Below are 72089 nucleotides of genomic sequence, written 5' to 3' on the forward strand. Positions count from 1 at the left end.
CTACGTGCATGCCAAATTTCATGTCATTCCAAGTGGTTTTTTAGATGACTCCTAGTAGAGCAAAAACCGTGAGTAAACGTACTATAAACTGTTATTTTTGCAATAATTTATTAATAACAAAGTCGGAACCTGGTTTAAGCTATCACGACTAGTGACAATCGATTTAGCGTATATGATTCAATAAAATTGTGTTTTGACTGGGAAAGTTCTGATTTCTTTCATTATATATGGCTTTTGGGCTGCTGAATCCGAATATGAGGTTTGCGGACAAAATTTCTTGCAGGAACATTGAAAAAATCGCGAAAAATGCGAAAAATTTCAGCTTTTTTCCGCTTTTTTGCTCAAATCTCGAAAACTATTAACTTTTAGTAAATGGTCTGTTAACAGAAATTAAAGTACTTAAAATTATCTACAAACATCACTAATTACTTTTTTTTTTTCAGACGAACTGTTCGGTCTAAAGTATAAGTTGAAAATTGCCAATTTTTAACGGTCTCCGCAAAACCCACTTTTTACATTCCAAAACTTTATTTTTTATTAGAATGCTGCCATTTGATAAATTTCTCCTAGTTTTCTGTACAAAGTAGTTGGTACAGTAGTGGTTAGTACACTGTAGTTTTCTGTGCACCTGAGATTTATGGAAGTCAGAGAGCTGTTCAACTAATAAATTTTGAAAGGACAAAACCTCAAGCTTTATCAGAAATCAAGATCCGAAGTGAATTTCCACACCAACTGAAACTGTGACTCCATCTGTGCCTGATCTTCTGGGTCTAAAGGCTGTATGACACTATGCATTTTCTTGTATCATTTCTAATATCGTTTCTGATATCGTTTCTTGTATACATTTTCTTGTATCATTTCTTGTACGTACATTTGTGCCCTGTATGACACTATGCAAGTTCTTGTATCGAAAATTGTATGAAATTCGGCACGTGATTGGTCGAAATTTTGTTTGTCACCCTGTGTCACGTTATGGTAGTACTGCATCTACAGACACAGCTGATTTTAAATATTTTATAAAATTTATAAACTTTTATATAATTAACATTTTAATGTTAACCAGAATTTTACGTTGACTGAGGTTGATTATTTGTGTTTTTGTTTTGTTTTGATATTTGTGCTAAAATATTTGCATTAGAATTATCTTCAGTTTGATCCAAATTAGGAACTATTGTATTTTCGTCTATTAAAAAATTATGCACCATGAAACCTAAATTTATAGTTTGAACTTTACTAGGAGCTAAATATATGGTTATTAGTAGAACAGTAGTCCATACCAAACGGTATATTAAGTATCAATAAAATATTTATAAATAATACCTACAAAAACACAAATAAATTCATCAATACATTATTCCATTTTCATTTCAGCCGCCATTATGAGTAAGTAATTATGACATTTTAGATGTTTTACCAGCAGGTTTTACGTTTTTGCTCTTTGCGCAGAAATTGGCGCAGTTCTTGTACAATAATCTGTGCCTGACACAAATTCTTGTATCGTTTCTGATATCGTTTCTTGTATCTGTGTATGACACTATGCATTTTTTTGACATATCAGAAACGATATTAGAAATGATACAAGAAAATGTATAGTGTCATACAGCCTTTAGGTAAGGGAAAAGCAGAGATATTCTCGGTATTTTAGGATGGAATGTGTATCGAACCGTCTATAATGTTCTAAGGTCCTACTAAGAAATAAGAAAAGTCAATTACCTTAAATCTACGACTTCCGAAGTCTCAGCAAACACACGAACTGGTTGACGTCCTTTGCGATGGCGATGAGACACCACCTCTAGTATCCGCCACTGTCTTACTGCTCCCGGGTCCCAGCTAATCCGCCATTTAGTGTTCCAAGTCTACACTCTAGACGACAACTTCGGACATAGTTAGTACGGTATTACGCGAATTCGTATTTTTTTTCGCAGATCACTAGTAGTTCCGATCGCACCCCTTTCCTCAAGGAATTAATCCGTAACAAAAAAAAAAAAATTACCCTTCGTTCGCTTACACACACGCCGAAAAAAAACATTCCAATCGTCTTTTATTTTGACCGTTCTTCGCAGCGCACTCCCCAAAGAACAAAATAACACTACCGAAAAATCCTCAAATCTGTTTTTTTCTCGTCTCTTAGAAGTTTCAACACCCAACAAACAAAACCATAAATCCCTTTTACTATCCTCCAAAATGCACCTGCTCCTATCGCGTGTCATAAACATTTCCATTATCAGCCGCCGACGAAAAACATATCGAATTACACGGAAAGAATTTGTTACCGCGACGAACAACAGTCGAACAACAGTCACCCGGCTGACGGCCATAAAACCAGGGACGTTACATCACTCCCCTCCACATAAAAAGATTGCCCCAAGGGTAATCCTTTTCAATCCTCTACACGACATCTAAGGGGTTTTCGCCTCTCTCGCTGAGGCCGGCCTCCTCTTGATAACCCAGGTTCCTCCACGGTTGCTTCGTTAATTACGTCTAGGATTTCCTCGTCACCCGAACTTTCCCCTACTTCTGCCGCTACCATCTGCTCTTCTTCACTGTTGGTGTCCGTAAGCTGCTGTAAGTCCTGCAGTTCTTCACTGAGACCGGAGTCATCTGTCCAGAACTCACTTTCGTTAACTCCATCGGAGGTTGGAGTGTATCGCTGTGGAGGCCTTCTCGTTCTTGGGGTTATCATTCTCGATTCGTCCGGAACGTCTCCAATATAACAGTCAAGGTCACTCGTTGTGAATAGTCGTGTATATGAGTGCTCCCGAAATTTTTAAAATAAGTAGTAATTCGTTTCAGTAATAAAGTTCTCATCTTTGTTGAGTGGTGACAACTGATGTTGCAGTACTTAGTGAAGGTCCAAGTAAGTTAGAAATATACTAATTAATAGAGAAATTTGAGCAATTGCAGTAATACAGTGTATTGGTGAATATTAAATTAATAACTGCTAAAGGGATCCATACACGTATAATGGCAACAAAAACTAGAAGCGGAATCTTATCAAGTGGTGCTTCTTTGGACGAAAACAGTTTAGAAGTCATAATATCAAAAGTATGTCAAAAGTTTATGACAAAACTGGACCAGAATTTAGATAATTTGGAGAAAAAATTTGATGCAGTTCAGGATACACTTAATGATGTATCACAACAAATATTAAATATGAAAACAAACATAGAAACACACACAACAGAAATTAGCAACATATCAAAAACAATTGATGACATAGAGGCACTTCAAAAGAAAAGGACCCTGCGTTTTGATGGCATTAATGAAACTAATAATGAAAATTTGATGTCCGTTGTCATAAATATTATAAACAACACATTGAAAATAAAATGCAATTCCAGCGAAATTTCTAATTTATACAGACAAGGTAAATTAAACTTGCAAACTAATAAATCGAGAACAGTGGTGGTAGACTTTAGTTCTTATTTGAAGAAAAAGGAAATTCTAAGTGCTAGAAGACAATTAAGAGAAACAAAAATATTTGTGAATGAAGATCTAACGAAACATAGGTATTCATTATTGAAGAAGGCAAGGAGTAAGTTCGGGAAGACTGAGGCATGGAGTTACGATGGTAGAGTATTTATAAAGAAGAATGATGAAATTAAAGTGATTACTTGCGAATCGGATCTTGACAATTAACGTGTGTGGGCTACTTTATACTCAAAGTTTCTGTAATGTGTATATTAGTGACTGATAAGTTTTTGTTGATAGTAATTTAGATATATTAATTTGGAACTTAAATTCGTTGATTTTGGTTTGTAGTTTATAAGAGGATAAAAATATTGATGTTGTTAATGAGTTACTTATAGAAAAACTGGATGTTTTAAATTATTTCAATTATTGTTTTAAGTTATTTGGTTTGTCAAAAATGTATGAAAAGAATTTACTACGGTATAGTAGAAATAAAATAGGTGTAAAAAAAATATATATTAAATAATAAATATAATATGATTAGGATTTGATATCAGGGGACAACTCAATTCATGACAGGGATTCACATAAACTTTCAGAATTGTAGGGGACTTAACACGAAAACTGCGGAATTCTATAAAAATTGCTTGGAAGGTAATTATGATGTAGTAGTAGCTGTAGAAACATGGCTTCGGGAGGATATGGTTGATGGAGAACTAATTGATATAAATGTATTTAACTTATTGAGATCTGACAGAAACCAGGAGATTTCTGGCAAAACTAAGGGAGGAGGAGTATTAATGGTAATAAAAAAGGAGCATAAGATTTTAAAAGTAACACAACATTGTTCATCTTTTGAAATTTTGGTTGCGGATTTAAAAGTTAATAACAAATTAAGTATAAAATTAATTGGAGTGTATATTCCACCAGATTGTAAATTACATGACTATGCGAATTGCTTCGAATTGTTACAAACACATATTACTGATATTAATAACACGTTTATTTTTGGCGACTTCAATATTGCAGAAATTAAAGGAACCGAAAATCTAGATTTTACTAATGGAAGTGCTAAGTTTAAAAGTATGATTGAGTTTTTAAATTTTAATTCATTTTTGCTTTATAACAATGTAAAAAACTGGCAGGGCAAAACTTTAGATCAAGTAGTAGCATCTGCAGATAATATAAATAGTTGTAAGGTATGTCAAGAGCAGTTACCGTTAGTAAAGGAAGATAGATTACATCCATCTCTGGAAATTCAACTTTCATTTACAGTATCAAGTTTTAGACAAACAGATAAGTTAGTTGGTAATAGATTTAATTTTAAAAAAGCAAATTTTGATTTGATGTGTGATTTGATGAGAAATATGACGTGGGAAGCTGTAACAGAGGAAATAGAGGTAGATAAAGCTCTAGATATCTTTTACTCAAAAGTACTTAATATATTTGAAGGATCTGTACCACAATATAATATTTACAAGAATTATTCTAATTTTCCGAAATGGTTTACGCCTGATATCAAAAAGTTGCTCAAACAAAAAAATAATTTTAGAAAGTTAAGACATGTTTCAATTTATTTTAACAATCAATTTATAGAGACCAGAAAAAAACTGAAATCATTAATTAACATAGAGCACAGGAAATATATACGGCAAATTGAGGAAAATATAGAAAATGAGTTTAACAATTTCTGGAATTTCATTAATAATAAGAATTCTAAGTCTAATCAAACAGAAATATTTTATTTTGGGGGTAAAGAAATAAATCAGAGTGATACTGCTAATGAGTTTGCGAAATATTTTGAATCTGTTTATTCTACCGACATTTCTAGCTATAACACTAATTTTACAAATATTGTTAGTAATAACAATGTTTTGAATTTACCATCAATAACAAGCGTAGATTATGATAATGCAGTCAAAAAGCTGAAACCAAAGAAAGCTGCCGGTATAGATGGCATCCCCCCGTATATTTTAAAGGCATGCCAAGAGTGGTTAAAGTTACCATTATTACATATTTTTAATCTAATAATAACTTATTCAAAATTTCCAGAAAAATGGAAACTATCTTCAATTACTCCAATATTTAAGGCGGGTAACAAAAGAGATATTGAAAATTATAGAGGAGTCGCTATTATGTGTGCTCCATCAAAAATTTTCGAACAAATATTGCATGCTCATGTATATAATCACATCAAAAATAGTATTAATGATCATCAACATGGTTTTATGTCGGGTCGCTCGATAAACACAAGTTTTATTTCATTCACCGAGTCTGCAAACAATGCGTTAGAAAAACAATTGCAATTGGATGTAGTGTATACGGATTTCGAAAAAGCCTTTGATAAAGTAAAACACGATGTTCTTTTAAGAAAGTTATGTAATTTTGGCTTATCTGATAATCTAATAAAGTTATTTAAAAGTTATTTGCAGAATAGGAGTTTTGTTGTAAAACACAATGGAAATACTTCTGGTAAATTTAAGGCTAACTCGGGAGTACCACAAGGGTCTAATCTTGGACCACTTTTGTTCTTAATGTTTATAAATGATTTAGCAAACGTCATCCAGTATTCAGATTACTTATTATTTGCAGATGATTTTAAGTTATTCAAAATAATTCAAACTGTTAGGGATTGCGTAATGATTCAAAGGGATATTGAGAACATTTTATTATGGGGTGACAATAATAAGATCAAATTCAATATAAATAAGTGCTACGTTATGTCTATTACCCGTAAAAGAGAACCAATAGTATTTGATTATTTAATAGGACTGAATGTTTTAAAAAGGACCAGTGAGGTCAAGGATTTGGGTTTGATTTATAATAATCAACTGTCATTTGCTACACATATTGGTAAAGCTGCAAAACGAGCGAACCGTATGCTGGGTTTTATATGTCGACAAACTTGCGATTTTACTAGTATTAAGGGTATAAAAATATTATATAATACTTTAGTTAGACCAATATTAGAATTTGGTTCCATTATTTGGGGACAACAACCTCAAGTACATTTAGAGGCACTAGAAAAAGTTCAGAATAAGTTTCTTCGTTATTTGTATTTCAAAAAACATCATCGATGGCCTGATTATGGAACCATAAGATCAACCATGCTAAGGGAAGAATTTGAAGTTTTGTCTTTGACTAGTAGGCGCAAATTTGTAATGGCAATGATTTTATATAAAATAATTAATAATATTTCAGGTACAATTGATTTACGAATGCGGATACCATTTAATGTTCCTCGAAAAGCAACGAGATATCAGTTGTTGTTTGGAAAAATAAGAACATCTGTTTGCTCTCCTCTAGAGGCCATGTTGAAACTAGCGAACAATATAAATTTAGTAAAAAACATTGATTTTACAATGTCAGTTGGTTGCTATAGACATATAGTGCAAGAGCACTTTAAACTAGTAGATGGATAATAGATATCATTAGTCTAGCTGTTTTTGTGTTAAAGTCTTCTATATCTGCCTATCAATAGTTGTGCTAATGACTGTATATATTAGTTATATTTGTTATATAAAGTTTACGATTATAACTGTCCATGTAAAAAGGTTTTAGGACCTGTTTGGATTTTTATAAATAAATAAATAAATAAATAAATATCTGCCGTACCCCCTAAGTCATCGTCGTTAACTTCTGGTTCTCGTGCATAACCCCATACAATTTCTCCTTCCTCGTCGCTTCCTTCGTCGTCGGTCATTCTGGGTCTCTCTTCTACTCCATCTTCTATTATTCGCGGAAGGGATAACGTAGGTTTTGCTTGGTTGCCGATTTGTTCTTCCGATACGTCTGGATCTTCCCAGGCTTTATAATATTTTAGCCGATCTATGTGGTAAGTTTGGGTCTTACCGTCGCCCTTATCTACCACGTAGTTCACAGCCCCGCGTTTTTCTATGATTTTGTATGGCCCACTCCATGGTTTGAAAAACTTCTTACTGACTCCGCTGGGCACGATCGGATTTTGAATATATACATAATCACCCTCCTTTAAATTTCTCTCGTGCCTTCCCCGATTCATTCTCTCGGCATTAGTTTGTTCTAGTTTCCGCGCTTGTTCTGCTGCTAATATATAAGCCTCGTCCAGTCGCCTTCGCAGTTCCGCTGGGTAGCTTAACTCTCCTCGGTCATCTATTCTCGGTCCCACGTCACAGTCAAAAGGAATATGTACTTCCCTCCCAAAGGTTAACCAATTTGGGGTGAAGCCCGTAGCATTATGTTTCGCACTCCGGTAAGCCATTAGCGCCAGTCCTATATGTTCGTCCCAGTCCCGTGCCTTACTGTTCACATAATGCTTCACCATTCCAATAAGTGTTCGGTGCAATCGCTCCACCCGTCCATTTACTTGGGGCCGATACGCCGTGGTTTGAATCTTCTTGATTCCCAATAGTCTACAAACTTCTTTCATTAGCTCCGAAACAAAATTTGTCCCTTGATCCGTCAGTAACCGCTCCGGCGCTCCATGCCGAAGGACGACCTCGTTCACAAAAACACGCGCCACAGTTTCGGCCGATAAGTCTTTTATGGGTATCGCCTCAGCATATCGCGTAAAGTGGTCTACGTACGTCAAGAGATATTTATTACCTCTCTGCGTTTGTGGCAAAGGACCCACTATATCCATTCCTACCATTTCGAGAGGTCTAGACGTATGGTATGGTTCACAAATGGGCACCCTATTTACACTTTTCGTCCGTCCACATTCTCTACAGTCCTCAACATGCTTTCTTACGTCCTTTTGCATGGTTTCCCAGTAAAACTGCGACTCCGCCCGCTGAAGTGACCGCTGTACCCCACAATGTCCCGCACTCGGTTCATCATGTGTCCGCTTCAACACCCGATTTCTCATTTTTACGGGTACTACGACTCGCCACCTACCGCCCGTCACTTTGTATAGTACGCCGTCCAAATCCTTTCGATATTCCTCGCTACCACTGTTGACATAGCGCTGGCACTCGTTATCGGACTCTTGAGTTCTTTTGATCCACTCCCGATCTATTGAGTAATCTTCATCGCGCCTAACATTTGCTACGGCTCTACTTAAAGCGTCCGCGTTTACGTGTCTCTTTCCCGGCTTATACACTACCTCATACTCGTACTCGGCCAGTTTCATTTGCCATCTCGCTAGTCTAGACGACGGATCTTTCACCTGCAACGTCCAACGTAACGGCGCATGATCGGTGATTACGCTAAACCTCCGCCCGTATAAGTAGCACCTAAACTGACCGATTCCCCAAACCATCGCTAAAAGTTCCTTCTCCGTTACCGAGTAGTTTCTTTCCGCCGTGTTGAGTTGCCTTGAAGCGTAGGCTATCGGATGCTCTTCTCCTCCAAGTCGCTGTGACAAAACCGCACCTAAAGCTAGTTCCGACGCATCAGTCGCTAGGATGAATGGCAGTTCAAAATCTGGATAGCGCAATACGGGGTGTTTCGACAAACTCTCTCTTAGTCGGTCGAACGCTTCCACTCTAGTTGGGGTCCACTCAAACGTAGTTTCCACTCTTATTAGTTCCGTTAGCGGCTTAGCTATTTCCGCATACCCTTTTATGAACCGCCGATAATATCCCGTCAACCCCAGAAAGGCGCGTACTTCTCGCACAGTCTTCGGCCGCGGATATGTGCGTATTGCTACAACCTTCTGTGGGTCAGGTTTTACACCTGCGCTGGTGACTAAATGACCCAAATATATCAGTTCACTCATCATGAACTGACATTTCTTAAGGTTCGCTTTAACACCTACTTCACGTAGCCGCTGTAAAACATTTCGCAACCGCCTATTGTGTTCCGTCTCATCCGCTGCAAAAATCACTACGTCGTCCAAGTAAACATAGCACTCCGTCCCCTTTATTCCCATTAGTACCGCGTCAATGAATCTCTGGAACGTCGCTGGTGCTCCTGACAGTCCAAACGCCATCCGGTTATATTCATAGTGTCCATCAATCGTATTGAACCCAGTCTTCTCTCGGTCCTCTGGTCTGATCTCAATCTGATGGTACCCGCTGGCTAGATCAATGGTCGTGTACCACTGGCATTTTCCCAACCGATCCAATGTTTCATTTATGTTGGGAAGGGGATAGGTGTCCGCCCTTGTCACCGCGTTCAACCCCCTAAAATCAGTACAAAACCTGTACTTTGCCTCCTCCCCCTCCAGAGCCTTTTTCTTTACCAACACCACTGGCGCTGCCCATGGTGAAGTCGACGGTGCAATTATACCCTTGTCCAGAAGATCCTGTATTTGCCGTCTCATCTCGTCCTGCAAGCGGAAAGGCACTCTATAAGCCGGTTTAGCTATCGGGGCAGCATCCCCCGTGATGATCTTATGTTGCACCTGATTAGTACATGAGAATTCCCCCTCCGTCTCTGCATCCATCACATCGCGGTATTCAAGCAATATCTCCCCTATATTTTTTTCCTGCCCAACTGACAAGTGGGCCAACTTCTCGTGAATTTCCTCTGTGAAGTCGGACCCTTGAGATTCAACTCTCACCTGTCTCACCATCTTGGTATTATCTCGAGTGATTATTGCCGTCTTTCCTACGACTCTTCCCGAACTTAGCTCCACGGATTCCTGGTTACAATTTATGAACTTCACCCATACATTATCTCCCATTCGCGTTGCCATCACTCGGTTCACTCTAACACCTGATGGTAGGTGTCCAAACTGCTCGACAATTATTTCCTCTGGTTGGTTCGGTCCTCTAATTTTGGCTTTTAGTATAGTTTCGCTCCAGGCTGGCAGGTGGGCCCTACTTTTTAGTACCACTTCAGCTGGCTCCCAATTTTTCTGACAGACTCCGCCGCAAATTGCTCTTATTCGCCGATCCTTTGGTGCCCGCTGAATCTCGCCATCTATTACTTTAAAATACTCTCCTTCATCCATATGATCTCCCTGAATCTGAGTCCTCTGCAAACACACAAATTCGTCTTCCTTGCTCCTTCCATTTTCCTTTGTTTCTTTGAAATATTCCCGTACAAACTCGACATGTTTCTTCTGGTTCTCTCTATGCTCTTCACTTTGGTGCGAAATAATGGGGATATTGTCCTCCTCTGCCTCAAGTAACTTAACACGATTCTTCAATTCTATTCCACCACGTATCCCACTTTCATCAGCTGTAAGCTTTATCGTCTTCTTTCGTTCCCTATTCGTTTTGCTTTTGCTCTCTGTACACTGCCGTGCATTTTGTTCCATCACTCCTTTGATTACTTCCCAATATTTATCCCGCATTACATATTCTGTCAACGCTTGCCTCTCACAGCATCTCTTGTCGGGTTGCAAGACCTCTCGAATCCTTTCTGCTAACTTAATCTTTCCCTTAAGGTTAAAATGGAATCCCTGCTTGGTATAATCGCTTCTCCTTGTGCCGCTGTATATATCGACCAGATCTACATTCATATGTATCTGCATCACCATTAACAAGTCCAAATTATGTTGACGGATGTCTTCTACAACAGTAGAACCTGACACTACGTCGAATCGTTTTGGTAGATTACAGAGAATAATCTTAGGTTTTTCTGTCTTCACAAATAACCTCGCTCTTGCATCATTTGCTTGCTCTTGTTGTTTCCGCCGAATATCGTTGGTGCCCGTTAACAAAACGAGGCAATCATTAGTTCCAAGTGTACTCGTCCGTTGCTGTACCCCATTAATAATATCTACAGTACCATGACCTGGCCAAACCATTTCCTCGATTTCCCATTCATCTCCAATCCATCGCTGAAGAAGTGGTTTCAGGAAGCGTCCATGACTATCCGCTGCGATCACTAATGTTCGTCGAGCAGAAGTTTCCTTACGGTTAACCCCCCTACCGTCATTTCCTAGCTTTTTCATTGTTGTCTCCACATGATACTCCTTGATTTCGTTTCGATGTAAATCAAATGTTACTTTTCTCCTTTTATCTCCCAGTATCTCGTGAGTGACTTTCCGTATAACAGGTATCATGGCCTCCTTCGTCCGCAATTCATTTCTATTAACGTCGATCACCAGTCCAAGTCGTTTCATCAGATCGAGTCCCAATATACCTTCAGCTCCACAGTCCACATCGACTATCCATACCTCATGTATGGCTGCGGTATCACCGATGGTTACGTTTAGCTTCTGCTTACCCTGGATGCGCTGACATACCCCCGTCACCCCCGTAATGGTCTCGCTTCGGCCGGTGATAACTGGTACACCCTCCACAGCTTCTCGCAGTAAGGTTACATCGGCTCCCGTATCCACTAAAACTTTTCTATTAGCCCCTTGAAAATCGGCGGTAATTATCAAGGATGTTACTCCCCCTGCGGTTACGGTCGCTTTCCCAATATATCCCCCTCCAGTTTTCTGGGCCATCTCCAAGCTAGGGGAACCTGGAGGGCCACCTAGTTTGGGGAAACGCTACGGCTTTCAGCCCGTCTTCCGGCTAGGCTCGCATAATCTTCCACCCCCTGTCTGACTTATCTGATTCCCATGGCCGTTGTCGCCGCGAAAATGGGCCCCTCCTCGCGGATGTTCCAGTATTTTGGCATTGTCTCCACACGTGACCGCCATATCCACAATTATCGCATATGGTCTGTGGACATGTGTTTATAAAGTGCCCCGGTCGCCCACACTGAAAGCATTCTTCGTTGCTCGCCCTTTTCCCCACCCGTGTTCCTTCTTCCGGTTTCCAACGTGACTCTCCACTCTTCTGGTTGCCCAGATGTATCGTGCACTCCCGTGTCCAGTGACCAACCTGTCCACACCTCCTACATGGGGTGTACGGTACTCTGCGCAGTGATCTCTGCCGCTCTCCTTGCACTTCTCCAGCCGGATTCGCCCTATCATGCCATTTACTCCCGCCCGCTACTATAGCATCTGCGCGGTTCATCTTTACAAATCCTTCCTTCTTCTCACCTTCGATCCGCCGAATTCCTCTTCGCTCGCTGCTATTGCTTACTACCGTCGCAAAGCTCTCCTCAGAACCGCTGCTGTTTGCTTCTTCTTCCTCTAGTTCCTTCCTCACCTTCCTTACTCTTTTCCGGTCACCTTCCTCTCCTATGTCCTTCAACATATCCAATACCACCGTCAGGGTATTTACTCCCTTCCTAGCCTTCACCACACGTCGTACCTCGCTATTTAAACCCTCCATGAATACTCCCAAGATCATCTCCTCTCGAATCTCATTCGCTACTTGCTTTTCCTCTTCTTTCTCATATTCTTTCACAACATAGCGCGCCGCTGTTCTACACCTATCAGCGAATCTCCGATAATTTTCCCCCTCCTTCCGTCGGATGTTCATTAGTTTCGCCATTTCCTCCACTCTGTCTTTTTTCACCCCAAACCGCTGCAATAGCAGCCCTTTTATCTCCTTCCATGTCCATCCCTCTTGCTTCTGACTCGTCGCATTTCGCAAAAATTCTGCCGACTCGCCAATCATTGTTCGTCTCACCAAATCAGCTGTGTTCTGCTCAGTCCACCCATTAATTTGCTGCAACATCTCTACTCTCTCAACAAACTCCTCTACACTCATCTCTCCTTCGCTACCACACCATTCTTTCACCTCTCTGGCACCTATCATTTCCACCCTCCTATTTCCGGCCATTCTCAGTTCTTCCATTTCCTTCCTCAAATAGTTCAGTTCGTTTTGTGTGACCCTCTGTCTCTCATCTTGTAACTTGCATACTTCCTCTCTCGCCTTTTCTAACTCTTGTTTCAACCTATCTACCTCGTCACCAACTTCCGCCATGGTTTTTAGAGACAAAAAAAACCCCAGTCTTACACCCGTCGACCGTGCCTTTCGCTTGGTTCTCGTCACACCTATACCCCGAGTAGACAGCCCAATGTCCACGACAACTAATAACTAATCTATCCCACCGCTGCCACCATTGTATCGAACCGTCTATAATGTTCTAAGGTCCTACTAAGAAATAAGAAAAGTCAATTACCTTAAATCTACGACTTCCGAAGTCTCAGCAAACACACGAACTGGTTGACGTCCTTTGCGATGGCGATGAGACACCACCTCTAGTATCCGCCACTGTCTTACTGCTCCCGGGTCCCAGCTAATCCGCCATTTAGTGTTCCAAGTCTACACTCTAGACGACAACTTCGGACATAGTTAGTACGGTATTACGCGAATTCGTATTTTTTTTCGCAGATCACTAGTAGTTCCGATCGCACCCCTTTCCTCAAGGAATTAATCCGTAACAAAAAAAAAAATTACCCTTCGTTCGCTTACACACACGCCGAAAAAAAACATTCCAATCGTCTTTTATTTTGACCGTTCTTCGCAGCGCACTCCCCAAAGAACAAAATAACACTACCGAAAAATCCTCAAATCTGTTTTTTTCTCGTCTCTTAGAAGTTTCAACACCCAACAAACAAAACCATAAATCCCTTTTACTATCCTCCAAAATGCACCTGCTCCTATCGCGTGTCATAAACATTTCCATTATCAGCCGCCGACGAAAAACATATCGAATTACACGGAAAGAATTTGTTACCGCGACGAACAACAGTCGAACAACAGTCACCCGGCTGACGGCCATAAAACCAGGGACGTTACAGAATGGATTCATGGAAGCTATCAGAAGAGATATACCATATTCATATTATGAACTAACATTTATTATTTGTACAGAAAACTAGGAGAAATTTATCAAATGACAATATTCTAATAAAAACTAAAGTTTTGGGAATGTAAAAAGTGGGTTTTGACGAGACCGTTAAAAATTGGCAATGTTCAACTTGCACTTTAGAACGAACTGTTCGTCTGAAAAAAAAAAAGTAATTAGTGATATTTGTAGATAATTTTAAGTACTTTAATTTCTGTTAACAGACCATTTACTAAAAGTTAATAGTTTTCGAGATTTGAGCAAAAAAGCGGAAAAAAGCTGAAATTTTTCGCTTTTTCCGCGATTTTTTCAATGTTCCGGCAAGAAATTTTGTCCGCAAACCTCATATTCGGATTCAGCAGCCCAAAATCCATATATAATGAAAGAAATCAGAACTACCCCAAAACTTTCCCACTAGAGGGCTCGTAGAGTAGAAATTTACTGAATCAATAAAAATACTATGAAGAAGACTATAAATTTGCTGTAGATAACGCATTTCGAGTTGTTAGGCGAATAAACAATTATTTTGTTATTAACAAAATAAGAACACATTTTGAGTAATCGCGACTAGTCACATTCGATTCAGCGACCAAAAATACACCGGAAAGACCTTAACACTATCAATTTATTCACAGGGCTTCTAATAATTCCTGAAAAACACCTAATTTTACCATAATTTGTTAATAACAATTAAACGCACCACATTTGGGCTTCCAGATTACTGGATTCAGCGACCCAAAAAACCTATAATACCACCATCAAATCGCGGCGAACTAAAAGTGCCACGGGACCCCCTATGTTGCGACTAGACTAAATGCCGTTGTTATTTCAATCAACGTCAATATCCAATACGTAGGTATAAATTTATTAAATGTAAACCACGTACAGTACTTTTATTTTTTACTCCTTTTAAACTCCTTTGTATAATATTATATTTCAAGCAAGGATGGCACCTAAAAACATTTTATTTAAAATACACACTAATTATCCAGGTACAGTAAATTGGACTAAAGTTTAATGGCAATAAAGTTTAATATATTCTTCTAAAAGCTTTACAATAATATCACTTAGGTCTGGATCCCGCGTATGAAAAAAAAGTTGATTAATAGCAAGCTGAAAATTTGTTAATAGCTTAAGGGTGTCTAGTCGGACAAACTTTGATATATGGGAACACTGGAACAGAGGAAGTTTTAATTGTAAAACAGGTTAAAAATTTGGAACGGTCATACCACGAAAACGGCACATGTATTTTGTCCGACAGAACAGACTTAAGCTCTCCGAACAGAGATTAAACTCTCATGCAAAAATCAGACTGCTATTTATGTATTACCAATATGGGCGTTTTAATGAGTGGAACATGTAGAATATGTCAAATGATAGAAATTATGACAGGTGATAAATAGCAGTCTGATTTTTGCATGAGAGTTTAATCTCTGTTCGGAGAGTGTTTAAGTCTGTTCTGTTGGACAAAATACATGTGCCGTTTTCGTGGTCTGACCGTTCCAAATTTTTAACCTGTTCCACAATTAAAACTGCCCCTGTTACAGTGTTTCCATATATCAAACATTATCCGACTAGACACCCTTAAGCTTTTAACAAATTTTCGGCTTGCTATTAATCATCTTTTTTTTTTCATACGCGGGATCCAGACCTAAACTCTGAATGTATCGGAAACAGGTGTTTGTCCAATGTTCATGTTTTTTTATGTGTATTTTGTTTCTATTGTTAATTTAACCTTGCACTTCTTAAAAATAACGTTAACTACAACGGTGGATCCAGCAACCTTGCAAGGAGGGGGCAATGAAATAAAAATTTTCTCGTCACTCGCGTACGCATGATTCTTTTTCGGTATGGGCTGTTACTTTATTTTTCTTCATGTACCATGTCCTTTCAGAACATTGGTTACTATCATAGCTATCTTAATTTCCTTCACTGCCACCCTAAATCGACCACGAAGTGCTTTTTCGTCCTGGACTGCGTTTGCCTTATATTTTCACTTTAATAAATAATATTTGCATAATATTTTGTAGCAACCTATATTTGAAACTTCTCATTACATGTCCAAAATACTCCACTTTTGTCTTCTTGATGCCACTATAATCTCAGTAGTCTTGCTGAGACGTTCTAGTATTGTGGAGTTTCGAATCTTCTTGACTCAAGATACTTTTAAAATTCTTCTATAGAACCACATTTCGAAAGCCTCAAGGCGATTTAGGTAAGTAGATCGATTTTATTCACAGTCCAAGACTCGACACCATACAGTAAGACCGAGAACACGTACTTTGGAGAAGGAATTCTGTTTTATGTTTCATTCCGTTATTCAGTTGTCAACAGGACACAAAACTCACTATTTATTTTCAATCGTAATTATTTCTTACTTAAAAAAAGTCCACAACAGGCCAGTGGCGTAACAAACTCCGTCGGGGCCCCCCGCAGAATTTGAAGTGGGGCCCCTTTTAACCCGGGAGCAGTCGCGCCGTTAGAAAAATCCAACTTTTTATCATTTTCCGTGATAACCTAATGAAAAATTTTGCAACATAACTTTCCACTTGTAGGTGCCTCGAAGAAGATTGTAGTAATGCGTAGGATTTTTTTAAATTTTTTAAATTTCATTTTTATTTTTTTTTGTGGAATTTATGGCTTTGCTGGGAACCAATTAGTTTTAGAATTGTTAGAAATAGGTATTTTTAACATAACAAGCAAACAAAAATATTATAAAATTGAAATTTGTTTTAAATTCATATTGTTAGATTTTGTTCTACGCGCGACTGCTTACGTGACAGAAGTGAGCGCGACTGCTCCCGCGTTAAACAATTACTAAATAAGACTTATTTAACAAAAACTTTTTTGTGTTAGCGTTATCATTCACTGTTCATAACAACTTAAATTTCTCATCTTTATTGGTATACAGACCCATTTCGACCCGGGGTGCAAGGGGGCAGCGTGAGCCGCCCTAATATAGGGAAAAAAGAAAAATTTTATAAGGAAATTATAAAAATTATAAAAACATAAATATATGATTAAAGATTTACTTAAGTAGATTATAGATTAAATAACACAAAAATTTTGTAAGGAAATTATAAAAATCATAAAAACATAAATATATGTTAAAATCCATAAGGAAAATTTTCCTGTAGCCGGCTATATACCATTAATTACAAAAATTGAAGAAAAAGATCTTCTGCGTAAAAGGTATATTAGTTTAAAACCCCAATAAAGGGCTACATTAAAATACAGAACGTTTTCGCTCTAAAGAGAGCATTATCAGTGTTCTAAGAAAGCTCTACTATGTTTAAATATGCAATTATATCATTCCAGTTGAAATATTGTGAACTATAAAGGTACTTAACTCTTAGAGAGAAATTCATATTTTTCGACATACCTCGTATAAAGTTGGTAAAATGTGATATATTACGATTGAATCTTCGTTTTGAGATAATGCAGAGCTTTTTATAAAGAATCTGATGAGAATTTTATAAAGAATTTTTTCGTAAAATTAAAAAATTAATAATAAAATAGTTATTATAATTGTAATAAAATGATGTCGGTTATCGGTAATTTGAGAAATATGTGGAAAAATTTATTTTTTATTTACAAGGATGTAATTACATATTATACCCTATTCAACGAATATACGCCTGTGTTGGATTATTTCGACAACGAATATTTTATTGTGCAAAATATGAAGAACGAAAATAAATTGCAAATTACATTGTTGTTTAATGGAATAATTATTAGAGCCATTTACTTTCGTACTTCTTATGTTGCACACTGAAATATTCGTTGTCACGATAATCCAAAACAGGCGTATGTTGGTGGAATGAACCATAAAATTAAAATCGTATATTGTTAAATATAAAAGTACTTTACCCTTGAGTTAAATTCCTATTTTTTGACTTACCTCGTATAAAATTGATAAGCTTTGATATCTGATGGTTTATCTGGCTTATTTTGTATCTCAGATTTAAGACCATTCAGAGCATTTCATGAAGAATAACTTTTTTCGTAAAATTGGTAATAAAAATGTTTCCCGTATGGTTCGAAGACACGCAGACATACTGTATAAGTGCTCAAAAAAATTTATTTTGAATTTTCAAATTGTAATGTCTGACAGGACCGTAACTATCATTGGGGCAACCGGGGCAGTGCCTCGTGGCCCCCGGCGAAGGGGACCCCGCGATTTTAATCGCGTTATACTGCCTGTAGGCAATATAATGCGATTAAAAACCTACATTATAGCCGAAGAATGTAAGTAACATTATATGTAGTATATTTTTTATGAAAACAGAAAATATGTTATATTGATGGTAAATATTTGCAAAATATTTAGCTTAAAATAATGTGATTTCAATTTTTTTTTGTGTTGGTCAACTAAAATAGCAATATGTAGGTAGGTACAGGAAACTTCAGTCATGGGGTACATTAAAATGCGTTTTCAAGTGGTTAAGTATCAATTTTCCCTTCCCAGACTCCTTCTGCTGGGTGATTAACCCCAGACCCCCGGTATGGGGCCCCCAACATCGTACTTATGGCCCTGATTGAATTTCATATTCGAATTCAACATAATCAAAAAGCAAATAGAAACATTTTTGAACAAAGTAAAATGATGAATTCACCGATATCTTTTAAAATTATTTAATATAAAACAGTTTTATTGTTTAAAGAATTAATAAACAATTAGAGGCATCTGTGATAGAACTTTTCACTTTAAGATAAGATATATATAAACTAATAAAAAATGTTTTAGAAAAATATAAGCTTGTTTGATTTTTTCCGAAACCGAAACAATGCAAGTTTTTCTACATTGACTCCCCTAAAGCGTTAAGTGTTATAATTTCCTTATCTTACCGTTTATCTGTTGAGAGATTGTCCAATGATTACACTAGAAAAGTCGTCAATAATTGCTAAATAAATGCGTACCAAACACAAACATAAATAACATTCAATGCAAACAACCAATATGAAATTACTGGCGATAATATTGTATCGAAATACTTAAAGTAGGTAAAGAACAGAGAAAGAAAACCCATTTTTAGATTTAAAAATGTTCTTCTTAAATTCGGCAAATTGCAATTCTAGTATCTTTCAATAGTCACGTACAAAGCATTATACAGTTTATTGTCGCTGTCATAAAATTTCGGTAGGCCGGAAGGGATTAAGTTTCTAGATATTATGAGATGATTCACTTGGCAAATACGTCTACATAGTTAGAACTTTTTACGTTTTTAAATTTAAACAGACAACGTAAAATAATATAACAAGAACAGATTTTTACATAATATCAGATGACAAGATGGGGCCCTTAAGCGATTGGGGCCCCCCGCAAGCTTCATGCTGCGGGGCCCTCTGTTACGCCCCTGCACCAGGCGAAGTCTCAAGGAGGGGGCAATTGACCCCATTGACCCCCCCTTCGATCCGCGCCTGGTTAACTAAAAATTGAAAAATTGAACTAAATTAATTACATAATATGTTAATTAGAAACTGTGTCCCAACCGTCTTTATTGTCAAAGCCTTATATTAAATATGCCCTTAAATAAAGGTAGATATGACGACATATAACAAGAAAAGCCTTCTATAAGTGTAATGCAAAGCAACTAATAATAATTATTGTGGGCATATTATGTTTCGAAATTCGTTAAGAATTACAAGAAATATTTATTTATACAATATGTATAAATCAATCAATCAAGGATTTAAATGAATATACTCTTAAATAAAACAATAAACACAAAGTTGGAATCCGATCAATTCATGTAATACAATACATATTGAAAAAAATCAAATAACAGTAGTTACATTATATCAAGCTACAAAAAAGTTGTTTCAAACAACGTAAATACCACCGTTCATTGAAATATTATATTTCAGACCTATAAATATTTACAAAGAAAGAATCATTTAAATTTTATGACTAACAAGAAATTTCTTAGATGTGGCAACAGAGCTGGTGTGTAAAAAAGGCTGGCTGAGTCTCTTTCCTTGTCTAGGAGTGTAACGGTAAAAGATATAAAACAGGAAACTACAGGCTAACAGTATAGTTTGCGATGAATTCACTGGTTCAGTAGCTACTGAAGCATCTATTTTTCAATAATTTTTCAGTTTGTAAGAGACAGAAGATTGTATTCGCGTTTTTGAAAGAAGGATAGAGATACTCGGTGAATGTCGGTGATAGAATGCCTCAATTTTTAGTGAAGCATGAGAGATCTTCCCATATCAATATTTCAATCAACGGTAGTAGTTAAAGTGCTATTAAGGGGCTATTATAAAATAAATAATATTAGTAGAAGGTTAAGTAGAATATTGCACTTTTATAGACGAAATAATTTTAAATAATATTATTAATGGGTACCCAATACGAGTGGTAAGGTGTTCTATGTGAGATTGGTTTGTTATCAGATATCAAAATACATAATATATAAAATATATATCCATTGCTTTTTTTAAGGCCGCGTCCCACCATCAAATAATTTGATCAAACTGGTTTGAGCAAACTGAAAGTGACAGTTAGTGACGTCACATCCTGAGTGTTCATTGTGGATAATAATGAAAAAATTTAATTTTAAATAAAGTACAAACAAGTTAGACAACTCAATACAAAAAATTTGATCAAACCAGACTGATAGTGAGAGCACAGATTTTTAGAATTTAAAAAAAACTGCAATTGTGACGTCACTTTGACGTACTTCCGGAGTTTGCTCAAACTGTTTGATCAAATTATTTGATGGTGAGACGCGGCCTTTAGAGGTAAAAGGAGGAAAGGAAATATGGATGAAAGAAATACGGTGTCAAATATGGAGGAAATTAATGAATTACGGGCTCAGATAGCTGAACTAAAGAAGAGTCTTCATCAGACTCCAAGGGTCCAAAATCCAGCATGTATTTTACAAAAAGACACCTCTTATGACGTTTGGAGGAAATTGGTGGAAAATGACTTCATGACTTTCGGGTACCTGTACCTCATTGATAGAAATGAAATAAAACCTACACTTACGGCAGAAGAAGAGAAAACTAGAAGTGGTTTTGCTATGGGTTATCTAATTAGCAGATTGTATGACGAATATAAGCGTTTGGTTTGTGACTTAAATGAACCTATTCAAGTATTAGAAAAACTGGACACTGTACGTCGCCCTAAATTTCCATCGACAAAATTTTTATTGAAAAGATCATGGTCGAATATAACTTACCTAAAGGGAAAAGAGTCAGCAACAGAGTTTATAACTCGTTTTGAGGAAGCTACTCGAAATCTGATGAGGGTGGCAGAGGATGATCTAAAGGAAGACAGTATTGTTGAGAATTTCCTTATGGCTATATATAATAGTGTTCCGGAAGTGGTAAGACGATACGATGCTGCAGGTGGAAAAATTTCATTGAATGAATTGAAATCTCTAATGATAAACGCAGAGGCAAGTGAGACAGAAGCAAAAGCACGGTGCTCTGAATCAGAGTCCACAATGGCGCTTAATTCTGTAGTTGAAAATGTCGATTCAAAAGGAGAGAAACAAACAAGATCTGAAGTGGTTCAAAAGGTTTGTTATAGGTGTGGAAAACCAAACCATATGAGCTTCGAATGCAAAAGCAAAGCCATAATCTGCTATAATTGTAAAGAATTGACTACTAATCATAATGGAAGAACATGTAAGAAGAGAAAAGTTTTAGGTAAGAACCGTGTAGGATATGAATATAAGATGACAGAGAGGAAGAAGATTTTATAAGAATGTGGGAAAAAGAGGTCGTGGAGGTGTACAATTACAAGGAAACCGTAACATAAAGAAGTTCAAAAAGGTCAAACTCGCTGGTGGTGATGATGAAAAACCAAAATATGCATACATTGCAATGGATGAGAGTGAAATGGTTGAGGAGGAAGGTGAAGCGAACGCTGTGGAAGTAGAATATATGAATTTAAATTCACTTAAAATATTATATTTTTAGCTGATTCAGGGGCTAACGAACATTTAGTGAATAATATAAATTATTTAACTGATATTGAAGAAGTTGATAGAGAAATTAAAATTAAAGGGGCAAATTCAAATAAAGATGCTGATTTAAAAATAAAATATAAAGGTGTAATTAAATATAGATTATCAAATGGTAAAATAAATAAATTTAAAAATGTTTTGTATTCTAAAAATTTAACTAAAAATTTATTTGCATTAAGGAAGGTAGTCAATAAAGGTGGGGAAGTAGATTTGAATAAAAATGGAATATATATTATTGATAAAAAATCTAATAAACTAATTAAAAGAGGTAAATATGATGCACGGTTTTGGTGGTTGAATTTTGAGCATGTTGAAGACAAATCTGAAAACAAAATTAAATATTTGTTTAATTCCGAATCAAACATTGAATTATCTGATCATAGTTATTGTAAGTATGATGATCAAAGTAATGATATAGCAAATGATCATAATTATAGTAAAAACCAAAATTTAAGTTTTGAGAACATTAATAATGAAAATACTTTAGATAAATATGTTGAATGGGTAAGTGAAATGAATAAATCTGATCTTGAGGAAATTGATAATAAAAAAATTGAAAGCTTAAAAGGTAATATAGGTCTTTTGTGGCATTACCGTCTAAGTCATGTATCCAAATCATATTTAGAACATATGTCAAAGAACGTTGAAGTGTTGAAAAATGTAAAATTTACTTACGAACTTCAGGATTGTGAAGTTTGTAAAAGAGCAAAATTAATTAGAGCACCATGCAAATCGGTTAGATATAAGTATGATGAACCTTTAAAGTTAGTTCATACAGATGTAATGGGACCTATTAAGCCAGGTACATTTAAATTTGGTAACACTTATATTGTTACTTTTATAGATGATTTTACGAGGTATACATGGGCTTATCCGATGGCTAACAAAACTATGGTTCACATTGCTTTAGGGCTTATGTTGGAAGACGTTAGAAATATTCTAGGTAAAGATACAAAAATTACTTTTCTAAGACTTGATAATGGAACTGAATACATGACAGAAAGTATGAAGCTGTTAGTTCAAAAGAAGAAAATAACTCTTAGAGAAGCACCTCCATATACACCAAACCTAAATGGTACAGCTGAGAGATTTAATCTGGAAATGCAACAAAAAATAAGAGGTCTTTTGTTTGATTCTGGTTTTCCTGCTCAAATGTGGGGATATGCTCTAAGTTTTGCAGTAAATGTTTACAACAAAACTCCTAAAAAATCTTTGGATTATAAAATACCGTTTGAAATTATCCATACAAGACCTTGCTCAATAAAATATTTTAGGTTTGGAAGTTTAAGTTACGTTCTAAACACTCAGATAATAAAAGAGTTATCATAATTGAAATAAATAACTAAAAATAATGTTGGTTAGAATTTTTTTTTCTATTAGAAAGATGAAATTGCATATCAGAATATAGTTCTTAATTCCAAACAATTATGTATAAATAATTTTAAAAATATCGTTGAATTTGGTTTCTATTTTGTTTTTGATTATGCCGAATCCGAATATGGCATTACAATTTGAAAATGCTTATAAAGAAGCTCTTATACACTATGTCTGCGTAGCAAGGAACCATATTTGAAACTTTTTTATTACCAATTTTACGAAAAAAAGTTATTCTTCATAAAATGCTCTCCATAGTCTAAAATCTAAAACGCAATCATCAGATATAAAGTTTTATCAATTTTATACGAGGTATGTCAAAAATACGAATTTTATTAAAGAGTAAAGTACCTTTATATTCCAGAATATCAAAATATGGGTATTATGAAAAGTTGTTGGGAATTAAAAACTATGTTTTAATATAATTACATCATTCTAATTTTAAAAAAATTCAATTTTTTCTCAAATTACGGATACCCTTTATCATTATTTTATTTCAATTATTTCAACTATTTTATTATTAATTTTACGAAAAAAGTTATTCTTCATAAAATACTCTATCTGGTATAAAGTCTAAGAAACAACCATCAGATATCAAACTTTTTCAATTTTATATGAGGTATGTAAAAAATATGACTTTAGCTTAACAGTTCAGTACCTTTATAGTTCACAATATTTCATTTAGAAGAATGTAATTTAACACTGAAACATATTTTGTAATTCCAAACAACTTTTCTTAATAACAATTTTCGATATTGTGAAATCTAAAGGTACTTTACTCTTGAGTGAAATTCATATTTTTTGACATACCTCGTATAAAATTAATAAAATTTGATATTTGATGGTTGCATCTTAGATTATATATGATGCAGAGTATTTTATAAACAATAACTTTTTTCGTAAAACTGATAATAATAAAGTTATTAATAGGTCCGAAGTTACGCAGACATAAGAGCTAAAAATATTTTTTTCCGCAAATCGCCAGGAAATTTTGACATTCCTGTCAAAATTTCTTGAAGAAAAAGTCAGGACTTCCTTACTGTAAGGAAATGTCATTTCCTTACTGTAAGGAAATGATATTTCCGTACAGTTGTTAGTGTTCTACATAAATGATAGAAAACATTGTCAAGTTTGACAATTCAACCTCAATACGTTTCCATAGTAACCCAAGTAATTTTATTAGGAATTTCAAAGCACCATTTATTTGGGAATAAAATTATCGCGTTTTTTTTAAATCAATCAATATCTGTCGAATTTTAAACGATTTGCGGAAAAATAGTATGTTTACCTCGTAGGAAAAGCCACATTCCTGGACTCTGTGTTGCTAAGTCTCGGCTTGCGCCTCGACTTAGCAATCTTCACAGTCGTCCAGGAATGTTAAGCTTTTCCTACCCGGTAAACAATGTACTATTGTTGAAAATTTATTATTGTTCAAGCTTATTATTAAATTTATTTTAGGCGAGTTTTAGAGAAAACAGTTTTGATCACTTTGTATTAACAATTTTTTAGTTGGTAATTTTCGGTTTTTGTATTACATTTTGGTACCTCTCTTAATTTTTGTCAAACAGAAATAGTTACATTTCTAAAGTAAAATTATTCAGTTAGACAAGGCAAAACGGCGGGTTCGTTGAAACAAATATTCCCATGGGATTTTTTTGCATAATCACATTCGTGAGACACCCCAGAATAAGGTTCAAGAAGTCTCCCACGCGAAAAGTGGTCCAATTTTTTTTAACATTTTTTTAATCAAATTGCAAAAATCAATATTTTCGGCCCGGAAATTTTTTTTTAGATTTTTCGGACCATTCTGGACAGAAAAGGTCTTTTGTAATTGTTCTCTAAAGTTGATCGTGTTCGAGTTATAAGCAATTTAAAATTTGAAAAACGCGAAAATGGACATGTTTAAGAATTAATAACTCGGTTAAAGATCATTATTATGAAAGTCAGAAAGTGACTAAATCAAATTTAAAGCCCCCCCCCCCCTTCATGATCCTGAAGAAATTTGTGTCATTAATTTATTACTAAGCTGTTATTGTTATTTATTAATAATGAGCGGTAAGATAATATTGACGCGGCTGTAAATGTGAGTGCGAGTGAGATGCGCCATTGGACTGCCTGAATGGCATCCCTTTCGCACTCATCATGGACGGCCGTCTAAGACGTGCATGGCGCTCATCATGTTTACTTAAAAAGAACAGCTTAGTAATCAAATAATGACAAAAATTTCTTCAGGATCTTGTAGAGGGGCTTTAAACTTTGATTTAGTCACTTTCTGACTTTCATAGTAACTTTTAACCGAGTTATTAAGCCTTGAAAATCGCTTTTTTTCGTATTTTTCAATTTTAAAATGCTTTTACCTCGAAAACTTTCAACTTTAGAGGAAATTATGACAGACCTTTTTCATCCAGAATAGTCCAAAAAATCTAAAAAAAAATTGATCGAGGCCAAAAATATTGATTTTTGCAATTATCTGCTTTCGAATGACCGTAACAAAAGAAATAGAGCGTGATGTAGTTTTAACATATTATCGCGTTATAAACTTTCTGACACGTTTCTTAATTGTCTGTAACAGACATATTATATATATTTCTCAATTTCTCTTCAATATTTTTAAATTATATTTTCTGAATTGTAAAGAATCCATTTAAAAATGTCTGAATCCAAATTTTATTTTGTGCAATTTGGTGCGTATCATATTCCTATTAATAACAAAAACCAAATAATTCCTTACTCATTCAGTTAAAACAACTGGTTTTAAAAATAACTTTGAGTGGCTAACATTTTCGATTTTTTCTTTCTCAATATTAGACCTATCGTGTCTAAAGAGCTTTTACTACATAACTCATGTTAGGGCATACACGTAACGCATTTTATAGATAGAAGAACAACGCCTGGTAAATCAAAATCAAGTCCTGAAAAATTTAATATTTTATTTATTTCAATTTATTCGAATTTATTGTAATTTATTTGATTTTATTTGAATGTATTTAGATGTATTCGAATGTATTTGAATTTATTGTAACTTAAATGAATTCAGTTGAATTTGAAATAATTTGAATTTTTTCAATTCAGTTTATTGGAATTAATTTGCCTTTATTCGAATTGATTTAAATTTATCCAAATGTATTTAAATATATCTAAATTTATAAGAATTTATTAAATAAACATGTAGGTAATTGGACTTCGTAAGTCCTAGGTTTTCACCCAAAGTACCTAATCGAAAATAGAACTGGAAATCGATATTTGAACCCTTCGTGTAACTTTGCGTCGATGGATATACGCTTTTACTAATTTTGACTGATTTTTACTAAACTTTGGGTCACCATTGTTTAAACAGAAATTACTTCAAAACCGGAACTAAAGATTCAAACTCGATTTTTCAATACGCTTCGATTGATGTGTTACATGTACTATTTCTGCGACTATAATATGGCACTTCTGGTTAGAACTTTTTAACCTCAAATGACAAAAAAGTCAAAATTTACATTTGTTTTCATCTTGGTAAGGAACGTCGAATGATAAGCCGCTTATACTATTTCGGTGACTTTAAAACAGTACTTATGGTTGCAACTCGAAAACCGGAAGTCCGATGTCAAATTTCTCATCTTTAATACCATCCTTCGGTTATAAGCTTTCATTCGACACCTCATTTGTCATTCTATCTGTATTAATACCGGGGGAGTTATATTCTCGGACGGACGGACAGACGGACAGACAACTATGAAACAGGAAGTATATATTTGTTCTCGTCTTGCTAAGGCTCCTCGAATAATTTATTACATGTACTATTCCGCTGACTTTAAAACCGTACTTATAAAACCGGAAGTGCTGGGTCAAATTTTTCACCTTTAGTGCCATCCTTGGATTATAAGCTTCCATTTGACACCTCTTTTGTCATTGTACCTGGTATAGTGACGGAGGAGTTATATTAGCGGTCGGACGGACAGAGAACAAACAGTCTATGTCAAATTTCTCTCCTTTAGTACCATCCTTGGACTATGAGCTTTCATTTGACACCTCATTTTTCATTCTACCTGGTATAATGACGGAGGAGTTATTTTAGCGGTCCGACGGACAGATGGACAGAAAGCCTATGTCAAATTTCTCACCTTTAGTACCATCCTTGGATTATAACCGTTCATTTGACACCTTATTTTTCATTATACCTGGTATAATGACGAAGGAGTTATATTCGCGGTCGGGGTCGGACGGACAGACGAATAGACAGCCTCCTAGGTAAAATTTCTCACCTTTAGTACCATCCTTGAATTATAAGCTTTCATTTGACACCTCATTTGTCATTGTACCTGGTGTAATAACGGAGGAGTTATATTCGCAGTCGGACAGAGTGACAGCATAAGTCAAATTTCTTACCTTTAGTGCCATTCTTGGATTATAAGCTTTCATTTGACACCTAATTTTTCATTCAACCTGGTATAATGACGGAGGAGTTATATTCGCGGTCAGACGGACAACAGCATCGACAGCGTAGGTCAAGTTTCTCACCTTTAGTACCATAATTGAATTATAAGCTTTCATTTGACACCTCATTTGCCATTCTACCTGGTATAATGACGGAGGAGTTATATTGGGGTTCGAAAGGACAGACGGACAGAAAGCCTAGGTCAAATTTCTCAACTTTCGTACCATCCTTGGCTTATAAGTGTCCTTCTGAGACGTTCTGGGTCGAGTTAGACACGTCGTCAGATTTCCCCTATATGAGAGTAACGTTGCCTCTGGATGTACAAGAGAATGCTGAATGTAAGAGAAGTTACCTATTTCACTTACAATTCAGTACAGTTCTTATTCCACGAGACAACGTAACTAAATAAGGAAAAATTAGAGATTTCGGTAAAATGATGGAAAATGTGCAGCAAAAAGTTGGTATATATATGGATACGCAACTATAAATATATGAAACGACACTAAAAACCTAGAAATAGGGAAATAAAATGGCATCAAAAATATATAGTAAAATATTGCAGAAGTCGGAGACTCTAGATAATAAGGTGAGTTAAGTTTCGATGTACAGTGGAACCTCGATTATCCGTCAGGGCACCGGACCAAGGGTATGACGGATAATCGAAAAAACGGTTAACAGAACATTAGAAAAAAAAATTAAAAATTCATAGTACAACTCTCAAATTTTATTTGTATGTCGGTTCGCTAAACTCAGACACAACTGGTTAATGATTTTAGTAGGTATTTTTTTTTGTTTTTGTCCAATTTTGTCCAAAGGACCCCGCACAAACCTTATGGAAAATAGGTCCCAGTGGATTTCGTTCATACTTTAGGAAAATACTCTTTGAAGCATCCTGATAAAAAGTTCTCATGGGCACAACTCAATCGTATGAAGGATTTTCAAGATATAGAGGCCCAAACTCGGAAAATTATAAGATTTACGGGGTATTCCAATTCCGTGAGTTACTGGTTATTTGGCAACATGTAGAACTTTGGATCAAGGAAAAGTACTAGTAGTCTATGATTTTTTCCTGGCTATCCAATGGCGACCTTTACTTTGACCTTGACCTTCAACGGACGTCATCTTCTAGAGTTTTGAGGGTTTTCGGCATTCAATTGATATAAACAGATTACTCATGGGTTTTTGGGATAGCTAAACACGAATACGCCATCAGAATTGCCCTCCGGATGACGTGGTGGCCAGGGCCTCTGCAAGGGACGTCATCTTCTAGAGTTTCGATGGTTTCGGCATTTAATTGATGCAAATGAATTACTGGAGGGTTTTTGAGGTCGCTATACACGAATATGCCACCAGAACCGACGCCCGGAGCAACTGATTTCCAAGGTCAATAAAAGGGGCTCCTGGAGTTTCCAGGGTCTTTGGTACTACATTAATGCAAACGGATTAGTTATAGGTTTTTATGGTTGCTGAACACGAATACTTGATCAGCACAGACACAGGAGCACCTGGTGCCTAAGACAGGTTATCTTCTGGAGTTTCCCGACCCACGAATCACATTGTGCCTACGGCACAATGTGATCATGTATTCGTGTTCAGCAACCCCAAAAACCTATAATTAATCCGTTTGCATCAATGTAGTACCAAAGACCCTCGAAACTCCAGGAGCCCCTTTCATTGACCTTGGAAACCAAATGCTCCGGGAGTCGGTTCTGGTGGCATATTCGTGTTTAGTGACCTCAAAAAACCCTCCAGTAATTCATTTGCATCAATTAAATGCCGAAAACCATCGAAACTCTAGAAGATGACGTCCCTTGCAGTGGCCCTGGCCATCACGTCATCCGGAGGGCAATTCTGATAGCATATTCGTGTTTTGTGATCCCAAAAACCCATGAGTAATCTGTTTATATCAATTTAATGCCTAAAACCCTCGAAACTCTTGAAGATGACGTCCGTTGAAGGTCAAGGTCAAAGTAAAGGTCGCCATTGGATAGCCAGGAAAAAATCCTAGACTGCTAGTACTTATCCTTGATCCAAACTTCTACATGTTGCCAAATAACCAGTAACTCACGGAATTGGAATACCCCGTAAATCTTATAATTTTCCGAGTTTGGACCTCTATATCTTGAAAATCCTTCATACAATTGAGTTGTGCCCATGAGAACTTTTTATCAGGATGCTTCAAAGAGTATTTTCCCAAAGTATGAACGAAATCCACTGGGACCTATTTTCCATAAGGTTTGTGCGGGGTCCTTTTCAAAATTACTAATTATTTAGTAATTATTAACTATTTAGTAATTATTTTTTTTGCCGCTTTTACTAAATTGGCAAAATTACTTACTAAAATCACTAGCCAGTTGTGTGTGAGTTTAGCGAACCGCCATATGTTTTGTTTAAAAATATAAGAGGTATTTGTGTTTGTACAGTCAAATCGATTTGGATAAAATCCAATGGGAATCTTTGTTTGTTTTACTGTTGCTTCACATTTTGCAACGGCTGAATTTCTTAATCGGCGTAAGATCATACAATCTACTTTATTGACTTCTTCATCTCGAGTACTTACTCGAGAATACCACTCGATGAATTGTTGCATTTGTGATGCAGCTTTTCTAGTTTCTTTACGTAAATTCCAAGTCTGTGTCAGCTTCTCAATCTGTTTCATCCGCCTCTGTTGCCATTTCATCGATCATCTGTCAGCAATCGATAGCCGTTTGCCTCTTTGTCACAAATTAACGATTCGTTTGACTTATCGCAATGCTCAAACAAAATGAATTGAAACTCAATTTTTGCTTATATAGGCAATACAACTTATGTACGGACCCTGATGGTTAACAGAGGTGACGGTTAATGGAGAGACGGATAATCGAGGTTCTACTGTATATATAATAAAGTAAAATGTGGTAACTGGTAGTTACCGAAAAAAAGCACAACAGTATATACTAAATATATAAATATCAAAATAAGCCTGTAAAATAAGAGAAGCAAAATAATGGTAAATTAAAGTAATGATAATGCTAGAAGGTAAAAGTAAATTATAAAATAGTAATAACCTAGAAAAATAAAAGTAAATAAAGTTAAACGTAAACCTAAATATACACCTAGAGAAAGAAAGTAATGTAAGTAAATATATATAACGTTGCAGAGTTCCACGTCCAGCGTGGAGGTCTGCGGCTGCAGGTAGCTGTACCTAGCAAGACAGAGTAAGTGCAAAAATAGAATGGTTGGGCTAAATGCCAACCGCAAAGTAAAGACAGAAGTAACATTCTTACACTTGTTAAAGCAAGGTGAGTTCAGGGCTCTAAGCCTGGACTCTGAAGGCACGAGGAGTCTTAAAGAAAAAAACAAGTTTTCTGGATGAGTATTGCTCATACCAGAAGGTCTGATTCCCAAGAGCTCGGACTCGGTAAGATGCCGTCTGAAAAGTTGAACGTGTTTTTATCCAATTCCGAACAAAGGGCCTAACGGTACCTCTGCCCGAACAATGTTGGAATTGGATTTTTTTACGGGCCAATCAGACGGCTTTGCGAGCTCTAGGGCGGAGCCTGTAAGAGAGGGTCCTGTGATTGGTCGAATGACCCGCTCTTATAACATAAGCTTTCATTTGACACCTCATTTTTCATTCTGCCCGCTATAGTGACAGAGGAATTATATTCGCGTTATACTAAAGTTCTCACCTTTAGTACTATCCTTGGATTATAAGCTTTTATTTGAAACATCATTTGTCATTCTACCTAGTATAATGACGGAGGAGTTATATTCGCGGTCGGACGGACAGACGATCTGACAGCCTAGGTCAAATTTCTCAACTTTCTACCATCCTTAGGTTATAAGCTTTCATTTGACACCTCATTTGTCATTCTGTTATAATAGGGAGGAGGTATATTCGCGGTCGGAAAGACAGACACATAGATATCCTAGGTCAAATTTCTCAACTTTCGTAACATCCTTGGATTACAAGCTTTCATTTGACACCTCATTTTTCATTCTACCTGATATAGTGACTGAGGAGTTACATTCGCGGTCGGATGGACCCAAAGCCTAGGTCAAATTTCTCACTTTTAGTACCATCCTTGGATTATAAGCTTTCATTTGAAACCTCATTTGTCATTTTACCTGGTATAATGACGGAGGAGTTATATTCGCGGTCGGACGGACAGACGGACAGACAGCCTCCTAGGTCAAATTTCTCACCTTAAGTACTATCCTTGAATTAAAAGTTTTATTTGAGACCTCATTTGTCATTGTACCTGGGATAATGACGGAGGAGCTATATTCGCGGTCGGACGGACAGACGGTCTGACAGGCTAGGTAAAATTTCTCAACTTTACTACCATCCTTGGGTTATAAGCTTTCATTTGACACCTCATTTGTCATTCTAACTATTATAATGAGGGAGGAGTTATATTCGAACGGACAGACAGACAGACAGCATAGGTCAAATTTCTCACCTTTATTACCATCCTTGGCTTATAAGCTTTCATTTGACACCTCATTTGTCATTCTACCTGGTATAATGACTAAGTTTTATTGGTGGTCGAAAGGACAGACGGACAGACAGCCTAGGTCAAATTTCTCAACTCTCGTACCATCCTTGGATTATAAGCTTCCATTTGACACCCCTTTTGTCATTGCACCTGGTATAGTGACGGAGGAGTTATATTTGCGGTCGGATGGACCAACAGCCTAGGTCAAATTTCTCACCTTTAGTACCATCCTTGGATTCTAAACCTGCATTTGAAACCTCATTTGTCATTCTACCTAGTATAATGACGGATGAGTTATAGTCGCGGTCGGACAGACAGACAGCCTCCTAGGTCAAATTTCTCACTTTTAGTACTATCCTTGAATTAAAAGCTTTCATTTGACACCTCATTTGTCATTCTACCTGGGATAATAACGGATTATATTCGCGGTCGGACGGACAGACGGTCTGCCAACCTAGGTGAAATTTCTTAACTGTACTACCATCCTTGGTTTTAAGCTTTCATTTGACACCTCACTTGTCATTCTAACTGTTATAATGAGGGAGAAGTTAAATTCGCGGTCGGACGTACAGACGGACAGCCTAGGTCAAATTTCTTAACTTTAGTACCATCCTTGGCTTATAAGCTTTCATTTGACACCTCATTTGTCATTCTACCTAGTATAATGACGGAGAAGTTGTGTTTATGGACAGGCAGACGGACGGACGGACAGATGGACGTGGATAATTCACAGTTTTCACATTTTTTCACAACTAGTGAAAACAATATTATAATGTCTGGTATAGAGCTTAAAATATAAAATATTAAAACGTTGCCAAACTTCAGGGCTTCTTATAATCGGTAGCTCAATGTGGGCTTCCTAATGCTGCTGAACTTCTACAATGTATATACTTTTTTTCGCAGCGCAAACTGGTGGTAGATACCATGAACTACGAGTGTATGTTTTGATAATAATTCCAGGCATACGAAGCCCAGGCTTCGTATTGTTAATCATGATTTCAGAGCTACCTATGATACATTTTTAAAATTTGTTCGAATATATACGAAGATCGAGAGTATTTACATGTTCTGAGCTTTGTTAAAATATCGAGAGATGGTGCAAAGTACGTTTTTTTTGGGAAATAACATTAAAAAATTACGAAGCCCGAATCCGGGCTTCGTAGGTCGGTGTCGGGCTTCGTATGGTTGGTGCGATATAGCGTTTTTGGCTTCCTAAAGTCGGAATATATATATATATATATATATATACAGGGTGTCCCAGACTAACTTACCCACGCTATATCCCTTAAACGAATAGAGATTTTCGAATGGGACAAAAGGTGATATATTCTACTTGTAATACACTTTAATATGGCGTACAAAAAAATCATCCCTTAAATAGTCATCCCTTAGTTACAACCCCTAACTTAAATTTTTTTAATAGCACCCTGTATATTTTTTTATAGTTTTGGATGTGGTCTTTTATCGTCTATTCAACACATTTTTGAAAATAAAATCGGTTCGTAAGTAACCTAGAAACTATCAGTTTATTTTTGTTAAATTGTGTGTCCCAGACTAATTTATCCAGGCTATATTTCTTAAACGAATAGAGATTTTCGAATGGCACAAAAACTGATCTAGTCCATTTATAATACACTTTCATATGGCGTAGAACAAATTCATCCCCTAAATATTCATCCCTAACTTTCAGGGTGCTATTTAAAAAAATAAAGTTAGGGGTTGTAACTAAGGGATGAATATTTAGGGGATATTTTTTTCCTACGCTATATTAAAGTGTATTACAAATGTAATAGATCAGTTTTTGTCCCATTCGAAAATCTCTATTCGTTTATGAAATATAGCCTTGATAAATTAGTCTGGGACACATAATTAACAAAACTAAACTGATATTTTCTTGGTTATTTACGAACCGATTTTATTTTCAAAAAATGTGTTGAATAGACGATAGAAGACCACATCCAAAACTATAAAAAAAATATACAGGGTGCTATTAAAAAAATTAAAGTTAGGGGTTGTAACTAAGGGATGATTATTTAGGGGATGATTTTTTTGTACGCCATATTAAAGTGTATTACAAGTAGAATATATCACCGTTTGTCCCATTCGAAAATCTCTATTCGTTTAAGAGATATAGCGTGGGTAATATAGTCTGGGACACCCTGTATATATATATATATATATATACATATACAGTGCTAGTCAAAAGTCCGTACCCCCCTCTTATCTTTTGAACGGTTATACCTATAATAGTGAAATTTGGAGGGAGGAAATAAACGGACGTAAGATTCTTAACTAGTCATGACAGGTGACGTAATAGTGACAGATGACGTTACAGAGCCACTATGACCGATAATTTTAAATGGGACTTTATGGCAAGTGATACCTCGTTTGAAAGGTATTCAAAATTTCTATTCAGTCATACTAATTTTTTTGGGTTTAAGTTGATTTTTCCACTTAATTCCACTTAATCGACGCGATTCTTTCGACGGCGTCCGCTGTTTTTGTTCTACGACGTATTTCTTCGTTTGGGATTCGGTCCCTCAGGGAGACACCCAACATCTGGCGCTCCATAGCCCTTTGAGTTATGCGAATCTTGTTCACTACCTTTTTTGTGAGTGTTAATGTTTCCGCTCCATAAGTGAGTACAGGCAATACACACTGGTCAAAGATTTTCCTTTTCAGGCATATGGGTAAGTCCGATTTAAATGCATAGCTCAGTTTACCAAACGCTGCCCAGGCTAATCCTATGCGACGTGGGAGCTCGCACGTCTGGTTATCTCTTCCCAATCGAATTTCATGTCCCAAGTACTTATAAGATGCAGTCTGCTCAATATTCATTCCATCAAGAACAATATTACGATTTAGCACCAGATTAGTCATTATTTGCGTCTTGTTGATGTTAATCTTTAGTCCGACCTCTAAGGAAGCGTGATATAACTTGTTCAACATTATTATTGCATCATCCATACGATCGGCTATAAGGACGATGTCATCTGCGAATCTCAAATGACTGAGCTTCTCTCCATTTATGTTGATACCATATTCGTTCAGATCTGCCTTCTTAAAACTGTGTTCCAAAAGGGTTGTGAACAGCTTTGGTGAGATGGTGTCTCCTTGCCGTACTCCTCGCTGTATACAGAATTTATTTGTTTGTTGATCAGATAGTCTTACGCTAGCCGTTGCGTTGTGGTAGATATATTTTATCATGTTAGTATAGCGATAATCTATTCGGCATTCTGTCAATGCTTTTAACATTTTCTGCTGGTTTATCGTATCGAACGCTTTCTCGTAGTCCACGAATATCAGTGCCAATGGTTTGTTGTATTCCGCAGACTTCTCGATCAAGTTTTTTATTACCAGTAAGTGGTCGTTAGTGCTGTATCCGGATCTGAAGCCAGCTTGTTCTCTAGGCTGATAGAAGTCTAACTTAGCCTCCAGTCTCTTTTTGATAATTTTTGTGAAAAGTTTATATATGTGTGATAGCAGACTGATAGGACGGTAGTTTTTTAGATCTGTTATGTCACCTTTCTTGTGCAATAAAACAATGACTGCATTGTTCCATTGAGAAGGCGTTTTTCCTTGGTAAATGCATTCGGTGAAAAGTTTGGCCAAAACCTGGATAATTTTATTTCCACCTTGTTTGATTGCCTCGATCACTACTCCGTCATCGCCAGGGGATTTATTATTTTTCATTTCTGAAAGTGTCTTTTTAACTTCGTATGGTGTTACTTCTGGCATTAATTCTGATCCCTGGTTTGTGATTTTGGACAGGAGCTGATCTTGCCCTGCGTTGGTGCTCTCATACATTTCGCGATAAAACGATTCGACAACCTTAAGGATTTCGGCTCTATCCGTAGCAATGCTGTTGTCTTTATTTCTTATTCTGTACATATTTTTGTTGCCAATGTTATTCGTATTTCGCCGCAAAACTTTTAAACTTTTGTTTTCTTGAATTATTTGAGTTATTTCTCTTGTATTGTTTTCTCTTATGTCTTTTCGGATCGACCGATGGATATCTTTATCTTTTGGACTTTTGACTACCACTGTATATATATATATATATATATATATATATATATATATATATATATATATATAAAGCAGTTATATATATATATATATATATATATATATATATAAATAAATAAGCAAAATCATTGGCTAATAATAACTTACTACACTATACTGACGAAGCCCAAATAGGCCGAAACACCGGTGTATATAGTTGCACAGAAATGTATGGAATGATGACCCTTCATCATTTTATATATTTCCAACTAAATTCGCATTCACTTTACGAGTATTAGCCAATGATTTTGCTTATTTATTTTTATATTTGTACTCGATTATCCAACATCATTTTATATATATATATATATATATATATATATATATATATATATAATGAATAATTTTGGGGAATGCAGTCAATGTGTTTTGGGCTGATTAGAAGAGAAACACTTTGAACTTTTGTTGTATATTGATTGATTATAACACATTGACTGCATTCCCCAAAATTATTCATTTTGTATTATTAACAGTCACTACATATTAATAATTATATATATATATATATATATATATATATATATATATATATATATATATATATATATATATATATATATATATATATATATATATATATATATAGATACAAGTTTTTATTGAGGTTGCAGTCAGTGTAAGGGGCAGGATGAGAGAAACTCTTTGTTACAATCGAGCTTTCGCAAAATTTATTTACTTCGTCAAGATTAGAACGTGAGGTTAGTTCATTAATTTAACATTTCCACAAAACATAATTATATAAAAATATCCTTATTTTAATCGTTTCCAAATTTCAATGTTTTAATTTTTACAATTTCTAATGAAAAATTTTGATTTATTAATTTTTAAATTTAAAATTAATTTTTAAATTTAAAAATTAATAAATCAAAATTTTTCATTAGAAATTGTAAAAATTAAAACATTGAAATTTGGAAACGATTAAAATAAGGATATTTTTATATAATTATGTTTTGTGGAAATGTTAAATTAATGAACTAACCTCACGTTCTAATCTTGACGAAGCAAATAAATTTTGCGAAAGCTCGATTGTAACAAAGAGTTTCTCTCATCCTGCCCCTTACACTGACTGCAACCTCAATAAAAACTTGTATCTACATATTGTCAGTCAATAATACCAAACTACTATATATATATATATATATATATATATATATATATATATATATATATATATATATATATATATATATATATATATATATATATATATATATATATATCGATAAAAGGTACGTTGTCGCCTCGCGGTGAAAACTATGACGACCTCGCCTCACCCTTTTGTAGTTCTTGTTTTCAAAAAATATATGCATATATACAATGAGGGGAACTTTCTAATTAAGAATCTCTAAAGAGGGGAAACGATTTTAAATGTTTTTTTTATATATAAATTTACGATTAAATCCAATGCGCTGTCGCCTCACAACTATATATGACTAAGAATGAAAGCCGGTACGTTGTTGCCTCAGACGGCGTTGCCAAATATTCGAAAATTAATTAAGGATTGAGTGGGTCGAACTTTGGTGCACAGCGAGAGGTAGTATAGGTATTTATTACCGATATAGGTAAAGAAATATTGGGAATTTGTTCACATGTTCCATTGTTGTTTACATTAAAAATAAAGGATGGTTATTTTTGATATTTTAACCTTCGGATGACCAAGGGGGGGAAATTGTGACCCCAGCGTATGTTTTTCTTTAATAAATTCAAAAGTATTTTCAATTTTTAACTCATTATTTTTTTATTTGACTTTAATATCAGTCTAGATATCCTCATATTTTGAAATAAAAAAAATTCCCTATATTTTACGAATAAAAAATATATTCTGAAGTTGATGTTTAGTAAAATGGCGTCTATTATGTGTAATTACAAGTAGTTTTACGCTAATGACGTCGACTATGCAAAGTAACAAGACACTTACTCAACATACACACTACACATGACACTAATACTCATGTTGTGACTGGCTGAATGACATAAAGTCCATGCCAAAAAAAAACTCAAGGAAAAAAACTTTATTTTTTTGTTAATTGTCATTTTTGACCTGGGGTCATTCCCTCCCCCTGGTCATCCGTGTAACAGAAAAAGGTTGGTCATCGGAAGGTTAAATAAGCTTAAGATATGAACATGGCTTGTTTGGATTATATGTTTAAAAATTTTTTATTAGTAGATATTCCAAAGCTAGTATTTTGCATTAAATAAGCTAAGCCAAATTATTTTGTGTGAATTATTGCTCTTATACAGTAAAATTATAAAGGCTCTTTACGATATAATTTATTATTTGCAGTAAACATATTATTACCTATCTCACAGAAAAAAGTGTCAACGGTTTATTTAAAAATTTTAATTAAAAACCAGTGAACTAGTATACATAGCTGTAAAAATGTTCCAATAAAACGTATTCTTACAGCAAAGTGTACGAAAATAATCCATAAGGTGGTGAAGGTGGGGTGGTTTTAAGGGCGAAAATGGTTTTCTGAAATTTCTGGCTAAACATTGCATCGTTTAAAAAATTCAACGCAAAAGCTGTGGGCGATAAAAAAATCTACAATTTATGTAGTGGTCTTTTTATCCTAATCTCAAAAAATTTTGAGAAAAACTCAAAGCTAGGTTTTTAGGTACCTATTTAACTTTTTTTTTCTTCTACAAAAATGATTTCATTATGTTTTGTTTAAATGTCAAACCCTTTAATTGAGGCGTTGGTTAGATGTTTATTATATCTAAGAATAAAAAAAAATTATAAAAATAGCAACAAAAAGTAAAATAAAATATTTCTATATTTTCATTTAAGCATCATATAAAAAACTTACATATGCCATAAATATTTTATTTTTATAAGATGTTAAATTTTTGATTTTATAATATTGGAATTCACCTTTTTATCTAGATGGATATACGCCATATTGAATATAATTTGAAAAGTATTGGCACACATGAATAAGGCACATATGAATCTCATTCGGAATCTTCCCTTGCTTGGTTTTTTGATGCTTCGAGTAGTTTTTTATTTGCATAGTACTTATCGTCACTGTCCGTTTTAAATTATTTACTTGTTTGAGCCAGAACGTTACCTTTTGCAACCAACGCTTTACTTTTTTTAACTTCTTGCATACCTGCAATACTTGGAAAATTAATATTCGTATTTTAAAGATTGCTTTTTTATTTTCTTCCGCATTTCTAAATCGTGGTGAAAATCTAGTTCTTCAAGCGATTTTCCTTTATATTCTAAAAGAAGAGAATCCCTTTCCATTACTACTAAAAATTTTGACAATTTTACGGTTTGATAAATGTCAGCATGTAATTCATTCATTCATAATTCAACATTTTTTCGTCATGCCCCATAAACTTGACAAATTCTTTAGTTTAATTTTTGGACATACTTAAAATTTGTGCTACGGTTGCAATATTTTTGCGTAATTTGTTGCTTGATATAGCTTCAGGGTTTGTTAAATTCATTTTGCTTGTCAATTTACGGATCGAAACATCCCCTTTGTCCCATTTTAGCTTACTGCCTGGAACTGCAAACATATAGTTATTAACGTCGGACGACGTCAGACATGTATTTATGTCTATGTTTTATTAAAGTTTCTGTGAAACCTTGCAACATTTTTGGAAGTAAAATAACAACAGCTCAAGAACCTTTACCAGAACACACTGGAATTTTTTGTCCTCTCGTAAGTGCCTTTTCTCCTTCAGTTAAAACATTTTCAAAATCACTGAAGTCCGTTTATCTTTCGTTACTAGTGCTGAATTTTTAAATACTGAACATTACCTATTCGTCTTCTGTTAAAAATAATGGCTAATGCTAGAGCATAGTTAACTAAATTTTTATGTTTCAAAATTATCAATATTGCTCTCAAACGTCTTCTGACACTTCACACCAATTTTAATACTTTCTTCTCAGAATATTTTAATATCACTTACAAGTGGTACTAGCTTTGGCAATTTTTGTTCTTGAATATCTTTGTTAGCGAGAGAAGCAATTTCCAAACTCCAACGATTTGTCAGCAACGTTTTCAAATTATGTATTTATAGCCCTTGGCCAATTCCTGTATTTGTCTTTCTGTTGAACACGTAAAATCAGCTGATCCTTTTAGTATTAAATGGAGGTGTTCATAGCAACATAGTTTTAGATACGTACCCAAGTGCAACGCGATAATACGAGTAGGAGAACTGAAGGTCTTTTTAAAACTATTATATACATATAAAACTAAAGACTAAGTAGTTTCGTGTTGCAACGAAATTGAAAATGGTTATTCATTTTTGATTTACATGTTTACTCTGATTGGAGTACGAAGGAAACCATTCTCGTTGGAACTTTACCGCGCTGAGCAGATGAGACTGAATTATAAATTGTAAAATTCCCTCATCTTCCTTAGTGTCAGCATCCGTTATGGCTTGGAAATTTTAGAAGCCTCAAAGGTGTAACCAGAGAAGTTTCCCATTGTTTTCAATCTGGTAGGATGTGGAGCAACATTTTTGGTGTTGTTTTATGTGCTATTAGGTTGAAAACTTAGTCTTTTGGTAGCAGTTGCCGCTAGGGCATCCCTGTCATTTCGTTCGTTGCAATTCGTGACTGCACTCCGGGGTTTGTCCTAGTTGGGTCAAAGAGAGCAGCATATGCGCCTCCTGTAGAGGCGTTTGCAGCGCTCTCTGATTGGACTAGAATATGATGCGCCTGTAGTTTCGCGTTGCAACGAAATTGAAAATGGTTATTCATTTTTACATGACATATAAAACTCTTGGAACACTTGAGATCGTCAAAATTTTTGGGTCTTAAAATATGCTTTAAAGCAATCGTATTATTATTTACCATCGTTCTATACTTAATAAGAAATATAGAGAGGGTTCGCATTCTTCCACTACATGCATAGTTTATACCCTCTCTCTTATGGTTTTTTAAGTAAGAATTACCAAAATTAACGTAAATGTAAATGCTATACATCTTTCGTTTTGTCGAAGACTCTTGTTCCTTAATATTTAATTTGGGGACAACGTTTTTTGAATGTCTTGTCAATTTATTTTTATTAGTTTCTCATTTTATCGTCCTATATTTTTTTGCTGGAAATATTACTGTTGTCATTTCTATTCAAACATTTTAATGTCAGAATACGGGTTTTTCTTTCAGAGCAGAAGTAGTAAACTTCTGATGTTGGATAGTGTTTTGTTGTTTCATTTTTGAGATTTTTGAAACTGTTCACTCACATGCACTTTGCATGTCACTCACATAAAGATATTTATTTTGGTTTTAGTTTTTTTATTTGAGTTAAGCCATTCAGGTTCATTTTTGTGTTTTTCAACTTTCTGTAATTTCGATAGTATATCAGTGTTTATCCTCTGTCATAACTGTTATTTTTTTCCTACTGCGGTACAGAAAAAATCATTTATGTTCTTACTTTTGTAATAAAGTCACATAATATAATGAATTTTTTATTTTTAGGATTAAATTAATGATTGGTTAGAATTTTCCTATCCTTTCGTCTTCATGATCCTTTGGGGCATAGACTTGTTCAGTTCCATATTATAATAACTACTTAAGTATTACATACGTTCCATGATTACTAATATTCTGTTTGTAATTTTTATTAATTCCTATGCGACCAGCTAACATATTTTTATTCCGGCATGCTCTCTCTCTTATAGAATTTGTTTACACAGGGTGTCCAGAAACTCTACCTACAAACGAAGACAGGCGATTTCTCAGATATTTTCCTAAGACAATTTAACCCAATTCACCTAGTCCGAAAATATTTCCTAAGGGAGCTAGAGCTCTCGGAAGATGGCATATAGTAATTAGTTTTTCTTAAATACCTCCAGAACGCTTCTATTCAGAAAAACGAAATTTGTTAAGCCTATTCATCTTCCAGGGATAAATCGATTTCATCCATTGTGAATTTTAAGTACCGGTCATATGCGTCCATTTTGGGTAGGGCAACGGTTATTTTATAGCATAACTTTTCTGTCTTTAGCGTTTAAGTATTTTTGACTCTGGATTTTTAAATTGTGAGGTATTCTAGAATTAAAAGGTACTCTTGCTTTAAGTCGGTAGTACACATCGATTTCTAGAAAAATTTATTTGAAAACTTTTCGTTTTTTGAATTTGAAAAGAATTAAAAAAAAACGGTGTATTTTACCAACTTGAAGCAAGAGTAACTTTTAGTACCAGAATACCTCATAATTTAATAATCTAGTGTCAAGAATGCTTAAAAATTAAAGACAAAAAGTTATGCGATAAAATAACCGTTGACCTACCCAAAACGGACGCATATGACCGGTACTAAAAATTTGCAATTAATGAAACCGATTCAACTCTGGAATATAAACAAACGTACCAGTTTTTGTTTTCTAAATAGTTTTTTTTTTAATTCAAGAAACGAATAATTTTCAAATCGATTTTTCTAGAAAATGGTATATTCTATTGACTTAAAGCAAGGGTACCTTTTAGTACTAGAATAATTCACAATTTAATAATCCATAGTCAAAAATGCTTAAAAATTAAATATAAAAAAGGTATGGGTTAAAATAACAAATAACCGTTGCCGTACCCAAAACGGACGGCTATGACCGGTACTGGGAATTCACAATGAATGGAATCGATTTATATCTGGATGATAAATATGCTTAATAATTTTCGTTTTTCTAAATAGAAGCGTTCTGGCGGTATTTAAGAAAAACTAATTACAAGACGCCATCTTCAAAGAGCTCTAGCTCCCTTAGGAAGCATTTTCGGACTAAGTGAATTGGGTTAAATTATCTTAGAATTATCTGAGGAATCTCCTTTTTTCGTTTGTCGGTAGAGTTTCTGGACACCCTGTATAAGGCAACAATTTTAAATCGTAAGCTGCAACTTATCATCATAAACTTTTTTTAGCTGCCTTGTTACGGTACCGACGGCGCATATTTTTATATTGCACGACCTAATATCCAATGCAAACTGAAAGCGACGTTGCCAAAATCTGAGGCGACAAGGTACCGGTTGTTAACCAAAAAGTAGAATTTATATGCTGAGGCGATAACATACAGCCAGTCACTGCTGCAATGCCGATACTAGCGCCAGTGATATACTGCCGAACTAACGAACCAAAAAATAGTGAAAAGGGGTACGTTGTCACCTCAAAACTATTTTTTGCACATCGACTCATAAGGTGGTTGGGAAGCTGTCCTGAAATTTTCAGCCCAAAACGTTGTCGCCTCACCAAAGTGAGGCGACAACGTCATATATGAGGCGACAACGTCTACTGATTCACCGTTTCTGAGGCGACAAGGTACCCCTTATCAATATATATATATATATATATATATATATATATATATATATATATATATATATATATATATATATATATATATATATATATATATATATATATATATATATATATATATATACAGTGCTGTTTTTGTAACAATATAGGTTCCGGTACGCAAGGTTCCAGGAGTCTGGGGGTATTTAGAAGGGGGATCAGGCCCCGGGAAAACTTTGTAAATTCAGCCTCAAAAAGTGCGTATTAAAGCTATTTGGGAGCAAGGAAAAAATTTAAGAATTTGTGTATAATTTGACCTGAATACTATAAAAAATCTAAGACCATCTCTACTTGGCTACATCATTGATAAAATAACAGTACAAAGATTATTTTTCTCAGAAAACTTGAAATTTTTTACTACCATTAAACTTGTGGTTTCTTAACAGGTATGTCTGCTTTTACTGGAAAAAACTGTATTTGCTAATTAACTGGCCTACTGTAGAAATTTAGTCTTGTACACATTTCAAGGGCATATTATAAAAAACGCACAAAATCTTAGTTTAAATGTTTTATTGCATAATTTTCCAAATAACAGTTCAAAAGTAACAAATTAGTTAGTATTCAGTAACAAATTAATCAGTGTAAGTTTTTAGATCATAGCTACATTGTACAAGAAAGAAAGCAATAAATTTGATAACTTACAGTTTATAGAACTGTCCAAAGTTTGGAGAAGTTTTTGTCGTAAGTCTCTTCTCTGCCTCTTTCCTTGCTGTTTGTGTCCAATGCTGAGTGCCGTCCCCGAAGCAACCACGAATTCACGTACTTCGAGGGTTCAAATCGAGTAAGAGGTGGGCCGTTTAACTTCACAAACATTAATGAAGAAACAGTTTTTGTGAGTAGGGAAGCTCTGCTACTCATCAGTAATTATCAGGTTCATTTGGGAAAATCCCCTTTCACACTCACTGGAGGATATTGGTATTTTCTTTAAAGCTGTTGTCAAACGTAGCAAATTTTCTGGGTAGCTATTGTTCTCACAATTTTTTCCCAAATTTCTACAATTGTCAAAAACATATTCTCTGAAGGATTTAATTGCCTCTCGTTTGTTCACTTGTAGACGAACTGCGAGCGCTTCAATGTCTCTTTCCCAAAAGTATTGTCTTTAATGTTTTTGGGCCAAGCGCTTTTGTCAACTATGCGGGCACAATTGGCCAACACTGCATCGTCTCCACTGAGCATCCTCTTTTCGATTGATTGAGCAAGGTGGTCATAAAACAGCATGATGGGGTCTTCTTTAGATTTCACATACAGTTCGATTCCCATAAAACTTCCGTTGTTGACAGCTGTCTCAGCTTGCGCATAAAACATTCCAGGACTACCTTTTCGAGAAACAAACGTGTTCATCAAAATCTGAAGTTTCTTGTTAGCTCGAAATAGGTCAAGGTCTCGATGTTGTAACTCCTCACTAACATCAGATAGTTTTTGCAGTGCGTCGCACATCAGTCCCTAATTAAAAAAGAAACACCTTAATTTCAGCTTTCTGTGTAGGCCTTCGTATTTGGATCTTTCCAAAGGATCACGCGTCTGGTCTACTTTGGCTGCTGCAAAATGGTTGGCTAAGACCTCATAATTTTACCAAACGGCCGAAACTGTGCGAAAACTTGATGCGACCCACTGTGTGTTCAACACTATACCGATTTTTAACAGTTGTACACCAAGCTCATCGTGCAGCTTCCGACTGTTCTTGGGCGAGGTGTAATACAGTACGTATAGTTTGTCTATAAATCCCTTGATCCGGTTTATACTTGCCATTTTCTTTACCACGTCACTCATACACAACTCAAGTCTATGATTACGGCAATGCCAAATAACAATAGATGGAAACTTCTCTTTCAACAGTACACCAACCCCAGACTTCCCTTCAAGCATCACTGCTGCTCCATCGCATGCCAAAGCAACAAAAAAATCTACTTTTTAAAACGTTTTCATCTATTTTGTGCCCTTCAGGGCATTTCATAACAGCATTAAAAATTCCACGAGACGCCACATTTTCCAGTTCCACAAGGTCTAAAAACAAGTTTACAGGTGACTCCATATTTAACTTTTTTAGGCACACTCTAAGGTACAAAATAAATGTTGATTTTTTACTTAATGTTGTTGACTCATCAATAATAACCGCAAATTTATCAATCCCTTCTACAATTTCCTGTACAACTTGTTTCTTCATTTCTGAACTTATGTGAGTAATTACATTAGCACAAGCGTTCCGTGAATGTAAAATTCTGCCCATATCTTAACAGCAGCTTCATGAGCAGCACTAAATTTGTGATCAAATATCTTTTTTCTTAGTGAAGTTTGTTGCTGAGCTCGACTCTCTACAGACATATTCAGTCCACTGCTTGACCATTTTTTTTCTACACCCAGAGATCCAACTTTTCTACAAACGTCACAGCCTAACCACAGTATATAGAGGTTCCACAGTAAAACTACTCCTCTGTCGGCGCTTTGATCTCAAGAAGTAATACCGGCAGTACGCAATTGGTAGTTCACCAGTGGTGGATGCGGGTTTTCCCTGATAAAATCCGTACATTTCTATGCGACTGGCAATGGGAGAGTGAGGCAAAGGCGACTAAGAACATTGCGCGGTCGCCATGAGCGACTACAGATTTTACGTCCAATTTTTCGGAGAGTGGTTCTACTATCCCTCTTTATACTGTGGCCTAACTTTTTGTTTTGTACAATAAGCCAATCGTTTTTCCTACGATGTTCACTCTTTTGTTCAAAAGTCCAACAGTCTGGTCAATGTTTATCACCTTCTTTGGACTAGACACTAGTGAAGGCGTTTGGTCCAATATCACTGGCGATGTTAAGCATTTTTGAAATTGTTCATCTAGTTTTCGTTTTTTTGGGATGGTTAAAATAATTAGTAATCTTCTGCATTTTTTAAGCAACACAACACTTTCATACTAAATGAGCGGAAGAGGGTAGCAGATTAGGGCGCACAAATAGGGCAGTGGCAAGTACCTGTCACTTTGACCGCGGTCACTGAACTGAGTAAAATATGGAAAACAAAACAACACACGACCTTGGATAGTGCAATATTGCCGGCCGCGGGGGCGGAGAGGGTAGAAGAAAGTACAGTGGTGGGATTACAATGAGTAGAATTCTATTTTGCTATGTTGCCTAGCAACCGTCGATTCTCGCATTGTAAAATTCGTTTTGTGACGTCAGCAAAATAGAATTCTACCGATCGTGATCCCACCTGTCTCGCGTTAAATACAAAGTTGTAAGTTCTACATCGCTTCAATCGCATAATGGCTCACCTAAAGTTACAAAATATTTGTTGTTTTTTTTGCTTTCTTGTCCCAAAAGGTGCCGGTACGGCGTACCGGCGCGTACCGTCACAAAAACAGCACTGTATATATATATATATATATATATGCTTTCTGTTGTTTTCCGGGTTTGACTCCGCGTTGAATAATTTTGGTTTTGATAAAAACCATTATTTTGACGACGTTTCGGCAAGATCTCACTTGCCATTGTCAAGTCAGGTAGTTCCGCTTCTCGCTGCTGCTTGAAGTAAACTGAATTTTTACTCACGATACCGTCGCTTATGTAGTTGATCCTGATGCTGCTTGCCCTGCGCGAACTCTGGCTCTTGTTATTGGTCCGGTGTAGGTTGCAGTCGTCGGCGGGATGTTACGCGTGGATGTTGCGGCCTGATTTATTTTGGTCTTTTTCTTCAATACCGTTTTCCAAGTTGTAGGAAGCCGTTGCGCATCATCTCTTTGGTTTAAGCCGTTGGGATTTCTTTCAATTTCTATCGATTCTCTGATTTCCCGTTTTCTTTTTATTTCGATGTTAGCTAACATCGTTGTTTGGTTCAGGTTTATTGTGTGTCCTGTATTTGCGACATGTTGAGCCAGGGATGACGTGGTTTCTCCCCTTTCGATAGCATTTCGGTGTTCTTCTCGTCTTACCTGGATTCTTCGGTTGGTCTGTCCAATGTACGACTTTCCACAATCCCCACACGGAATCTCGTATACACCTTGGCTTTCTAACGATATTTTGGTCTTTGGTGTTGGTAAAATAGTTGAGATCTTTCTGTCCGTATTAAATATCGTTTCTATGTTGTGTTTTCTCAGCACTCTCCCTATTTTCTCTGTCGTACCCTTCACATATGGCAGAATGGTTTTGCCGATCGGCTTATTGTCTTCTGTAGGGTCCTTATCTCTTCTTCGAGCATTTTGAGCTTTTTCGATGTTGTATGTTGAGAAGCCGTTTTTTCTTAACGCTGTTTTCACGTTGTGCATTTCTTCATTTTGAAGTTCTTGGTCTGTCAGTCTTTCGGATCTTGTAATCAAGGTTTTGATGACTGAATGCAATTGTGCAGGATGGTGGTGTGAAGCAGCATTTAGATATCTATCGGTATGTGTCGGTTTCCGATACACTGTATGGCCTATGTGTCCGTCTTGTTTCTTTATTATTAACACATCTAAGAATGGAATTAGATCGTTTTCTTCCAGTTCCATGGTAAACTGAATTTTGTGGTGGATATTGTTGATGTGTTCTAAAAAAGGCTTTAGTTTTTCTTCTCCGTGGGTCCAGATAATAAAAGTGTCATCCACGTATCTAAGCCACAGTTTGGGTTTGTATTTCGCTGTTTCTATTGCCCGCTGTTCTATTTCCTTCATAAACAAGTTCGCTATTACTGGTGACAGTGGAGAACCCATCGGTGCTCCCTCAATTTGTTTATATCTTTGTTCCTTATAGATGAAATAAGTGTTATTTAAACAGTGTTTGGTTAGGTTTAGTGTATCCGGTGATATTGGATACTTTTTGCTTATGATGTCCAGTGATTCATCTATAGCAACATTCGTGAAAAGTGAGACAACATCGAAGCTGACTAGCAAATGTCCCGGCTCAAGAGTCACACCTTTTATACGCTCGATGAAGTGGCTCGCGTTCTTGACGTAAGAATCCGCTTCTTCCGCGTATGGTTGCAGCTGTTGGGCCAGAAATTTCGCCATCGGTTGTAAGGGAGATCCGATGGAACTCACAATTGGTCGCAGTGGTAATCCTGCCTTGTGTACCTTGTGTAGGCCGTAGGAACTGGAAGAAAACGATCAAATTCCATTCTTAGATGTGTTAATAATAAAGAAACAAGACGGACACATAGGCCATACAGTGTATCGGAAACCGACAGATACCGATAGATATCTAAATGCTGCTTCACACCACCATCCTGCACAATTGCATTCAGTCATCAAAACCTTGATTACAAGATCCGAAAGACTGACAGACCAAGAACATCAAAATGAAGAAATGCACAACGTGAAAACAGCGTTAAGAAAAAACGGCTTCTCAACATACAACATCGAAAAAGCTCAAAATGCTCGAAGAAGAGATAAGGACCCTACAGAAGACAATAAGCCGATCGGCAAAACCATTCTGCCATATGTGAAGGGTACGACAGAGAAAATAGGGAGAGTGCTGAGAAAACACAACATAGAAACGATATTTAATACGGACAGAAAGATCTCAACTATTTTACCAACACCAAAGACCAAAATATCGTTAGAAAGCCAAGGTGTATACGAGATTCCGTGTGGGGATTGTGGAAAGTCGTACATTGGACAGACCAACCGAAGAATCCAGGTAAGACGAGAAGAAGACCGAAATGCTATCGAAAGGGGAGAAACCACGTCATCCCTGGCTCAACATGTCGCAAATACAGGACACACAATAAACCTGAACCAAACAACGATGTTAGCTAACATCGAAATAAAAAGAAAACGGGAAATCAGAGAATCGATAGAAATTGAAAGAAATCCCAACGGCTTAAACCAAAGAGATGATGCGCAACGGCTTCCTACGACTTGGAAAACGGTATTGAAGAAAAAGACCAAAATAAATCAGGCCGCAACATCCACGCGTAACATCCCGCCGACGACTGCAACCTACACCGGACCAATAACAAGAGCCAGAGTTCGCGCAGGGCAAGCAGCATCAGGATCAACTACATAAGCGACGGTATCGTGAGTAAAAATTCAGTTTACTTCAAGCAGCAGCGAGAAGCGGAACTACCTGACTTGACAATGGCAAGTGAGATCTTGCCGAAACGTCGTCAAAATAATGGTTTTTATCAAAACCAAAATTATTCAACGCGGAGTCAAACCCGGAAAACAACAGAAAGCACATATAGCTCCCGCGGAAACTTCAAGTGTAACATATATATATATATATATGAATTAAACGAAAAGATTTCTCTGGTATACAGAAGAAATCTTTTCCGTAGCGGACGCGAAAATGTAAATTTCAAAGTCTTCATAAAAGACGATGAACGTCAAAAGACACCTCTTTGTGTCACAGATTTGTCTACAAAGCCACGTTATTCGCTACACATTCGTCAATAACGGAGAAAAACCGTGATATGAAAGGAAACGGCGATTGCATTTTACTTCACTTCGACCAGCACTGATATTCTACACGACGTGTTTCGAGCTCATGTCAAGCTCTCGTCAGGAACATCTAGGTGGATGGTCGAGGTGTAAGAAAATGCTTTTGGCCTTTCTGGTAATAATAAAATAACCAGACTTCAGTACACTTGGTACGACATCTATATGAATTAAACGAAAAGATTTCTCTGGTATACAGAAGAAATCTTTTCCGTAGCGGACGCGAAAATGTAAATTTCAAAGTCTTCATAAAAGACGATGAACGACAAAAGACACCTCTTTGTGTCACAGATTTGTCTACAAAGCCACGTTATTCGCTACACATTCGTCAATAACGGAGAAAAACCGTGATATGAAAGGAAACGGCGATTGCATTTTATTTCACTTCGACCACCACCGATATTCTACACGACGTGTTTCGAGCTCATGTCAAGCTCTCGTCAGGAACATCTAGGTGGATGGTCGAGGTGTAAGAAAATGCTTTTGGCCTTTCTGGTAATAATAAAATAACCAGACTTCAGTACACTTGGTACGACATCTATATGAATTAAACGAAAAGATTTCTCTGGTATCCAGAAGAAATCTTTTCCGTAGCGGACGCGAAAATGTAAATTTCAAAGTCTTCATAAAAGACGATGAACGACAAAAGACACCTCTTTGTGTCACAGATTTGTCTACAAAGCCACGTTATTCGCTACACATTCGTCAATAACGGAGAAAAACCGTGATATGAAAGGAAACGGCGATTGCATTTTATTTCACTTCGACCACCACCGATATTCTACACGACGTGTTTCGAGCTCATGTCAAGCTCTCGTCAGGAACATCTAGGTGGATGGTCGAGGTGTAAGAAAATGCTTTTGGCCTTTCTGGTAATAATAAAATAACCAGACTTCAGTACACTTGGTACGACATCTATATGAATTAAACGAAAAGATTTCTCTGGTATACAGAAGAATTTTTTTCCGTAGCGGACGCGAAAATGTAAATTTCAAAGTCTTCATAAAAGACGATGAACGACAAAAGACACCTCTTTGTGTCACAGATTTGTCTACAAAGCCACGTTATTCGCTACACATTCGTCAATAACGGAGAAAAACCGTGATATGAAAGGAAACGGCGATTGCATTTTATTTCACTTCGACCACCACCGATATTCTACACAATTAGAAAACACAATTGCTACACGGTGCAGTTTTCCGTCATTTGCTAAAGCAGCATTACAGAGCATTTGGAGTCCAACGAACAGCGTAAACGCAGAACGATTCTTCAGAACATATAATATTGTAGTGACAGATCGAAGAACAGCTCTTAAAGAGTCGAATGTCGAAATTACAACGATGTTAGCTTTTAATTAATGTTTTCTGTTGTTTTACTCGTAGTTAAAAATAAATGCGAAATTTTGTAATTATAAAAAAAGTAAATGCGAAATTCATGTTTTTTATTTGCGAAAATTCCGTACCCCTAATTATAATTAGTTATAAAATAGCTTCAATGGGGAAAAGCTGTAAGCTTAGACCAAACACCAGTAGGGGGCATCCAATTAATTGAGGAAAAAAATTAAATGTATAACAATATTCACTTCATTTACTGAAAAGGCATTGTCCCGCAAGAATGGTTGAAATCACAATTAATAGCCCTACAAAAAGACAAGCGCTTGAAAGTGATAAGACCATTGAACAATAAGCATGTAAGCTACCTTTTAAACACATTCTCAAAAATAATCCATAACACAAGGATTGTTAGGAAATTCTTTTATAGAGTTCAGGCAACAAATTCTCCTGATCATGTTTAAAAAACGTACGGAATGTACTAAATAAAAAAATATATTCATCATTTAAAAATATATACCCTTATACTATAACATAATTCTAACGTTGAATATATAATGCTTTCCTGTGGAGTATACAAAGGATGGTCCTGTTTTTCCCGCACGCTGCCTTGTTTAGTCTTCTTTGTCGTTTAATTCGTTAAATTCTATCCTCTTATGTCACGGCTTCAGGAAGCAGTGGATATATGCAGTGAACGGGAGGCCTATGTCGAACAGTGAACGAACGGAGCCTTTTCGCGTTTATCATGTAGAGAAGTCACTTGTCAAAAACTGAACGTATGTAATCGTATTCAATTTGTTAAATACTGTCACATAATATGTCATACACCTCTGTGCGTTAATCCATTTTATTTCTACAATTTTAAGGTGCCATTACATGCCGCCATTTTGATTTGTCTACAGTCGCATTCTGCCTGTTAAATCCCATCGTTTGAGGCGCTGTACGTCACGATTGGATCAATTGTAGCGAAGCTGCATGACTAAGGCCCTTTTAACATGTTGCTGTATTTGATTTTTCTGTGCCATTTTATATTATTTGTCAAATACTATTATTTGAGGTGCTGTACATCACGATTGGACCAATAGGACCGTAGATACAAGACTAAGGCCCTTTTGACATGCTGCTGTATTTGATTTTTCTATGTCATTGTATTCTATTTGAAAAATCCAGTTATTTAAGGTGCTGTACTCCACGATTGGACCAATAGGAGCGAAGATACGTAAATAAGGCCCTTTTGGCATGTTGCTGTATTTGATTATTCTGTGTCATTGTATTCTGTTCGTTAAACCCTATCATTTGAGTTGTTGTATGTCACGATTGGACCAATAGGACCGAAGATACATAACAAAGGCCCTTTTGACTTGTTGCTGTATTTGATTTGTTTGTGTCAAATTTGATTCTATTGGTCAAGTCCTATTATTTAAGATGCTGTAGGTCACGATTGGACTAATAGGACCGAAGATACGCTACTAAGGCCCTTTTGACATGCTGTTGTATTTGATTTCTCTGTCATTGTATTCTGTTTGTCGAATCCTATCATTTGAGGTGCTATACATCACGATTTGACTAACAGGACCGAATATACATAACTAAGGCCTTTTTGACATGCTGCTGTGTTTTGAATTTTCTGTGTCATTGTCTTCTATGATGCCTAAGGCATGTCTATGATATGCCTTATTTTTAAACAAAACAAGTAATTGGACTTCGTAAGTCCTAGGTTTTCACCCAAAGTAATCGAAAGTAGAACTGGAAGACAATATTTGAATTTTACGTGTAACTTTGCGTGGATTGATATACGAATTTACTAATTTTGAGTCATTTTTACTAAACTTTGACATTTGTCACCTCATTTGTAATTCTACCCGGTATAATGGCGGAGGAGTTATATTGGCGGTCGTACGAACCGACAGAAAGATTGCCTAGGTCAAATATCTCACCTTTAGTACCATCCTTGGATTATAAGCTTTCATTTGACACCTCATTTATCATTCTAGCTGGTATAATGATGGAGGAGTTATATTCGCGGTCGTACGAACCGACGGAAAGACAGCCTAGGTCAAATATCTCACCTTTAGTACCATCCTTGGATTATAAGCTTTCATTTGACACCTCATTTGTCATTCTACCTGGTATAATGATCGAGGAGTTATATTCGCGTTCGGACAGACCGCCAAGGTCAAATATCTCACCTTTAGTACCATCCTTGGATTATCAGCTTTCATTTGACACCTCATTTGTCATTCTACCTGGTATAATGACGGAGGAGTTATATTCCCGGTCGTACGGACCGACGGAAGGACAGCCTGGGTCAAATATCTCACCTTTAGTACCATCGTTGAATTATAATCTTTTATTTGACACCTCATTTATCATTCAAGCTGGTATAATAATGGAGGAGTTATATTCGCGGTCGGAGGGGCCGACGCACAGACCGCCTAAGTCAAATATGTCACCTTTAGTACCATCCTTGGATTATAAGCTTTCATTTGACACCTCAGTTGTCATTCTACCTGGTATAATGATCGAGGAGTTATATTCGCGGTCGGACAGACCGACGGACAGACCGCCAAGGTCAAATATCTCACCTTTAGTACCATCCTTGGATTATCAGCTTTCATTTGACATCTCATTTGTCATTCTACCTGGTATAATGACGGAGGAGTTATATTCCCGGTCGTACGGACCGACGGACAGACCGCCTAGTTCAAATATCTCACCTTTTGTACCATCCTTGGATTATCAGCTTTCATTTGACACCTCATTTGTCATTCTACCTGGTATAATGACAAAGAAGTTATATTCGCGGTCGTACGGACCGACGGAAAGACAGCCTAGGTCAAATATCTCACCTTTAGTACCATCCTTGGATCATAAGCTTTCATTTGACACCTCATTTATCATTCAAGCTGGTATAATGATGGAGGAGTTATATTCGCGGTCGTACGAACCGACGGAAAGACAGCCTAGGTCAAATATCTCACCTTTAGTACCATCCTTGGATTATGAGCTTTCATTTGACACCTCATTTGTCATTGTACCTGTTATAATGACGGAGGAGTTATATTCCCGGTCGTACGGACCGACGGAAGGACAGCCTGGGTCAAATATCTCACTTTTAGTACCATCGTTGGATTATCAGCTTCCATTTGACACCTCATTTGTCATTCTACCTGGTATAATGACGGAGAAGTTATATTCGCGGTCGTGCGGACCGACGGAAAGACAGCCTAGGTCAAATATCTCACCTTTAGTACCATCCTTGGATTATCAGCTTTCATTTGACACCTCATTTGTCATTCTACCTGGTATAATGACGGAGGAGTTATATTCGCGGTCGTACGGACCCACGGAAAGACAGCCTAGGTCAAATATCTCACCTTTAGTACCATCCTTGGATTAACAGCTTTCATTTGACACCTCATTTGTCATTCTACCTGGTATAATGACGGAGAAGTTATATTCGCGGTCGTACGGACCGACGGAAAGACACCCTAGGTCAAATATCTCACCTTTAGTACCATCCTTGGATTATAATCTTTTATTTGACACCTCATTTATCATTCAAGCTGGTATAATAATGGAGGAGTTATATTCGCGGTCGGAGGGGCCGACGCACAGACCGCCTAAGTCAAAGATGTCAACTTTAGTACCATCCTTGGATTATAAGCTTTCATTTGACACCTCATTTGTCATTCTACCTGGTATAATGACGGAGACGTTATATTCGCGGTCGTACGGACCGACGGAAAGACACCCTAGGTCAAATATCTCACCTTTAGTACCATCCTTGGATTATAATCTTTTATTTGACACCTCATTTATCATTCAAGCTGGTATAATAATGGAGGAGTTATATTCGCGGTCGGAGGGGCCGACGCACAGACCGCCTAAGTCAAAGATGTCAACTTTAGTACCATCCTTGGATTATAAGCTTTCATTTGACACCTCATTTGTCATTCTGCCTGGTATAATGACGGAGAAGTTATATTCGCGGTCGTACGGACCCACGGAAAGACAGCCTAGGTCAAATATCTCACCTTTAGTACCATCCTTGGATTATCAGCTTTCATTTGACACCTCATTTGTCATTCTACCTGGTATAATGACGGAGGAGTTATATTCGCGGTCGTACGGACCCACGGAAAGACAGCCTAGGTCAAATATCTCACCTTTAGTACCATCCTTGGATTAACAGCTTTCATTTGACACCTCATTTGTCATTCTACCTGGTATAATGACGGAGAAGTTATATTCGCGGTCGTACGGACCGACGGAAAGACACCCTAGGTCAAATATCTCACCTTTAGTACCATCCTTGGATTATAATCTTTTATTTGACACCTCATTTATCATTCAAGCTGGTATAATAATGGAGGAGTTATATTCGCGGTCGGAGGGGCCGACGCACAGACCGCCTAAGTCAAAGATGTCAACTTTAGTACCATCCTTGGATTATAAGCTTTCATTTGACACCTCATTTGTCATTCTGCCTGGTATAATGACGGAGAAGTTATATTCGCGGTCGTGCGGACCGACGGAAAGACAGCCTAGGTCAAATATCTCACCTTTAGTACCATCCTTGGATTATCAGCTTTCATTTGACACCTCATTTGTCATTCTACCTGGTATAATGACGGAGGAGTTATATTCGCGGTCGTACGGACCCACGGAAAGACAGCCTAGGTCAAATATCTCACCTTTAGTACCATCCTTGGATTAACAGCTTTCATTTGACACCTCATTTGTCATTCTACCTGGTATAATGACGGAGAAGTTATATTCGCGGTCGTACGGACCGACGGAAAGACACCCTAGGTCAAATATCTCACCTTTAGTACCATCCTTGGATTATAATCTTTTATTTGACACCTCATTTATCATTCAAGCTGGTATAATAATGGAGGAGTTATATTCGCGGTCGGAGGGGCCGACGCACAGACCGCCTAAGTCAAAGATGTCAACTTTAGTACCATCCTTGGATTATAAGCTTTCATTTGACACCTCATTTGTCATTCTACCTGGTATAATGACGGAGAAGTTATATTCGCGGTCGTACGGACCGACGGAAAGACACCCTAGGTCAAATATCTCACCTTTAGTACCATCCTTGGATTATAATCTTTTATTTGACACCTCATTTATCATTCAAGCTGGTATAATAATGGAGGAGTTATATTCGCGGTCGGAGGGGCCGACGCACAGACCGCCTAAGTCAAAGATGTCAACTTTAGTACCATCCTTGGATTATAAGCTTTCATTTGACACCTCATTTGTCATTCTGCCTGGTATAATGACGGAGAAGTTATATTCGCGGTCGTACGGACCCACGGAAAGACAGCCTAGGTCAAATATCTCACCTTTAGTACCATCCTTGGATTATCAGCTTTCATTTGACACCTCATTTGTCATTCTACCTGGTATAATGACGGAGGAGTTATATTCGCGGTCGTACGGACCCACGGAAAGACAGCCTAGGTCAAATATCTCACCTTTAGTACCATCCTTGGATTAACAGCTTTCATTTGACACCTCATTTGTCATTCTACCTGGTATAATGACGGAGAAGTTATATTCGCGGTCGTACGGACCGACGGAAAGACACCCTAGGTCAAATATCTCACCTTTAGTACCATCCTTGGATTATAATCTTTTATTTGACACCTCATTTATCATTCAAGCTGGTATAATAATGGAGGAGTTATATTCGCGGTCGGAGGGGCCGACGCACAGACCGCCTAAGTCAAAGATGTCAACTTTAGTACCATCCTTGGATTATAAGCTTTCATTTGACACCTCATTTGTCATTCTGCCTGGTATAATGACGGAGAAGTTATATTCGCGGTCGTGCGGACCGACGGAAAGACAGCCTAGGTCAAATATCTCACCTTTAGTACCATCCTTGGATTATCAGCTTTCATTTGACACCTCATTTGTCATTCTACCTGGTATAATGACGGAGGAGTTATATTCGCGGTCGTACGGACCCACGGAAAGACAGCCTAGGTCAAATATCTCACCTTTAGTACCATCCTTGGATTATCAGCTTTCATTTGACACCTCATTTGTCATTCTACCTGGTATAATGACGGAGAAGTTATATTCGCGGTCGTACGGACCGACGGAAAGACAGCCTAGGTCAAATATCTCACCTTTAGTACCATCCTTGGATTATAGTCTTTTATTTGACACCTCATTTATCATTCAAGCTGGTATAATAATGGAGGAGTTATATTCGCGGTCGGAGGGGCCGACGCACAGACCGCCTAAGTCAAAGATGTCAACTTTAGTACCATCCTTGGATTATAAGCTTTCATTTGACACCTCATTTGTCATTCTGCCTGGTATAATGACGGAGGAGTTATATTCGCGGTCGTACGGACCGACGGAAAGACAGCCTAGGTCAAATATCTCACCTTTAGTACCATCCTTGGATTATAAGCTTTCATTTGACACCTCATTTGTCATTCTACCTGTTATAATGACGGAGAAGTTATATTCGCGGTCGTACGGACCGACGGAAAGACAGCCTAGGTCAAATATCTCACCTTTAGTACCATCCTTGGATTATAAGCTTTTATTTGACACCTCATTTATCATTCAAGCTGGTATAATAATGGAGGAGTTATATTCGCGGTCGGAGGGACCGACGCACAGACCGCCTAAGTCAAATATGTCAACTTTAGTACCACCCTTGGATTATAAGCTTTCATTTGACACCTTATTTGTCATTCTACCTGGTATAATGACGAAGGAGTTATATTCGCGGTCGTACGGACCGACGGAAAGACAGCCTAGGTCAAATATCTCACCTTTAGTACCATCCTTGGATTATCAGCTTTCAGTTGACACCTCATTTGTCATTCTAGCTGGTATGTTGACGGAGGAGTTGTGATTACAGACAGACGGACGGACAGACGGACGTGGATAATACAAAGTTTTCACATTTTTTCAAAATTGGGTGAAAACAACATGATGCCAGAATGATTTGTTGATGAAAATAATATATACATTCTCAAATTGCCTATTTTTCGGTGTGGATAATATTATATTCAACAGTGATGCCAAATTTCTGATGCCAAAATGATTGATAATGAAAGTGGGATATACGTTTTCATGTATATATCGGCAGCGACAAAACGGTAAAACACTGAACTAAATGTATATAATATTTTCACTGTACCATCATTTTGGACTCAAACATTTTATGAAATAAACTTATATAACTTAGTAAGGGATAAACAAAAAAAGCTGATATATTAAAGTAACATCAAGAAATCAAATCTCTAACTACCGAGTTGATTAGACTTCTGGTAACAAATGCAGAAAAAAAGTTATTAAGGTAGTGTAAAGTGGCATCGATATACAGATGCCACTTTGCAAGACGATGCCAAATCGATGGTAAATGCATAATGTATCGATGCCAAATTGATAGTAGGATGTATATATATATATATATATATATATATATATATATATATTTGTACAATATATAATATATATATACAATATATATATATATATATATATATATATATATATATATATATATATATATATATATATATATATATATATATATATGGCTCACAAATGATAGGAAGCCCGCTACAACCTGCCGATGAATGGAAGCCCGCGGTTTACGGGGTAAGGGGATTGTAGCACTGTCTTATTCCTACAGTCTTACGAAGCCCACTCGTATAAACGCGTTCACAGTGTATATGGATTACGCATTATACGAAGCCCGACGATGTTGCCATGTTTTAATTTACGTTTAAATAATACGACTGTTCTACGAGATCCTTATATGTGTATATAAGTCGTCATATTGCCTGTTATAAGAAGCCCAATTCTATTCAGCAATCTATACGAAGCATTTTAGAAGAGTCAAGATAGAACGAAAAGATGCATTGTTTCGGAGCAATTCAAACAAGATTATCTTTTTCTAAAACTTTTTTTGTTAGTTTATATACATGTTAAAGTAAAAAAGTTCTACTCACAGATTTTGCCGCTAATTGATTATTATTTGTTTAAACAATAACAATAATTGTTTTGTACAGTGTGTCCAATTAACACGTTGTCGGACACTGCGTCAAATGTATAAGCAAGTGTTGTGACACTATATGTATTTTGCAAAGTAGAATAGGGAAAAATTCAACGTATATAGACGTTGTGTCACATTACATCAATGGAAATTAGACGACTATAGACGTTCTGTTCGTCAACGTGAAAAGTTGTGCATGGTCTAAATTAAAAATAGAACCATCGGTTCATTTTTTTTAAGCCGTATACGAGATATTATGTCAAAAAATATGAATTTTACTCAAGAGTAAAGTAGCTTTATTATTCAAAATATTAAAAATTGTTGTAATGAAAAGTTGTTTGGAATTAAGAACTATATTCTAATGTTCCACTTCATCTTTCTAATTAAAAAAAAGTTGAATTTTTTTAATTATGGATATACAACATTATTTTCAGTTATTTCAATTATGATAACTATTTTATTATAGACCAGTAAGGATTTGTGAAAAAACGTCTATTTTTGGATGTGAAAGGTGGCATTCGAATTTTTGCAGATAAAGTAAGGTGATAACTTCGTTAATAATAATTTACTTATGCTCCTTCTCAAATATGGCCGGAACATTAATAAAAAAAATAAAATATTTAAAAATTCGAAAAACGTCGATTTTTTTCTGTTTCTTTGCTTATAACTTTAAAACGATTCGTTTTGGAACAAAGTCGTAGAGAAATAAAATAAAGATAATTGAATTTTGTATGATATCCGACTGGTCAAAAATGTCTTAACTTATTACCTTTTCTGCAATATAGCAATAAATACAAAATAAGGGGGCAAAATATGCCTGTTGTTATTCAATGTTTTTAACCACTTCGGTGGTACTTAGAACCTTAGTAATTCGCTTAGGAAATTCTTTGTAACATACTTAAACTGTGTACCAAATTTCATTAAAATCGACCTAATAGATTTTGCATAATAAATTTGCAATTTAAATGTTTTTAAAAAAGTTCAAATTTTTTAAAATCTTTCTGAACAAAAAGTAGACCATTTAGAAGTTATCTAATTTTTTTACATATAAAGAGGTGCTTTACCTATCTAATACACTTTACAGAATTAAAATCGGATTATTTAAGGGGCCTCAGCAATGTTTTAAACTTATAAATAATTTTTTGGCTTATAAACAAATAGCTTTGTTTAATAATAAAAAATTAATTTTTAGCAATGCAAATAATTAAAACCGGTATAATTTGATTTATACTTTCAAATTCTGTCAGCAGAATTGCTATTTTATTTTTTAATCAAAAGTTATTCGCGTTCAAAAATTGCACTTTTTCGATTTTTTGAAAGTTCCACTGCGTTTATCTCGAAAACTATGCATCCTACGAAAAAATTTGTAAGAACATTTTTTGCTTAGACTTACCCAAGAAATATAAAAAAGTGTTTTATTTTGCGAAAAATCGATGTTATGTAATTCCTCAAGTTGTTTGTTTATAACAATTTTATTGATATCCGGATCAACTGTTACCAAAAAAAATCGTGTTCCACGGGTCAAAAAATACATAAAAATCTTGGGTAAGCGCATCTAAATAAAGGAGCCCGCAGCACCCCCTCCTGGCCACAGGACTAATTTGTTTATAAGCCAAAAAATTGTTTATAACTTTAAAACATTGCTGAGGCTGCTTAAACAATCCGATTTTAATTCTGTAAAGTGCATTAGATAGGTGGAGTGCTTCTTTATATGTAAAAAGATTGACAAATCTTTGTATACACTAGTTTTTGTTGTGCAAGATTTTAAAAAAGTTTAATTTTTTAAAAAAAGTTTAGATTGCAAAATTATTATTCAAAATCTAGTAAGTCAATTTTAATGAAATTTGGTGTACGGTTTTAGCACATTACAAAAATTTTCTAAGCGAATTAGGAAGGTTCCAAGTGTAACCTAAGTGATGGAAAATAATTGAATAATAACAGGCTTGTTTTGCCCCCTTATTTTATATTTATTGCTATTTTGCAGCAAGGGTGATTAATTAAGAGACTTTTAACCAATCGCATCTGATAGAAAATTTAATTACCTTTGTTTTATTCCTATACGACTTTGTTCCAGAATGAATCGTTTTAAAGTTATAAGCAAAAAAATTAGAAAAAAAAAACGAAATTTTTTGAAATTTTTAAATATTCTATTTTTTTTATTAATGTTCCGGGCATATTTGAGACGGAGCATTAATCAATTATTAATAACGAAGTTATCACCTAACTTTATCCGCAAAAATCTGAATGCCACCTCTCACATCCATCTAAAAACAGATCCTTACTGGTCTATTATTAATTATACGAAAAAAAAGTTATCCTTTGTAAAAAGTTCTGCATGGCCAAAGACTTTAAATACAACCATCTTATATCAATTTTGATTAATTTTATACGAGGTATGTCAAAAAAGATAAATTTCGATCAAGAATAAAGTACCTTTATAGTTCAGAATATTTCAATGAGAAGGATGGAATATTGGAAGATGGTTTTTAGTGTTGTTCTGAAGCTATTTTCTTGTGGCATTTTTATAATTATTTTGATTCGGAAATAAGCCACAATTAAATTGAAAAAATAATTTTATTAACGTTTCGACGCCCAAATCGGATGTCATTGTCAAAATACAAAATATTACCGAGTAAATATTAGTAATATTTTATATTTTGACAACGACATCCGATTTGGGCGTCCAAACGCGAATAAAATTATTTTTTCAATTTAATTGTGGCTTATTTCCCAACCAAAGATAGATTCCCAACCTAGCGACCCGGCATTGGTCGCTAGGTAGATTGTTACGCGAGTGGTCGCGCGTGAGATTTTCTCTCACATATCCAAATTTTACCTTTTTTTACAAAATAAAGTTTTTAAAACAGTTTTTAAACTTTTTTTCTTAACTAATAATAAGAAAAAAAAAATGTAACATAATATAGATAATAATATAATAAAATAAAAAGAAATAATCGGAATTAAACCAATATTAATCAATCTCCGTATCTTGATAATTTACGGCACAGCACACAAATATAACAAGAATGCTCTGGAAAAATTGATTGATGACAATTACAATTTTTTTTACATTATTTTAGGTTTTAAGTGCCAAAATAAAATTAATTTTTATGTACAGTTCGTAACGCGGGTGGTCGCTTGATGAGAGAATGTCTCACTTGAAGCGCGCTGACTCAACAATTGGGTGATATTAGGTCAACTGAGTCACTATCTAAGCGGACGATTCTATTAGATTGTCGAGGGAGGATAGTTAGGAGACTAGAAGGAACTACAGATCTTATAATTTCCCAGAAAAAAAATTCTGTGCAATTTTCTGAAACCGTGAGAGAAAATCTCATATAGCGACCACTGGCGGGTTAATTATGGTTTTTAGTTCTAAACAACTTTACATAAGCACAATTTTCAATATTGTGAAAAATAAGGGTATATTATTTAAGTACTCTTGGGAAAATTCATATTTTTTTTATATACCTCGTATAAAATTGACAAAATTTGATATTAGACGGTTGTATTTTAGGTTTTAGACCCTGTAGAACATTTTATAAAGAATAACTGTTTTTTGTAAAATGAATAATAAAAGAGTTTTCCACCTACCTCTACCGAAAGTATACTTTTCCGGACCTGATTGTAGGGAGCAAAGTTGTACTTTTCCTCCCTAGGGAAGAAAAGTAAAAGTGACATCATGGTATTTCATTCATAAAAATATAACTTATTGACGCCCTGTACAATATCTATTTTCTATTACGTAAGTTTGTATACATTTTAACGTTTATTTATAAAACACTCTGTATTTCACAGAATGGTAAAAAACTGTAAATTGTTATTTTGATTTAACAATGTTTACATTTTTATTTTGACTTATATTTGACAGTTGACAGTTATATTGTACGTACTTATTAGTTTTAGTTCTAATAAATTTTGTTGGTTAGTTACACAAATAAATTAAGTAAAAATGAAAAAATGACTTGTTATTTGAGGAAGGTGGAAAAACCATATGTATAACATGGGAGTAAAGTGCCTTTTCCTCCCTTGAATGATTACTGCCCTCCGCTACGCGTCGGGCAGTAAACTTCATTCTCGGGAGGAAAAGAAGCACTTTCCTCCCTTGTTATACAAATATCTATATATATCATAATTGAAATAAAAAACTAAAAATAATGTTGATTAGAAAAATTTTCAAAATTTTTTTTTCCATTAGAAGGATGAAATTGCATATCAGAATATAGTTCTTAATTCCAAACAATCATGTTAAATTATATAATTTAAAATAATTTTAAAAATATCGTTGAATTTTGTTTCTATTTTGTTTTTGATTATGCTGAATCCGAATATGGCATTACTATTTGAAAATGCTTATAAAGAAGCTCTTCTACACTATGTCTGCGTAGCAAGGAACCATATTTGAAACATTTTTATTACAAATTTTACGAAAAAAAGTTTATTCTTCATAAATTGCTCTGCATAGTCTAAAATCTAAAACCCAATCATCAGATATCAAGTTTTATCAATTTTATACGAGGTATGTCAAAAATACGAATTTTGTTAAAGAGTAAAGTACCTTTATATTCCAGAATATCAAAATATGGGTATTATAAAAATTTGTTGGGAATTAAAAACTATGTTTTATTATAATTACATCATTATAATTGAAAAAAAAATTCAATGTTTTCTCAAATTACGGATACCCATCATCATTATTTTATTTCAATTATTTCAACTATTTTATTATTAATTTTACGAAAAAAAGTTATTCTTCATAAAATACTCTATTCTGGTCTAAAGTCCAAAAAACAACCATCAGATATCAAACAAATATGACTTTTGCTTAACAGTTCAGTATGGTTTGTTCAACAGTAAATGGTTGAGTTCAATTAGTGCGGTCGTAAATATTATTAAATTTATCTGACCTGGCCCATTGTTAAGACCCACCCGGAGCGATAAGCAACCGAGGTAGACAGAGTTGGGGTCTTTTGACAATTAACACTGACTAGACGGTAATCCCATAATAAAGCAAAGAAATTGTACCAGAAAACATATTTAAATTTTACCTGAAACCGGACCTTTTATACTATTATCGGTTATTCCAGGATGTTTATAGTGGTAACTAATTGAACTCGACCATTTACTGTTAAACATACCATACCTTTATAGTTCACAATATCTCATTTAGAAGAATGTAATTAAACAGTGAAACATATTTTGTAATTCCAACCAACTTTTTTTAATAACAATTTTCGATATTGTGAAATCTAAAGGTACTTTACTCTTGAGTGAAATTCATATTTTTTTACATACCTCGTATGTCAAAATGTAAAATCGTATGTAAAACCTCGTATGTAAAATTAATAAAATTTGATATTTGATGGTTGCATCTGAGATCATATACGATGCAGAGTATTTTATAAAGAATAACTTTTTTCGTAAAACTGGTAATAAAAAAGTTATTAATAGGTTCGAAGTTACGCAGACATAATGTTTAAGAGCTAAAAATATTTTTTTGTTGAAAATTTATTATTGTTCAAGCTTATTATTAAATATATTTTAGGTAAGTTTTAGAGAAAACATTTTTGATCACTTTTTATAAACAATTTTTTAGTTGGTAATTTTCGGTTTTTGTATTAGGTACATTTTTGTTATCTTTCTTAATTTTTGTCAAAAAGGAATAGTTTCATTCATAGTTTCATAGTTTCATTTCTAAAATAAAATTATTGAGTAAATTTTAAAAATACATCAAATGCTTTAAAAAATCACCTATAAAATTGTAAAAAATCTTTTCAAACTTGAGTAATACCGTTTTAAAGTGCTGGTAATTCTGTAAACTACGTTTTTCCTTAAAACTTACGTAAAAGTTTTCAAAAATTGCATTTTTGCGTCATATCATTTGAATTAAATTTTTGGCATTTTTTTGAATGAAACATTGTTTAGTAAGATGTTTTTTTTTTTTTTTTTTTTAACTAAGTTAATGGCACTGGCGTAGCCAAAAGGCCAGTCATGTTTTCTTATAGTTTTATCAACCATTGCTTACTTATACACTTACATTTATATACGTGGTACATTGAGTAACAATAATTTGTATACAATACAATATTGGTATGTTAGTAAATGCCTAATGATTTTGTTTGCATATTTTTATTATTTTTTTTTTATGTATTTTTTTTGTTTTTTTTTTTGTTTTTTTTTTTAATTTTTTTATTTCACTTCGTTTTATTAGGATTTATGTATTTTTTTATTGTTTTGTTTTTTTATATTATTATTATTATTTTTTTATTTTTTAGTACATATTTTATTTTGTTGTTTGTCTTTTTTATTTATTTTTTTAATTATTTTTTCGGTTTAGGCTTACAATGAAAAAAATTTTTTTTGTCTGTCGCAATACTGCTTACAATGTAATGTTAGTAGATTTTACATACTGATATATAATATTATAAATACTATTATCCTCTAATGTCAATAGATTTGAAAAATTTATTGGAAATTTCATATTGTAAGATATTAAATTTTGATAAAGCTTGTCAATTTCTAATTTTTCTAAAGGACATTCTAAAATAATATGTTGTAAATCGGCAATTTCATCACAAATACATTTATTATTATCTAACAAACCTATTTTACATTTATACACGGGAAATAAGGCATGATTACAGCGCATTCGACTTATAATCCGAATAATTGAACGATTACATATATTCTCAAACCATGGTTTGTCCCTTATTTTTGGTTGTATATTCTTAAAAAACTGTCCCTTCTCTCCTAATTCATATTTTAGCTGCCAATTTTCCTTTAGTTCCTTTCGAAAAATTGGAATAAAGTCAGACTCTGGTATTTTTGATCCGAGTATTCTTCCATTTTTCGCACCATTTTTTGCTAAAGAATCCACTTCTTCATTTTCTTCTATACCTGAATGGGCTTTGATCCATGAAATATAAATTTGTTTTCCCATACTTAATACATTGTGATACAATTCCAAAATATCAAGAAGTATATAATTTAAATTAGGATTTAAACAAAGGTTTTTAAGTTTTTCTACAGAACTTTTAGAGTCTGTGAATATAACAAATTTATCATCTTCTTGTTCTAAACACATACTAATTGCTAGTTTTATGGCAATAAGCTCTGCACTGAAAATTGACAACATTTCTGGTAGTTTGTATATTAACTTAATATTTTTAGAAGGGTAATAAACGGCACAACCAACTCCATGTTCCGATTTCGATCCATCAGTATAAATTTTTCCATACTCCTTCCACTTAACTGTACATTCCCGATAATGTTCTTTTTGTATAATATCACTGTTTTGACACAAGTATCTAACATTAATATGAGTCTTTACTGGATATAGAAACATTTCATAGGGATAATTCCATAAAGGGATACCATTGGATTGATAAAGTTGTTCATATCTGTGTACATTGGTAATAAAACTTTCAACTAATAACGGTGTTTTTTTCTTCTCCCAATATTTAGATGTCAAAACCATACTGGCTAAACTGGATATTTTAGCCAACACCTTAGATTTCTGAGAACTTAACTTTAATACGAATTTGTCAGACAAAAATCTTCTACGCAGGTTCAGTGGTGGTTCACATGTTTCAGCTTCCATGACGTCTATAGGCGTGCTTCCCAAGTATCCAATACTGAGTCGAAGACATTTGTTTTTTATTTGATCTATTTTTTTAAGATTTGATTCCGCTGCAGAATGGTAAAATAAAGAACCATAATCTAAAATAGATCTGACAAGTGTTTTATAAAACAGTAACATTATTTTTGGATCTCCTCCCCAGGAGGAATGACTGAAAGTTTTTAATAAATTTACACTATTTTCTGTTCTTTTGATTACATAATTTATGTGTTCTTTCCAATTTAATTTACAATCTAAAATTACTCCTAAAAATTTAATAGAAGATTTGTAAGGAAATACATATTTTGATAACTTTATTTGAGAAGGACAACGAAATCTTTTTCTTGTAAAAGTAACTAATACTGATTTTTCTTCGGAAATTGATAAGCCATTATTGAAAGTCCAATTGTCTAAATTTTTTACTGCATAATTAAGTTGCTTATGGCCTATCTCAATGGATTTGTGACGAGTGTAAATAACAATATCATCGGCATATTGCAAAATAGATACATTTTGTGGGATGTCAACAATTAAATCACTTGAGTAAATTAAATATAATATAGGACTTAATATACCACCTTGTGGCAGCCCCATAGATGTTTGTCTGCATTCAGAGAATGAGTTATTTTCTCTGAAAAATAGATTTCTGTTGTTGTATAGAATATATACGTGTTTAGCTAGACTTTGAGGAATTCCCATTTGACACATTTTTAAATATAATATATCTAATTTTACGTTGTCATATGCCCCTTTTATGTCTAAAAATAAAGCTGATGTTGACTGGTCATTGGAAAGTGATAGTTGAATATCTGTAACAATATTGGCCAGGTTTTCATATGCCGATTTTTTTTTTCGAAACCCAAATTGAGAACTATGAATAAGGTTATTAGATTCTAAAAAAAATTCTAGTCGTGATTTTATCATTCTTTCATATGTTTTTAAAACACATGATGATAAAGAAATGGCCCTATATGACGATGCTTGATTTTTTGGTTTTCCTGGCTTAAGTATGGGAACTAAAATATAGTTTTTCCATTGTGAAGGTATGTCGATTTTATTTAACCAAATATCGTTTAGTAGATTTAGAAGCAAAATTTTTCCTGGTTTAGAAAGATTAAACAACATAGAATAATGCATATTATCAAAACCTGGGGCTGTATTGGCAGACTTTTTAAATGCCGTATCTAATTCTTGTTTTGAAAACTGATTGGTGAGATAATTGACACTACTATGATGTTCTGTCACCCCTGGACAGTCAAGAAAGATTGGATCAGGTGATACATATGGAGGAGTTAAAATGTTATGAAATTCCGCTCGCCATTCTTCTTGATCTGATTGAGTTTGATTAGAGATTTTGCGATTTTTAAAGTTATTTACCTTTTTCCATATAGTCTTAAGGGGTACTGATCTATTGAGAGATTTACAATAATTTATCCAGCTATCTTTTTTAGTTTGCTTAAAAGTTTTTTTTGCTATAGCATCAGTTCTTTTATATTCTAACAAATTATCTAATGTGGGATTATTCATATATTTATGAAAACTATTTTTTCGTTTCTGTACTAAATACTGGCATTTTTCATTCCACCATTGTTTATTTTTATTTGAACATTGATTGGATTTAAATTTAGGTATAGAAAGGTTTGCTATGGTTTCTACAATTTGTATAAAAGAATTGTAATCACCAACTTCTGTTTTACTAAACTGTTCATGGGACTCCATATAATATAGATCCCAGTTAGCCTTTTTAATATTCCATTTTCTACAAGATAATGATTTATTAATTTTGGGAGACATATATATTTGTGTAATGCATGGAATATGATCAGACCCGTAAAGATCTTTCAATGTTTGCCAATGTAGTAAATGTTTTATACAAGGAGAACAAATTGTCAAATCGATAGCTGACTGAGTTTGTAAATAATTTCCTATAAATGTAGCTGTTCCATCGTTTAGATAGACAAGATTATTTCGTTCTAGGGCTTTCATAAGTGTTATGCCGTAGCAGTCTGTGTTTGGCCCACCCCAAGCAATATTATGCGAATTAAAATCTCCTGTAAAGATTACAGGTGGCTTAAAAGAACTGAAGAATTTATCCCAAATATGCAAAGAAATTTTAGTTTTTGGTGGAACGTATAGCGATACAATAGTAATATTTTTTTTATCATTACATTTTACAATAATGGATGTTTGATTACAATTAGGTAGGAGAACAGAGATCGGTAGTTCCGTATACAAAAGTTTCGACTTAATAAGGATGGCCGTTCCACCACCACTGCGGTCTAAACGGTCATCCCTCACAATATTGTAGCCTGGAAGATTAAAATATTTATTGGATGTAAATCTAGTTTCTGACAAGCAAGCTATATCAATGTTTTTCTCATTTAACAAATATTGTAAGTTTTCTTTATTTGAATTTGCCGATTTAAGATTCCATTGACAAAGAGTTATCTGATCCATGTTCAAAAAGGTTATTTAAACTAGCTTTAATAATATTTGTAATTTCGTTTTCTTGTATATCGAATTTATTTTTGCTCTTTATTATATTTATGGTTGATAAAACTATCTGAAAAATTAAGTTTGAAATTTCATTACCTTCGTTTTCTGAATTATTTTCTTTTTGGATATTGGAAAGATATTGTTCTGTGCTCAAAATTCCTCCTTTTTTAAACGGAAGGTTAACTGAACTAACAATGGACTGGTGCTCTGACAATGTAGGATCGGGAGATAAAGGATACGATCTTTTACTTTTTTTTGGAAAGCTATTTAATTGTGCTTGAGAATATGAATGTGGATTTGATCGTTGAGAAATGGGTCGCGTATTGGACTGGTACGATATTGGTGGAAATGACTTGGACGATGTAGACGGTACATGAACATTAACTGAATTTAATAATGAATTTTGTTCTAGATTAGAATTAACTATTTTATTATCAATTGTGGTTGTAGTTAAATGCTTAGATACTATATCAGCGTAACTTTTTTTAGGAACACTACTATTTGCATCCTTGAAGGAACAATTTGACTGTGACATAATTTGTTTAATTTTTTCTTGTCTATTGTATTCTGGGCATCTACTAAAATCGTTTGTAAAATGGTTTCCATTGCAAGAAAAACACTTTACTGTAACTTCTTCTGATGAGCAGGTTACTGTGTCATGATTCTGAGAGCATTTCAAGCATCTTATTTTAGAACGACATTGCTTACCAATATGCCCGTAACGATAACAATTATTACACATTACAACCCTTTGTTTATAAACTTCTACTTCGTAAAGAACCTTATTTATTTCTACATACTTAGGTAGAGTTTGACTTTTGAAAGAAACCAAAATGGTACTTGTGGGTATTAATTCTATTTCGTTATTTGAATTTTTTATTTTTCGATTCATTCTTTTAACAAATTCAACTTCAAATTTACGATGAAAATCATAGGCCCTAATTTTATTTTTCAAATAATCAACTGGTAAATCTTTATCAATGTGTCTAATAATTCCCAAACGAAATATTAAAAATTTAGGAATGTATGCAGACAAATTTTTATTTTTTAAAATGTGTGATTTTATTAATATATTAGCACTTAAATAATCTTTCAACAATACCCGAATACGATTTTTCCCTATAGACTGTATTTGTTTTATTTTATTATCTAATTGCGGATATGATGTTAATATTATTTCTCCAATTTTTATTGCATTTAACTGCCCTGTATAATTATCCGTATTGTTTTCAATATAAATTTGAAAAGGAGCCGTGTCCGTAGACTGATAAAAGAATGTTGTTTTATCTTTTTTATCGTTGTCATTAGAAACCGATAAACTCGGTGTTGGATTTAAACTAGAATCTACAAACTTTTCTTTCGATACAAACTGATTTTTGTTGTTTTGTTCATTTGCATGTTTATTTATTAAAGGAGAATCTATAACTAAATTTAAATTATTTGAACCACTTATCTGATTTACAGGATCTATATTTTCTCCAGGATCTGGTTGAGGAGGGGGTTTCCCCTCAGTATCCACCTCCATATAAATGCACTAGGAACTCACAATATCCTTATAACTATAACTATATTTATTAAATAATAATTAATATTACTACTACACTATTAATAATTGTTCTATACTTTAACGATGTTCTCACCTACGCTGTTGAAGTACGACTGTCTTAGTAAGATGTTTGAAAGGTAAGTTGTGCAAATTTGAGAGCTTTATAAGAAAAATTTTATTAGTTACACATTTTTAAATAATGTTTAAACAAAATTCAGCCCACACCGTACTTATGCCCATACATTTTATTTCTTTTTATTATAACCATAAGATAGCTTAATTGTTCTTCTTTCCAATTAAGCTATTCTTTCTTGTTCCTTCTCTTAATTTCCTTCTTTCTTGTCCAATTTGTAAAATTTTATTTGATCCATTAATTAGAGAAATACACTTAAATAACTCAGCCGTGCACTTCGCTAGTTTACAGTGCGCCAATGTTTGTGAGAAGGGTGACTTTAGCGTTATAAATAAAAAATTATAGAAGCTACAGATTTAATTTTATAAAAATTTTAATCTTATATTTAGGTTTTTTTCAATTGTCTGAATTTTTCAAGTCAAGTCAGTTTTTTTCTAAAATTTATATTTTCGGGGTTATTTAAAGAAACATCTAATTTCGCAGTTCATTTGTTTAATAAAAAATTAAGTGCCCACTTCTAGACTAGAACTTTTTAATATGTTGTTTATTAAACATTTCTTAGGGCCATCGGTACATAATTCGCAAATATTTTAAGGCTATCCCCACTCTTTCTGTCTTTACACCGCAAATTACGTGTAGTAAAATTGTCACTGGTATGGATATGTAAACTTTACTTGACAACTTCATCATTAACTGTAAAGATGGCTTTTGAATGTTCTTGGATAACTTTTACTAGTATAATTAATTGCCTTAATTGTTAATTCAGTTAATTAATATGATTATTTCATATTTCCGACCAATAGAAAGCTACAGAAATACAAATTAAATTGATCATTTTTGATAATATCCCATCGTCAAGTATATTACGTCAGTTGCCCTTCGTTGCTGTGAAAAAATACATTCAGTGACATTAATGACAATTACTG

At 34.9% G+C, this 72089-nt stretch overlaps 1 protein-coding gene across 1 annotated transcript; it reads right to left on the minus strand.

The window, feature by feature from the left end:
• Positions 1-11807: 11807 nt before the first annotated feature.
• Positions 11808-13112, minus strand: LOC126882611 (uncharacterized). Its single transcript, XM_050647584.1, has one exon. The coding sequence runs from the start codon at positions 13110-13112 to the stop codon at positions 11808-11810; it is 1305 nt and encodes a 434-aa protein (XP_050503541.1).
• Between the last annotated feature and the right edge of the window lie 58977 nt (positions 13113-72089).

The sequence above is a fragment of the Diabrotica virgifera genome, chromosome 3 (genome assembly GCF_917563875.1).
Source record: "Diabrotica virgifera virgifera chromosome 3, PGI_DIABVI_V3a".
NCBI lineage: Eukaryota > Metazoa > Arthropoda > Insecta > Coleoptera > Chrysomelidae > Diabrotica > Diabrotica virgifera.

Bases quoted from the DNA above. Each gene is read 5' to 3' on its own strand.
- LOC126882611 (XM_050647584.1), bottom strand. From the start codon at position 13,112: ATGGCGGAAGTTGGTGACGAGGTAGATAGGTTGAAACAAGAGTTAGAA.